The following is a 72,089-nucleotide window of genomic DNA, read 5'->3' as shown; positions in this document are numbered from 1 at the left end:
GTGCGTCGACCAGGTGCCTTGTCAGTGGGGGGTACCTACTAGAGATGTCAATCGGATACCGACTTTCTGGTATACCGATACCAAATCGATACCAACTCGGTATTTGGTATTTCAATCCTAATGTGTTTGGTATTTTGTTGGTATCATGAACCCTCGCTAATGTTTAAGAGGCTAATGAATTGGTAAAAAGTTGGTATTTTCCTCATGTTCCCAAGTTGGTTTGGTTTCGATATTTCTCCACGGTTTTGGTTGGTAATTGGTTTGGTATCGGTATTCCGATTTTCCGTAATTGACATCACTAGTACCTACCCACCTTGCTATGGTTATGGTTGCTATGGTTATATGGCCTTGCCTACCCACAAACAATTTATGTTTTATATTGCATTGAGGAGGCGAGCTGAGATTGTGCTATGCATATAATACCTACGCAATAAGATACATCCATAAATAAGCATCCACCATTTTACAATTGAGTACCTACCAAATAATGGCTGAGTTTTGCTTCTCTGAGGAAAAATAAAGACAAATTGAAATATCTTCATGCGTAGCTTATAGAATAAACATTACTCAGCATAGTCTCGACTATCCGTGCCACAAGCAAATGAGTCTGAAACTTCCCGCGCCTAGTTCCTGGCGAGTATAATGAATGGCTAATAGGTTATATACCTATGTATAGCACAGCCCGCCGGCAATTTGCACGGCCGGTCTCCAAAGCAGTGCCTGGAGCCATGCGTAAGCTGTCTCTGTCCGGCAGGGTCCATTGTCAGTGCAGTGCACGGTGTGACCAGTTTACTATACAAACGAGTCATAACTCGCCTAGCGCGAGCCTGACTTCCGACCAGCGCACAGTGGGCCGATATGCCATTCTAGCGCGACAGGGCCTGAATCTTCGAACGGAACCCTTGGTTTTTCGAGAGTAATTCGCGTAAAAAGCAGCCGATCGAAACGAAACTTACAGTACCCTCGCGATAACTACTTTTACAGCTAACCTGAAAATTTCATGACCCTGACCTTAATGATCTTTGATCTGTGACCTTTTTTCGAGACCATGTTTGGCCGGAATCGCAATTCAGCGTATGTCGCCTCGCATTAGCCGCGGGTTTGCAGTCTTTTCTTGGTTTAAAGCGTTCAAACATGGGATATTATGTTGCTCCCATGCATTAGGGTGGGTGTCAAGGTCACCAGAAGGTCAGGTAAGGTCATTGACCTTTGATGACCTTGGTTCATTTTTTCGAGTTTTACATGTTTCTAGGCTAGTTTTTGGAGCTGAATTCGAATCTAGCAACCATTTGAACATTTACTATGTAGCTTTGGTGCCTTCGTAACATGTTACAAAGCTGTCAGAGGCGGTTGCCACCTACTGCAAATACCCGGCAAAACCTTACTGGTTGACCTGACCTGACCTAACCCGACCTGGCCTAAATGTATGAAGACATCATTTATGATCGTAAATAACATTATATTCGTGATCAGCACCCAAAAAAAAAAACCCATAGCAGCCACCCTTTACGACGTTCTAACAGGTCCCGATTTTCCCGACTTTTGGGTCATGGACCTGACCTGGAAGGTCAACCGATGACCTAGGACCTTACAATTGGGTATCATCAGCTTCCTTTTGTCACGGGCAACACGCTCGTTTTTTCCGCGAAGCTCTAGCTCGATCAGGGGCGAAACGGCGGGGGGGGGGGGGGTCCAGCGGACCCCTTCTATACGTTCGCGGCTGGAAAAAACACCACTAGGGGCGAGGGTTAAGCCAAATCTGAGGGCTTATTTCAGAAAGACCGCTAAAAGAGCAATTGAATGCACTTTTCCGCGACGATGTAGCTCTATTGGTCCCCGAGGTAAGGGCCGGTTTTCGAGAAATGTTGATATAGGCAACATTTTACCTTTGATGACCTCTGGTGACGTGACCGTTGACCTGACCTAGAAATGACTACTTACTCCATCTGGAATTTCGGGCGCTCTTTCGAATGCCACTTACTACGTGTCGCTATGTGGCCCAAGAGCCGAGTTAGAAGGGGAGTGTTCAATCAACACCTCCCGGCCCGGCGCGTTTGACGCCGAGCACCGGTCCGGCGCGGGTTGATGTTTGGCTGCTACATCCAAAGTCGCAAAAAGTCGCAAAAAATGACTGTTGGATCTTGTAGTGCAATGAATCATTGACATGTAGCGAGATTTTCGAAGCGGTACTCTGCGGTACTTTTTTTAAAAGTCTATTTGTGTGCACTGGCGGATCCAGGGTGTCAGCGCGGGGGGGGCATACCAGGTCACGGAGCCAAACCTAGGGTACCCTCAAATCCTGTTTTCTCATCGGATTTAGGCCACTTATTTTTCGTCATAACCCTGACACGAGTTTTTTTTTTCTATAAAAAAAAACAAATGGTAGGACACCTGACCCCCATTGGCAGATCGAGGAGGAGGAGGCTTTTGGGACAAACACCCGGGCAGCGCCAGAAATCGACGAAAATTGGTGGGGCCGGTGGGGCCCTCAGAATGACTGGTGTATAGAGCCGACCCAGGGCCGCCGGTGTGGAACCTTAAGAGGTACTGGCGTGGGACCATCAAAGGTATCGGTGTGGATTCCCCAGAGGCAGTGGTGTGGGGCCCTCAGAGGCACTGGTGCATTAACCACAAAGGAGCCGGTGTGGGCCCTCTAAGGTGCTGGTGTGAGGCCCTCACATGGACGCCGTTGTGGTGCCTCAGACACTGGTGTGGCGCTTAGCCCACACCATTCACAGATGGCTGTGTGTGGGGCCCTTGGAGTTGTTGGTGCGAAATGCGAATGCTTAATAACCCAGTAGGACCTCTCAGAGACCGACAAAGGGCCCTCAGAGGCCGGTAACGGGCCGTATGATGCCAACAATGGGCCTTCACAGGCCGGCAAGTGAGCACCGGCAGTATCTTCAGGAGCCCTGTGGAGTCCTTAGAGATCGGCATGGTACTATCAGACGCCGGTGGGGCCCTCAGAGTCACCGGTGTAGGACCTACAGAGTTACCGGTGGCTGACTGCCAGAGGCACTGGTGTGGGGCCCCAGGGGCGCCGGTGTGGGACCCTTGAGTCGCCGATGTGGGACCTCAGGAGACACTGGTGTGTCAGAGGTGGCGGTGTAGGGCCCTCAGACGTGTCTGTGTGGTGCCCTCACAGTCGCCGGTGAAGACTTTCAAAGGCATCGTTGTGAGAGTCCTCACTCCTCAGAGACACATGCATAGGGGCAAGGGGTCTTCAAGAGACCAGCAAGGGCCAGCAGAGGCCTTCAGGAGCCCTGTGGGATCCTGGAGACCGGCGTGGTACTCTCAGGCGTCACTGAGAGCCCTCAGAGTCACCAGTGTGGGGCCCACAGAGTTGCAGATAGGTAGCCGTCAGATGCGCCTGTGTAAGACCTTCAGAGGCGCCAGTGTGGGGCCCTCAGAGCCGCCGCCGATGTAGGGCCTTAAGAAATATTGGTGTTAGTCCCTCAGATTGGCGGTGTTGGGCCCTCAAAGGCGCCGGTGTGAGACCCTCACAGGCGCCGTTATGGGCCCTCAGAGACACTGGTGTGGAGCCGTTCCATGCGGGTATGGGCCAGGACCCTAATTAGAGCTGACGCTTAATAGGTCAGCAAGGTCACTCAGAGGCCAGCACAGGGCCCTCAGAAGCCGGAGTGGGGCCCTTATGGAGATGTGTGATGTGTGGCGACTCAGGAGCCCGTGACTCCGTGAGGTGCTCTCACGAGTCCTGCGGGTCTTATCTCAGTCGAAATAAGGCGCGCTTGGGCCCTGAGCGGCCAATTGGCACTGCAGGGCCTCTCGGGCCCATAGGGCACCATGCATCTAATGAGGCGGCACGCGCCCCTTGTGCCCCCCCCCTCCCCCCGGTTACGCTGCACTGGCTGCGGCCATACAGGTAAATCATATTCTAACCGTCCCTATTCCCAAGCATAGGCGGCGGCCGATTCCTGGTTTGCGCAATATGAGTGCCATCGTTAGACAATACGGTCAAAAGGGTTGAAGCGGCATGACTCCCCTGTGGTAAGAACTAAGAAGCAGCATAGTTTTAGACAAAATAAAGCAATGACAACTAAATTGAGGTTACTAAAACGACTCTGATCACAAAAGTAGTTACTAGGAAGGCTTTCTAATCCATTTTTATTTAGTTCCTCGTTATAGGCGTAAGAAGTGTAAGTCTGAACGGGGGGGGGGGCATACTTGTACTGAATGCCCTCCCCAGGCTCATGTCGGGGGGGGCATATGCCCCTAATGCCCCCCCCCCCCTGGATCCGCCAGTGTTTGTGTGTGACATCAATTATGTGAAATTATATTTTCGTCTTTAAATCTTTGCGGTGCCAATACATCATAAGCAAGTAAGACTTCGCCACTTTCATGTGGTTATGTGTGTTCTGCAGACCCGGAGCTATCGTTTGATGTATATAAATGTGGAATTCCTCCTCAAATTGTGATTGTTTTCGTGGATCAAAGATCCGTTGTCGAAGAGTGCGGGGGACGAGTTCGGTCCAAACGATTCCGAAGTTCTTGTTTAAGCTGAGTTTTCGCCATGAAATAGCAATTGTGTTGGAAAACAAGGACCACAGCAATGTAGTATGGTCATTTTTGAACAAATTGGTATAGGTTTCATTGCACACCCACAAAGTTCGATTTTTTACCCATGTCGTGCTAGACCTGGCGATCGGCCCAGTGTGCAGCGGCCTCATTGCTCGTCGAAACGACCGGCTCACGTCGACAAGGCCGAATAGGCCATTATCTGCGCTAATGAAACGGAACCGTGACGGGCGTGGCTCCAGCAAAAGTGTAAAAACATTGTCGTTGATTGCATCATAAATTATTGCTCTGTTCCTGGTGGTATGATTGAAAGTCATAAACTTGCAGCCGCGCAGCATGATCACGAATACACACGACGTTTTAAGAAGCATTTAGAGTCAATAAAGCATGATGAATTGTTATTGACACCGCCCAAATGATATGTCGTCGCAAATGCAATAACGTGTCACTTGCGGAGGTCACGGCGTGCATGCGTTAGTGCCGTCTTTCTACGCTGCAACGCAGCTCAGGCAGTGACAGGGTCAACGCGATGGCTCAATTTATCGAAAGCGGGTCAATGCGTTTACATTCAACGTATGAAACAATCCGAGTTTTGCGCTTTTCATAAAAGTATCAAAGTTCTGCCTATTCAAAGCTTAGTGGACATATTTACGCCTAAAATACATAAAATACTTACACAAGCAAAACGTTGCAGAACTCGGGACGAGCCAACCGTTTTGATCACAGTAAGACATTATGCATCGCAGCCGACTTCAACACGCCGATTGGCTGAAGCTGATAATGTGCTTGTATACCCATATCTTACGGAAAGCAGAACCCATTGTCGGAAATGCAAGATACAGAAATGACGCCCCAAAACTATGCTTATTAAAACCACGCGGTAAGTTGTTAAGCATCTTTACAACCTGACTGTTCATCCTAAAAGCTGCTACTCGCCCACTCGCCAAGGCAAAACCAGCGGCGACAGTGCACCTCAGCGGTTCTAACGCCTGCATCTCATCACCGCACTGACACAAGCCGCGGCGACAGTGCCTCAGCGGTTCTAACGCCTGCATCTCATCACCGCACTGACACAAGCAGCGGCGACAGTGCACCTCAGCGGTTCTAACGCCTGCATCTCATCACCGCACAGACACAAGCCGCGGCGACAGTGTGTCAGACAGAGGTTCTAATGCCTGCAGTGTCCTCACTGCACACTCTGACACAAACACAACCAGCGGCGACAGCACCGCGGTGAACTGGACACGAGCGCCGGGTATTGGCCGACGGGTGTGTCGGAATGAGTTTTGTGTCCGAGGGTCGACTATTGGATCGGACTGGAGACGGGAGCTGTCCCCGGCAATGGGGCTCAGCTAAGGCATTTATCGATCACGACGACCCACTTCTCTGGCCCGTAAAGACATGTTAACACCGCCAGAAGGACGCGAATGCTGTGCATTGGGGTCTGGGAGCCATAATAACTATTTATGGTTATTTTTTCTGAAAGATTGCAATATAAACCCATAATTCACGGCGAGTGGGTAGACAAGTTGTTGTCCACATGGAAGGGTAATGGGGCCGTGCCTAACAAAACGCTTAACGAAGTTGCATCTCTAATGACATTAGGTGGCTGTTGCAATTTCCACGCCATTCGCTGGAGATGTGATGTTTTTCCCGCACCAGACACCACATTTTAGTCGGGCTGACAGCCGAGCGGCACCGGTCACAGCTGAGGCAGAAACAGGAGGCGGCCACCGGCAGCTGATTGCCGCCGAGGCGGAGACACTGCACTGCCACCGAGCGCCTGTGTCGCCAATTTAATCTGGCCGTGTCACCGTCTGTTTGCAGATACATTTCCGATTCAGTAGCGGCGCTTTGCGACTTAGTTTCGAGCCATTAACAGACACATTTGATTTTCAGTTCTGGTTAAGACTGGGAGCTGGCGACGGTTTTATTAGCTGACAACTCGTATTAGCGGGCGGAACCGTATTATACCCCGGCCCTCAATGGGATTATATATCCGCGGGTCGCTTGAAGCAGCAGCACTTCCAAGTCTGAAATCGGATTTACTAGCGAAAGGACGACAAATGAAACCTTTCAAAGCTGCTGAGAACTGTTTGGTAGTCGGCCCGAGGCTGATTCAGGAAGGAAAGGGGAACGAACGGCCTCCCCCTCGGGGCTTCACCTCTGTACGTGAGTAGTGAACTCGAGAGTTAGTTCGAGGCGACCGCTTCCGTACAAAACGGCGAGTTATGCTTTAGCCACCTAACCAACAATACAAGATAGGAAAGGCTGTAAGAGTTTCAATACTTCATTGAATATAAGAATGAACTGACCGAAAATGTGTGCTTGGTATTTAGTGTAAACAACGATACCTACTACACAGACAAAATAAAAAAGAAAAGTTAGTTAGCTGTTAGGTACTCACTGTAACAGGCGGAAATAGGTTTAATTAGATCTAAAAAATGGAATTTTATGTCCACGAAAGACGACAAAGTTCGTTGAAAATATCGTTCTCAAATGTTTACGAAAATGAAACAACACAACAACGTAATATATTTGTGGTCCGGTCCGGTCCGTTCTGAGACAGGCGCACAAATTTATTGTTGGTAATAAAGCCGTTCCTTTCGGCACTCTCCCCGCCCGGGAGACAAATGTCGCAGGTCTCTGAGAACCACACACAAATAGCAAGAGAACACAGTCTCGTTCGCAGGTTTTCAGAGCATGTCTTTTTCTCATCGCTCATGGCATACAAGTAGATGAAGCGATTCGTTTTATCTCCTTCCCGGTCAAGAGTGCCGTCCACAAGCGGTTTCTCGTGATCGCTCGGAACGCGCTAGAGCGATAGAGGGCGGGACTGGATGTTGACATACCTACATATAACCCCATGACCTTTGATTCATTCTTCGTTTCTGGCCCACTTCGGCGTTGCGATGTTTAGACATTTTTAGACTTTGTAGCGGCTGGCTTGTGACGCCATAAGTCAGTTCTCTGACCTGACATGAAAATTGCGTAGGTTTCATAAGATGCAGCTTGAATGCAGCTTGAGGATACAGTTGCATCTTATAAAACCTAAGCAATTTTCATGTCAGGTCAAATAACTGACTTATAGCTTCATAAGCCAACCTCTACAAAGTCTAAAAATGTCTGAACATCGCAACGCCAAAGTGGGCCAGAAACGAAGAATACAAGTATTAGGCATGAGACGCACCTCAGGCGGGGTAGGGGTTGCCACCCCTTTCGTCAATTCTTTTCTTGTGGTGATATAGTTTTGCAAAACAGACCATTAGCTTTGTTCGCAGTGGCGGAACACCTTCAATTAAGGAGGGGCACCGTCGACTTTTGATCCCATCCTTTCCATGCAACGCCCAAAGGGCTAATGTTAAAATGCCAAAATCAAAGGGGGAAACGGTGCCCCGGTGCCCTCCCCGTTCCGCCGCCTATGTTTGTTCGGACAAAAAAAAATACAACAATACCAGCCAAAATTTGACCTTCGACGAGCTAATCAGGTTCCATTAGTATTCTAGGTCAGGTCAAACCAAAGTGTTTTAGGACAACATTGAAGTAACTGGCATGTCACCTGTCACGTGCCAATAGCACCTTCGAGTATAGTGCCAGGTCAGCTAAAACAGCTATGGGTCACACTATCCGTCCAGGATTTTAGGCCTAGGTAGCTGAGGTGATCCTAGATTGATCAAGTAAGGTAAAAAAAGATGCACTGGTGGATCTAGACAGGTAGAGCTGGGCTTTGCGGATAAGCAACGTCTCAAGAAAGTTTCATAATAAAAAGAATAATAAAATTTCGTCTCCTTACGAATTCCTGTCCAATTAAAAGACACTTCCAAATTAATTTGTCTCGTTTTCTTTACATGCAAAAAGATGACAACAATTTGTCAATGTCGGATGCTTCTGGAGGGAACAATGCACCGAATGCCCCCCCCCCTGTAACCTTTTTGGTTCGTGAAGTCTATAGTCTCGCGTTGTGGCTTCTGGAGGGAACGATGCACCGAATGCCCCCCCCCCCCCCCCCGCCTGTAGCCTTTTTGGTTCGTGAAGTCTATAGTCTCGCGTTGTGTTTTCAATAATTAAAAGAAAGAGTTCCTGTGTGACTTTTATTTGCCTTAGCCAAGCCAATGGGGTTAGTAATGAACAAGCGTGGCCGTCTTCCACAAGGCCCAAACGTAGTCTGCCGGGGGCTCCGCCCGCTCCGGCCCGGCACACAGTCATGCGTCACACATGTAGGTGCGTCATATCACGGGGTCAACAAGGAAGGGATTGCCATATTAGGAATTAAAGCTGGGCGGTCGGAAAGGAGGCTAATTGATAGGACAGGGAAGTTACTTCGTTACACCCCCCCCCCCCCAACACACGCACTTACACACTTGGATCCGCCAGTGAGCGAATGGCATAGAGGTACAGGTCCCGCGGGTTTTAAGCGTAGGTTTTGCCTTTCCGGCTATATCTTTTTCGTCTTCCGCTTTGTAGGCTTGAAGATGTGACCGATTTATTCGTATGGCTCCCTCCCATGAGCATGGAAAAAGGTTTGATCGTATGCGGGCTAGTTCCGGAGAAATTAAAAGAAAACCTCAAAATCCGCCGTTTGGGGCATTCTGACCGCGGCTTCCCTGCAGTCGCCTATGACTACAGTGGTGCCACCCAACGGGTAGGACGCTGAAACACAGAGGCATGAATGAATCCAGCGCGTGGTGAACGGTTGATAGAGGCGGGACTCGGCAGAGGCTGTCACTGCGGCCCGCGCAGGGCGTCCTTGGACAGCGGGCGAGCCTTCGGGCGGTGAGGCCAGAGGTCACGACAGCCAGGCGCTGTTTGGCATGAAGGGAGGGGAGCCGCTCGCCTTAGCCAGCCTCGCCTCAGCCAACTCAGCCGGTTTGGTGGTAGTGGTGGTGGTGTGGGGGGGGGGGGGGGCAGGCGAAAGGGGCTAGAACGAACGGGATAAAATAGAATGGAAATTTCGTGCCAATGTCAACTTACAATATTGTTAACCTAATATGCATTTATTAACTTTACGAAAGAACTCACCATATTGAATTGAGAAACATACAGATGCTATTTATCGATATTACCGTTTACTTTTAATGGAAACCCTACTTTTTATTAGGGGTGATAAAATGAACCCCTCTCCTTGGTTTTTCCTGAATAACTCGTGTAAATAGTGGCGGATAGCAGCGAAGCTTTCTGTGCCGTAAGTTATTTTTCTCCCCATAAGTAAATAAATGCCCATGCGGTCAGGAGTCAGGATAAGTTTGGACTTCAGGCCATCTGCAATTGAAAGCTCACACCTACCCTGAAAATTTCATGAACCTGACCAAAATGACCTCTGGTCTGTGACCAGTTTCTAGAGTCCATTATAGGCTAGAATTCGGCGTGTCATGTCTCATTAACCGTTCGTTTCTAGACTTAAGATTAGAAACGTTCCAACATGTGAAATTGTGTTTGGTCCCTTGTGTCTTATTTGGCCGGGACCAGCGGTGGAACTTGGCCGGTGCCTTCAGGGCTGCTTAACTACAAATTTGCCGATCTGCGGAGCGTATGGAGCCAACCTAGCCAGGTTTAAAAGCATCAAAACCACTAGGAATAGCATTCTAGCACAGCCAATCTTCAAGCTTTCCGCGCCCCTAGAATATCTGCTGTTTAGCTGCCGGTTTCCGGTCACATGGCCTAAAGGCGAGGTCACTAGCGATGGAAATGGAAACACGTTGGGCAGGCTAGCTGTGAGAAGGATTAACGTTCGTTTTAAATCCGTGCATTGTCGCTTAATAACTATACCGACCGTTTTCTAAAAAGGCTAATTTTTTTTTCTCTCTCTCTCTCTCTCTCTCTCTCGCTCTCTCTCGCTCTCTGCGTCTCTCTGTCTCTGAGGCCAGCTCTGGTCATCCTATGGAGCACTTCGCACATAGGCGGCGTAACGGAAACGGCACCGGGGCACCATGCCCCCTTTGATTTTGGCATTTTAACATTAGCCCCTGGGCGTTGCATGGAAAGAATGGGACAAAAAGTCGGTAGTGTCCCCCCCCCTCCCCAATTGAAGGCGTTCCGCCGCTACTGACTTCGCATAATCTCTCTCTCTCTCTCTCTCTCTCTCTCTCTCTCTCTCTCTCTCTCTCTCTCTCTCTCTCTCTCTCTCTCTCTCCCTCTCTCTCTCTCTCTCTCTCTCTCTCTCTCTCTCTCTCTCTCTCTCTCTCGCTCACGACAAACGACAAAAACTTCTAGGCAGGTCTAGACCCTTCCGACTATTGGGTCATTAAACTGACTTGGAAGGTCAACGTATGACCTATGATCAACGATTGGCCTATAATCTATAAATTGGGTATCATCGGCTTCCTCTCGTCACGTGCAACATGCTCCTTCTTTTCAAGAAGCTCTGGTTTGCTCAAAAGCCGATCAACTGTGAGGTCTGATCCATCCCCGCCCAAACGTTAGCGCCTGCGAAAACGACGATATGGGTGCGAGTTATGGCATATTCCTATATAAACAATGTTATGTTTTGCTTTTTTAGTGGCTTACATCCATTTTGTTCTAAAAATAACGCAAAAAAAGCAGCATACAGTGATGTTACTTAAACTTTTACGCCTAGTTTCCTTTTTAATAATGCTGCGATTGCATTCATACAACATATTTCTTGGTCAGTTTTGTGACAAAGTTTTGGAAATATAGTGCGGCAGAAAGCAAAACTTTGTTGGGAAACGACCTCCAGCCTCAGCAGGTCACGGTTAACCCGCGCGGGGCTGGGGGAGTAAATTTTACCCCCCCTCGCGAATTTTTGCAATATCTCAAAAACGGCGGCGCGCAGCGCCGCCAAACTTTCAGTACCTTTTCGTACATCAATTTGACACGTTCCCTGAAAATTTGAGCGAAATCCGTCGGAAATTTTTTGAAAAATTGACGTTTTAGTGACGTCATGTTCGCCATTTTCGCCTCAAAAACGGCAAAAGTTCAAACGCCGCTAACATCTTCATTTTTAAAGGAATCAAGACGTAACAAAAAAGGATATACGTAATTCTACTTTGTCTATCAAATGGCTATCTCGGTTGTTTGAAAATTTTGGATTTTGATCAAAATTTTTCCAAAAAACTGACTTTTTTGGGAAAATAATTAAAAAATCCAAAATTTTGAGTGTATCGAAAAAACCGGAATATATGTCAGAGAAGTGGTCTATGTGCACCTACATACCAATTTTTAGAAGAATCGGTTCAAAAATGTGGGAGTTATTCAAAATTTTATGACGTCACGACACACAAAAATTTTGAAAAATGACTTTTTTGGAAGTTCTAGACCTCGTACGGAAACAAAAATAGCACCGTTCGATTCGCCGTGAAAAAACTGCATCAGATAGACACCTTTTTTAGGCCTTAACAACCAACTTCAAAATTTGACCTCACTTGACCTGACCTTGACCTGACCTCGACCTGAAATTCATCCATAGGTGGTCCATATCACTTATTGAGTGTGCCTATTGAATTCTATGATAAAAATGACCCATAAAACATGTGTCGCACATGCCCTTTTCTATATTTTGTTTTTGGTGACCTGACCTGACCTGACCTGACCTTGACCTTGACCTCTGAATGATATTGTATGCAACGAATATTGTCTTGGTAGCCTAAGAACACGTTTTGGGCGATCAGTCTCAGTCCATGACTCCATTCTTCGGCAACTACGGTGCAAGGCCGATACTGTAGGAACTTGCAATTTGTACCCTTGACCTGACCTTGACCTTGACCTCAAACTTAAAATTAAGTACATGTTTTTAGTTGTTCGTGATGAGATCTTTCGATTGGCGTTTGAATTTTCCAAATCGGACCATTAGTTCGGGAGATAACAGGGGGGGGGGGGGGTAAAATTTACCCCCCCCCAGCCCCGCGCGTTTGGCTGGAGACCCCAGCCCCGCGCGGGTTAACCCTCGCCCCGTTGGGGGGTGGGCAATTTAGCGCAATATAGCGTGTATTTTCCTGAATAGCAAGAAAGCGGCGGCGCGCAGCCCCGCCAAATTTTCAATAGCTACCCGGGCATCAATTTGACACCTTCACACAAAACTTCAAGTCTTAGGTTACCCAAGGTCAGGGGTTATTGAGGTCAAACTTAGGTCATGTTCGAGCAAAAATGAGCAAAAAACATTAAATCTTGAAACGCTCACATGACAAAAGCTGCAGTTAACAAGCAATTTCGAAGCTCTATATCTGGTCGTGTAGAGAAAGAACGGCGCTACAAAACCGCTATCTGGGATTTTAAAACTTTTGAGCTTTTGACCCCCAAATTGAAAAATTGGTCTGTTATAAAATTTAAAAAAATTTCGAGTTTAAAAAAACCGGAATATATATGATAGTCCCTGTTCTCGGTGATCTACATAACAAATTGTAGATCGATGCCTCCTTTTTTTGGCCAAGTTATAGCGAAAAGCTGTTCAAAATTGATGACGTCAATTTTTAACTCAATTTTTAACAATTCTAGACTACGTAGCGCAAAACAAAGACCAGCATTAGACTCCCCGTGACGAGCTGCATCGAAACGATACCCTTTTTAGGCAAAAATGTCAAATTAGAAATTTGACCTGATTTGACCTGACCTTTACCTGACCTTCACCAGAACATAACCCAAACTGGCCCCCAAGGGTTGCCTGACCCACATAATCGCATTTCTCATGTAAAATGGACCAGACAACATGCATCACATAATAGTTATCTTCATATTGTGACTCTCAGTGACCTGGCCTCTGTGACCTGACCTGGTATCAGTGACCCCAAACAGCAAAATATGTGTTTGACGAACAATTCCCCATCGAAAATAATTGTTATTCATCGATTCCTTATCGATGAATGACATGCATTTTACTCGATTTTACAACACATTTCTTGAAATGCCTGTAAACGGTGAAAATTCGACATTTGACCTGAACTGTGACGTCATCGGTTTGACCTAGGTCAATGAAATTGAGCCAAAAGGTATTTTCTCTTTGGGGCCATCCAACACCGTTTGCTGCTCGTCGTTATTTTGCGTGGTTCTCGAGATCTTAGGGGGGGGGGGCAAAATGCTCCCCCCCCATGGGACCGATGCTCGGGAGACCATAACGGGGCGCGGGTTAAATGACAGAACTGTTCCCAAGAAATAACATTACAGTCGTCTCCCGGCTTCCGCTAAAACTTTGGACGACTACCTATGAATCGGCACGCTGCCGGCTCACCCCGCCCGCTGGCTACAGGTGGCCTTGACCGTTCAATGCCGATTGGCCAACGGCCGAGGTCGTGCGCTGGTCAGCAGGCAGAAAGGACGGGACGCGGTACTGCACATTGTGAGTGACCTCTGACCTTTCCCCGTCCCCTGACGGCATGCCGTGTCGCCGGCCCAGGCGATAGAAACCGGTTTTAGCCTCTACACAGGCTGCCACTCTAACCCTTCCCTCCCCACTTTACTATGTGCCGTAGTACGCGCTCGCGAGTAACTGGGCGGAGCAAATGGTCACCGATACAGAGGCGGAACTGGTTGCCCTCCCGCTCGCCGAGCGACCTACCGCTAAAACCCGCGAGACCTGTACTTTATCGAAATCACAATGCTTATGTTGTGGTAGCTCCTCTACGGCATGGTGGCTATAAGTAGAACCTGTCGTTGCCAAATCCTACTGTAGAGGTCAGCACTGCGGCTCACGTCTCCTTTCTGTGGATCAGGCAGGCGGCAGCCCTCGGAGCTCTTCGACCCTTGTGATTTACAATCAGCCATCAGGAGGCTCAAATTCTTATTCTCATCACCTGGAACCTCCTGTTCCGAGCTGGGCGGCCAGCCTCTATCCGTCTCCAGCAGCTTCCATCGGAGCACGCTCCTCGGGGGACCGTTTGCGAGGCTGCGTGGTGCGTGGCCTGTCTCTAGTGACGGGCTCAGCCCCGGCGAGTCACCATGAGGATGGCGGCCGAGGCCAGTGTATCCCTGTAATTCCCAGCATCATCTCAGCTCGAAAATCATAAACTTTATAAAAAGCCATAATATGAGCAACGATAGACAGGCAGGTTATACGATCTTTGGTCGAAAGTGAGGCGAGGCACCGCACCAGTCTGGCAGTCATCCCGTATTTTATGTTTTCAAAGCTAATGACAGGTTACTTTTACATCCAACATTGTCTTCCCCTTCAAGCTACACAGTCGATTTCGCCATCTAAACATAAATGATGCTTAACCCTCGCCCTGGCAGGGCATTTTTCATAACACGGCCTGGCAGGGGGGGGGGGGGGGTCGATGCGACCCCCCTCGCGATTGGCTCCTATGGCACCTAGAAACACCAAATTTGGTAGGTAGGTGGGCCCCCCTGGAGTTCTCGCCCCTGTGCAAATTTGGTTGCTCTAGGTCAATATTTAGAGGGTTTGGGGGGGGGGGGGTATAAATGTAAAAATTTCGCGAAAAACAGGTCAAAAGTTTTTCGCTTATAACTTTTGATCTAATTAAGATAGAGCAAAAAGAAAAGCACCAGTGAACTCAGCACGTCAAGGCGCGTCGAATGATATACTTTTTAGCTTGCTTAAGTGTACTTAAAGTTTTTCTTAAATTTTAAGTAAACTTAAATTAATGAATTAAGTTCAAGTTAACCAAATTGCATCATGTTGCATATCATTCGATTCGGCTGATCACCAGGAACACAATGATACCATTTTTTAAGCTCTAGCGTCATTATTTGCCAAGTTATTGGCAAAAACGTCATTTGACCTCAGTTGACCTCATTTGACCTGACCCATGGATAAGTACACCAAACAAAGAAGCACCAAGTGACCTGCTGTTAAGTACTGTGGTTTCAAAGCACAAAAGTGATAGAACGAAGCGGATATCTCCAGTATTTTCCGAATTTAGTATTTTCCCATAGGCTTAACATTACGACGTAATGACCTCTAACTGACCTCAGGTCAGTGACCTAAAAAAAACCGAAATATATGTTATACAACTCGGTGAACTTAGCACATCCTGAAAGTTTGAAGGAAATCAGTCCAAAACTGTGAGCTGGACAGGTGCAAAAAGAAAATCGAAATTTGACCATGACCTTGTACCGGTTTTTCTGACCTGGTGACCTGACCCAAGGTCACCCGGACCTGAAATTTTCAGGTCATATGTAAAAAGGTTGCCCCATAAGCTGTGCCAAATTTGGCGGCGCGCAGCGCCGCCGTTTTTACGCTATCTTTGAAAAACCTTAGGGGGGGGGTCGCATCGACCCCCCCCCCCTGCTAGGGCGAGGGTTTAAGAAAGATAATGAAACAGTTCCAGCACTACCTTTGCCTTTGATAATGATAATGAGACACCTTTGCTCATTATGGAATTAAATCTCCATTTGTCTGGTTCATACCTACATACATATGTGCCGTTATACAGGAATTTTAAAATGACCGTTTTGTGCAGGCGCTTTAACTCCGTTCTTTCTTAGGTTTGCCAGACTATAGATAGTTACGTGCGATTGATTGTACCGAACAAAGGATAGGTAGGTACTCGACTAAACATGCATCCATATTTTTGCATATCAACGTTAACCTATTGCATACAGCACAAATGCACGGGCTATACCATGGGATTTCCTCCTCGGCTAGCTCCGGTATAATACGCTCCAGGAGCAAAACAGCTCCCTTACAGTTCGGCAAGCTGATGAACTGGTCAGTAGTGGCGGAACACCATCAATTAAGGGGGGGGGGGCACTGTAGACTTTTGGTCCCATTCTTTCCATGCAACGCCCATAGGGCTAATGTAAGAATGCCAAAATCAAAGGGGGGGGGCTCTACAGAGCCCCCCTCATGTTTTTCAGCAATATCTTCTAAACCGTTTGACGGATCAACACGAAACTTGCGTTACCCTCAGAAGCATTAATTTGACACCTTGTGTTAAAATTTCAACTTTCTAGCTACCATAGTTTAGCCGGAAATGACGTCAGAGTGACGTCATGTCGGCCGATTTTCATGCAAATTACTGAAATACGGCAAACGCTCTCAAGAGCTCAGTTTTAAAAGCTAGATTCATTTACTTTGCATGAGTAGACTACAAATACACGTAGCTATCGAACTGCTGTCTCGAATTTTCAAAATTTTGAAAATTTTGAAAATATTTATTTACAATTACGAAAATATATTTTTTGATTTTTTTTTTCAAAAAGTTTTTGACTTTTCGCAAAAATCGGAATATATGTGATGGAACACACACTGATGAACTACATTTGTAAGTTTTAGCCCAATATCTTCAAAAATAGCCAAGTTATTCGCACTATTGTCAAAATTTTACGAATTTATGTTTTTTCAAATCCATTTTTCAGTACGTTTTTGACGTCGTACAGCAATATAAATGGCACCATCGTGTTCCTGAGCTCAAACTGCATCTGATAGGCACCTTTTTTGTTGAAAAATTTCATTTTCAAAATTTGACCTTTTCTGACCTGAAAGTGACCTGACCTCCGGTAAATTCAGCTGACAATGGCCTCAAATGACACAGACGACACTATTTTCGAAATCTACGAGTTAAATGGACCATAAAACATGCGTCACGTGACCGATACATGATATAAAATTTTCGTGACCTAGGATGACCTGGCCTTGACCTTAAAAATTCGAAGTAAAAGTTCGGTACCCTAAGGGTATCTAAGGCATCCGTCAAGGAGTGCGTAAACCAAAAATAAGCCTGATCGGACCAAAGATCCGGCGGTCAGAGCCTAAATTGTGAACTAACAAAAATGTCGATAATTTTTACTTTGAACTGACCTGTGACGTCATCGGTGACCTCGAGGTCAAAGAAAATAGGTTTCGCTCGACAGTTTTTCCGTGGCTATCAGACGCCGCTTGAATTTTGACGATCGGCCCAGTAGTTTCGGAGATAGGAGGGGGGCTCTGGAGAGCCCCCCCCCCAGTCACTCGCGTTATGGAAAATACCCCAGTCATGCGCGGGTTAAGAGTCGTGGACGACATATGAAGTAGGTAATTTGCACCTTTCCGAGGTGTCGACGGCTTGATATTAGCCATTTTCACGACGGTCAATCCGGCGAGTGCACCTAATTTGACCAAATCTGCACCTAATCTCTTTTACAGCAAATATCTTCATTTTATGAATTTATTTCAGTGTTTTAATCGCTGCTGCTCTCTGATAATACGACAAAGCAGGCATATAAGCAATTGCTGTTAACGCCAGACCTCTTGAGACCCTATTTTTTCGCGATTATTTTTTAAATGCATGGAAGAATTTCAACAAGCTCAGGACATGGCCGTTTCAAGACCTGCCGAAACTTTTACAATTTAGATATTTTGTCGCCATTTCAATATTTCAGGCACTTCTCATTGACTCGTAATGTTAAATTTCGAGCAAGATTTTCACTCGGCGTGTAGAGGCTATAATTACTGTATGCCTGGCCTATTCAAATACATTAGCCAGAGGGGTGTGGTAATAACTGGTGTAAGCAAATTGACCACGGTCAAAAATGCATTACCAGAATGCACTTAACCCTATTAGTGGCAGGGGGGGGGTTGTTTTTATCCACCCCTCAGGTTTTTCGGGAATATCTCCGAAACCGCTGAAGCTACGATGCTGAAATTTTCTGACTTTTCCTAAAACTAAATTGGGCACATTCCCTGAAAATTTCAAGTTCATAACTTTACCAGGGGCGGCTCCAGAGCACTGGGAATTGGGGGGTCCTATTCGTGAAGCGAGTCATTTGGGCGAAGATCACGATGCTGCACCAGTTTTACGAACAGTGAATGAAAGGTATCATGTGATAACATATGCAAAGTTATTGTGCATCCTCTTTTGACACGTTTTTGCTATAATAGGCGGATCCAGGCGTCCAAAAAGGGGGGTTATTTTTTACCTCCCAACATAGGTGCCCTGACACCGCCTATGCATGACCAATACAATTTTAGTCGTTCTCTCATAAGAAAACTGTAACATAACAAGACCATTGCCACCCTTTTTAGAAACAGTACCAACAAAAACCTTATTTACTATACTTTTTGTGTACCCCCAATCTCAATGATCTGTATCCGCCTATGATTTTTGAAAATGCATATTTTTAGGATCCATGTGAATTCCTGGTTCATTCTCTATCGATCGGCAAAAGTTGCGTTAAGATTGGTTCAGAAACCTGGCCGTGATAAACAGTCTAAAATGTATCTGCAATTTGCCCTTTTTTACCCCCCTCTACCCCCCTATTGACATTTTTTAATTCTATTTTTTTTAGAAATGTAGATCTCGTTGAGCCAAATCGAATGCCGTTTGAATTTTGAAAATCGGCCCGTTAGATCTCGAGATATCAAGGGGGGATCGTAAACAGCCCCCCCTGCCACTAATATGGGGTAGCCAGGAGCCTGCCACTAATAGGGTTAAGCCAGGGGGAGGCACTCGCCTTGGCCGTATATGGGCCAGAATGTCTAACGATTTCCGCCATGTTGTGTATACCAAAGTCTTGAAAAGTTGATCACTGCAATCAAACTGCAAGCATGAAGCAGCAGCACTTTTGAGTAGTGTACCTCTCACTAAACTGCACCTCTGCTACCGTACATGCAATTTATATTTCTGGTATACACAACATGGCGGAAATCGATAGACAAAAACAAGTCACCAATGCTCCTTCCAGTATATATTAGAGTTCAGTGGGTTAAGCCAACATTTTGGGATGGTCTCGTTCCTAAGTCGGCTAAGAGCTTCGGTCCAGAAAATAAATTTATCGTTGGCATACAGTAAAATACATACCAAACTCGGCCGGTGATAAATTTTCAAGACCTCAGTCCTTACTGATTTTTGAACTAGGCCTTCGGCCTCGTTCAAAAATCCAGTAAGGACCTCGGTCTTGAAAATTTATTTACACCGGCCTCGTTCAGTATTATATATCACCAGTCAGTCTGTGATACGTTATGTCGTCACAGCTAAGCCCCGCCTATGTGGTCTTGGCCTGCGGCGGTTTCGGGCCGGCGCGCGGTCACTCGCGCTGTGGCGGGGAGCGGGGACGGTCGAGGGGTGCCGAAAGCCGGCGGAGTTGTGCGTAACGTCTTGTCTGACAGTGCCCAAAGAGCGACATGATGACTGAGGAGCCATAAATGCTCAATGCGCATTGCTTGTACAATGCTGATATGTTCGCTGATATTTGTTTTATTTTTTTTTTATAAGCTGCAAATGACGGGCAAATGGCATATAACTGACATAAGGTTAGGAAATATTCACCTGTGTTTAAAGCCTATGGCGTTGCAGACAATGCAATAATGGGATGTTGGATAATGAATGTCATCAAGTAGCTCCTGATTTGTACATCGCTATGCACCCATCGACCAGCGCAATAATTAGCTAATTGCCTTCGCTTCACGTCATAAGGCTCGCTCGTATTTCACCAAACATATATCCTACATCGAAAATCGTATTTGTTAGGAATCGTTAACGTTTGTTCGAAGCATGTGTGAGTAGTAGATTGAGGAGTGATGGTCCTCTTGGTCCCATATACCTACAAGAGTCAACAAGAGCCTAACATTTACTTGACGGTCTGCTGCAATTGATTCATAGCACGTGAAACGTCAGCGAAATTCATAATCCTTTACATATGGCAGGGGTGTCGTTTGTACAGAGGTCGCTGTTGGGCACGGGTCAATGCCGCAGTCGTGGGCGGAGCCTAATGTCATATGACGTATGAAAGCCTCTATCCAGGATGGAAAAACAGCTAACATTACGAGTCAATGACAAGTGCCACAAATATTTATGTGACAACAAAATGTATTTGAAGAAAAAGTTTCGGCAGGTCTTGAAACAGCTATTGCCTAAATATGGTTGAAATTATTCCGCGCATTTAAAAATAATCGCGAAAAAATTAGGGTCTCAAGGCGTCTAGCGTTAACAGTAGTGTAGGGGAGAGTGGGGTAATTTGGCCGGTGGTGTAAATTGGCCGCCCCCACCTGTACGATGTCTAATAAAAGTGAGTGAAATAACTCTAGTCTCTATTCATTTGTCATGGGTAGAAATAACTGGAGGACAAATGTCAAAACTTTGCCCCTCGTAGTTTTATTCAAAATTAATAAAACGTTAATTTCATTAGAAAATGGTAACTTTTACTTCTGTTTATAAACTTGTATAACATGTATGTAGTATTTGGGCTAAAAACGAATTCAGACATTATAGCGCCATTCTTGGGGGTGTTCAGCGGTTCCAAGAGCAATTTTATCTAATTCCGTAAAGCCGCGATGACTTAATAGACAAAAAATTTCAGAATGGCAATATGGGGTAATTTGGCCGGGACTAGCGGGGCAGCTTGGCCGGTGCGCTCATGGTCACTATGCTGGGACGGCCGAGTTTTCATGGTCAATTGTACCATAAATGACATGATTCATGACCAACTTTGACTACTTTGATGCCTTACTTCCGATTGGTCAACTGTAAGAGCATGTGACGTCATCAAAGGTTACCAAACGTTTTTTGCTAATAAATCCTTACATAAAAATGGTACAGCCGCACAAATGGTCTCATTCTGTTCAGCTCGCCAAGGCGCATCGAATGATATGCATGATGACCTTGAAATCACGTGACCTTGAGGTCAAGCGACCTGATGCAACGTGACCTGAGTTCAACCTTTGACCTTGACTTCTCAAGGTCAACACATATATCTTTCGATGCGGACTGACGAGAGAATAACGATGGTACTCGAAGTTTTGGCCTAGCTTGATTACTTCAAAAGTTATTCGTAAAAAACTGTGATCGCATCTAGAGCCGCTACTTTGGCTATTTTGACCCCTGTGACCCCTGAGCCAACCTCCAAAATGCGGCAAATGCGTCATAGGACACACGTCATTGCTGAATCTGAAGCTGACTCGCAATATAACAGAAAATCCCGACCGCAAACTAACACCGGCCAAATTGCCCCACACCCCCGGCCAAATAACCCTGCTAGTGGGGCAATTTGGCCGCCTTGCAGACCTTTGTAATACGTCACAATTTCAATATAAGTAATTACTCTATCATTTCAAGTTCACTGTCCAGTAAAGTAAAATGAATGCGACACCTGCCAGCGTTGAGAAAATGCAGAAATGTGTCGTCAATTTTAAGTTATATCGTTTTCTAAAAAAAGCGGCCAAATTACCCCACTCTCCCCTAACCCTAGCTGATAGCTACTAAAAGACACACTGAACCTGATTTGACCAAATCTGCACCTGATCTGCACCAGATGTGCACCAAATGTGTACCAGATGGCCGTCGTGAAAACGGCTATTGTGAAAGGTAGCTATTTCAATGGTGAAGAACGTTTTCACTGAACATTTAACCCCATATTTCTAATAGCTGTTTCCGAGATTAGATATGCCGAATGAAGGAAAATGATACAAAATGGTTGTGTTGGCGTTGAAATTTATACAGGTCACTTGGGCAATATGTAATCGGGCGAAGACACTACAACGATTCGACAATGATGCAGTGAAACACACAATTTTATATTTACATAGGTGTTTTAAATACGGGCACGACACGTGCATTGATCCAAACAAACGCAGCCCGCTATACTATAGTATGTGCACAATTAGGGGCACAATTTTACCTAATGGGCGACGTTGTTACGCGAAAGAAAAAAAAACAAGCAAGTACCATAATTATTCGTAGCAGTGTATTGCTATTGCTCATAACAGTTATGACAAATACAGTGAGCGATAAAGGTAGCAACGACAAAGTGCACAATGTATGTACCATACTTACAGTATTACGTTTCAGGAAATACGTTTGACAAGATTGAATATAAAAGACACTTCAGCACTTCACAGCGAGCGAGTTGAGCGACATCATTCTGAATTCTGATTGTTTCACGTCGGTATACCAGCATTCAGTATGTAGGTAGGTATGTCGCCTATTCCAAAGCCAATAGCGGTAACGTTTGGCCAATACCATAGCCAATACGTAAGCCAATACCATTAACGTTTCTCTCGCATATTAACAAAATTGACACATCCGTGCAAAATCCGTCGGCCCTTGAAGATATGAGCAGTGAGCACTGGTTTTGAGAGGCAGCCATCGTGTGTATCCAAACGGCCCCATGCGCCACAGGTGCTTGGACTTCGCCTCAGGACGGAAAGCTGGCGACGTCTGAGCTTTCCATTGCACCGTGGGACGACGAGGCTTCGTTACACTTCCCACACCTGTGAATAAAGGCAAACGGCGTCTGTGTAGTTATATAGGCAGACAAGGGATGAATAGCTCTGAAAGACAAGGCTATCACTTAGGCTCACCAGGTTACTGAAAAAATTCATCCCGACTGCCGTTGAAACACTTCTCGAAAAATAAATGTCTAACGAAACGGATTAGAGTGCTTCTGATCCAGGCTTAGGCTGGGGGGATCCATGTGATCGCAAAGCACCTCGCAGTTGCGATCAAACGTAAGTTGAATCGGAACAGATATTGGAGGGATCCATCACATCGTAGGCTAAGTAGATACGCAAGTTGTATCGCAAATGGTGAAGATACGAACTTACTTTACGAATCTTCTCGGTCGATCGGAAGGCCGATCGTAGCGAAGCTTTACCTCTTTCTCAAGAAAAAAAATATAAGAAATTTTCAAAATTTTCACAAAACCGAAATATATGTTAAACAAATATGGTTGATGAACACGTGTGCAAAATTTGAAGTCGATTTCTTCAAAAATGGCTGCGCTAGAGCGTTTTAAATTTACACGTTGAAAACGGTCACTTTCACGTCATTTTTGTAATTATTTTTTTCAATTTTGAAATTTAAAAAGTGTTTTGGGTAATTTTTCGCGTTAATTGCGAAAATCTGACCAAAACATGTATCACACCATCAATGATCCGATACGCCATCAGAGGCCGCGCCGCGGACAGGTGGGCGCGGCAATACCTAGGCCGCGTGGGGGTTACACTGGTGTTCGGGAAGGGCTATGTCAACGCGAGGCAGGCCGCGGGGGAGCCGGTTGCGGCGCCGGTCCGTATTTGTCGGCGCCTAATCCCGGTGTAGTGTCGGCAAGGCCGCACACAGGAGAGGGCACACGGGCCTCCCCCCCATTCGAGTTGGGGCCCCTAATCTTTAGACCGCCGAAGACCATGTAAAATGAACTGAAATAATGATTGAAAAGACCGGAAGGGCCCATCTCGTTCCCCAGCAGGCCCATACGAGTCCATAAATGCCCAGTAGCGCAGCCAGGGGTATTGTGGTGAAATTTCAATGGCCCTCAAAAGACCTCAAAGGGCCCACAGATGGGGTCACCGGGTCCTCAGATGGTCTCGAAGGGCCCTCGGTTAGCGTCAAATGGCCCTCATCTGGTGTCAAAGGGCCCTCAGATGGCCAAATGAAGGGCCACAAGATGGCCTCAAAGGGCCCTCAGATGGGTTCAAAGGGCTCTCAGCCAACGTTAAACCTACCTCAGAAGACCTTAAAGGGCGTCAAAGGGCCCTAAACCTGCGTCAGGGGGCCCTGAGCTCGCGTCAAACGACCCTCCGAAGGCCTTAAAGAGTCCTTAGCTTGTGTCAGAGGGCCCCCAGCTGGTGTCAGTGAGCCCTTCTCAGCTGGCGCCAAAAGTCCATCTGAAGGCCTCAAACGGTCGTCAGCTGGAGTACAACGGTCCTCAGATGCCGTCACGCGGCCCTCAAAAGCCTCAAGGAGCCCTTATAAGGTCTCAAAGGGCCCTCATTTGGCCTCAAAAGGCCCTCCGCTAGCGTTAACCGGACTTCAGAAGGCCTTAAAGGAAGACTGCCACCTTCAAAAAGTTTTCTCAGATCGGCCTATGATTTATTCCCTGGACAAAACAAAATTTTAGAATTCACCTGACAAAGTATCATCACGTGAATCGCGAAAAAATTGTCGATTATCATACAATTATCAATCGGTTAATGTCTAGCGACAATGTTTACACATCACTAGACTTCAAGGTCATAAGATTATTACATTTTATTTGAAAAAGTAAGGTATTTTATGATTTACTAATATATGATTTCATAAGAAATTGGCCATGTTTAATTTATTTTGCATTTCAGTTCGTAAAACATTTAAAAATCATAGCTCATTTGGAATGGGTCTGGCCCATGTTAAACCCCATTTCCCACACTTCTTTGGAAAAAATGAACTACTGAATATATAAGTTTAACTTATTTTGACACTCCAAAATTCTTCTCTGATCTCGAAACAATCAAAGTTTTGACATATATTTACCAAAAGATAAGAAAATTCATGTTTCAAAGTTATCGATAAACAGTAGGGGAAGCCGGGGGAAGCCCGGGCGCGGGGGAAGCCCGGCCACCCCGTTTCCGGCTAAATTATTCACAATAAAATGCTCAACTGTTTGTCCTTTCAGCGTGGCAGCTAAGGTAACGCCAGCAAAAAAAGTTAAGACTGACAAAAATTGCATATTGTTAAAGTTATAGCGCAAAAATGATATTTTAAGGGTTTTTAGCTAAAAAGTGAGATATGTTGCACTGTTAATGTTATACCATACAGTACTAATATTAATACGAATGTTATGTCCGGACCGTTTAAGTGTTTGTAGTGAGGGGTGACGAGGCAGGCTGGCTTAAGTATGACATTTTTTTCGAATATCGCTGTTCTAAAATAAAAATTAGCACATTGGGGTAACCCCGGGCGAGTGGCCAAGCCTACCCCCAACCGAGAGCAATGCCACTAAACCACTGTTTTCCATGAGATAATAGGTACTGAGCAGGTTTGGTTTACACCTAGATCAAAGATAACTTTCGAAAATAAACATGTTATCATAGACAAAGCCAGTCATGTCACTTAAGGTCAACTAGGGTCAAACTACGTTTTTGCAGATAACGAGAGCTTCAAAAATGGTGTCGTTGTGTTCTTCTTCATCAGCCGAGTCGAATGATATGCAATATGATGCATTAAGGTAAAAAGAAAAATAAATTTTAAGGAATTTTGAAATACACATTTTTTGTCAATTTTGCATCACGATTTTCATCGACCTGTACTGTATATGTAGTAGACGCTAGCTAAAATACCAGTAATGACATAAACTCTAAGATGTCCAGAGCTAATCAGTACCTTAATATTTCACTTTCCGTTAATATTTGGAAAACACATAATGGTTTCATCAACTCGTTGTAAAGCGCTGGGGAGGTGGCCGGCGTTACCCCTATGCCGGGCTTACCCCAGAAAAATCAACACTTTTTTAAAACTCGATTTTCTTAACCTTATACTTATTCCACGAAACCGAATTTTTGGGAAAACACGGCCAATGAACTTAGCTAGCTAGCAGGATATCAACATTTTATACAGCACGTATGGTATGAAATAAAAATGAAAAAGAGCTTACTATGCCGGGCTTCCCCCGGCTTCCCCTAGAGATGTCGGTTTTCTTGGACTAAAAAATGGCATCACACTGAACTTTGGTCTCCGATTTCTCGCAAACGGGTTCGAATTTCGGAAAACCGACTTCAGTCTGGGACATAGGTGGCTCAGCTCTAGTGAAAACCGTTTTGTGAAAAATGGTGGCAGTCTACCTTTAAAGGGCCCTTATCTGGTGTCAGAGGGCCCCCAGCTAGTGTCAGAGGGCCCTCAGTTGGCGCAAAATGGCCATCAGAAGGCCTCAAACGGTCCGTAACTGGAGTCCAACCGCAACGGTCCTCAGGTGGCGTCAAGTGGCCCTAAAAAAGCCTCAAAAGCCGCTTAGAAGGCAGCAAAGGGCCCTCATCTGACCCCAAAGGATCCTCTGCTGGCGTCAAACGGACCTCAGAAGGTCTCAAAGGGCGTCAAAGGGCCTTGAGCTCGTGTCAAATATAAAAGCGCCCTTAGCTGGTGTCAGGAGGCCCCCAGTTGGTGTCAGCGTGCCCTCAGCTGGTGTCAGAGAGCCCTCAGTTGGCATCTACTGGCCATCAGAAGGCCCCAAACGGTCCTCAGATGGCGTCCAACGGTCCTCAGCTGACGTTAAGAGGCCCTCAAAAAGGCCTCAAAGACCCCTCGGCTGCTGAAGAGGCCCTTAGCCTCAAAGGAAACTCAAGAGACGTTAAACGGCCCTAAAAAGGCTTGAAAGGGCCCTCTGCTGGTGGCAAAGGGCTCGCATATGACGTCAATAACAGCTTTGTCAAAAACGGACCTGAGAGACCTTGCCGGTCCCTGGTTATAAGGGACTCCTGTCTCTTGCAGTAACCTGAGTGGCCCACGTTTACTGAGGGGCCCCTGGTTATTGAAGGAGTCCCTGGTTACTGGAAGGGCCCCTGGTTATCAGAGGGTTCCCTGGTCACCTGGTGGGTCCCTGATCAATTGAAACCTCCCGATCATCTGAGCGCCCCCTGATTGCCTTGGTCTTGGCGTTGGCGTACAGTTTAAAGTCGTCGGCACACTGCGGCCTCCTCTTTCTCAACAAGCCCCTCTATTTCTTCTGCAGCGAGGGCGATTTCGTCAAAATACTCCTCCATCGCGAAGCCTCGTGCACAGACGCAGTCTTCGGGGCGCTCGCTGCGCCAACTCTTGACGCCAACTGACGGGCTCCAAATGGAACAGATGGACTCCGAAACGAACGTGGGAATGCCGACACATGATCCCTCCAAATTTACAGAGGAGATGTCCCTGATAGCCCATTTGCAATAGGGGTCACTTTTACACTATAGACGTATGGGGAATTCGACCTTATCGACATGGTACTACGAGGTCAGCTGATCTGCTTGGCATTTAAATCGTAGTAAAACTGGCATTTAAACGCTGCGAAACAACTTACGTACAACGTAGCTCCGATGGGCCGCTCTTTCTTTTTCATCCCTCCGATTTTCTTCCGATCAAGAGAAGTTTCGTACCGAGAGAAGTTTCGCAGCCACGTCCGATATAACTTACGATAGCACGGATTTCCCCAGCTTAGTGTCTAAGCCATCAACTTTGATCGATTATATAACATATACAAGAGCAAATGTACTAGGTATATCACCCAGGCCATAAAGTCAATATTTGCAACCAACAAAGTGAAAGGGAGTAATTAACTAAACACGAATTATAGTAGACTTAAATTGATGAACAGGGAAAATCAGCACGGCGGTGAATAAAGCATGTAGTATTAATGTAACAACGGCGTGTAGGACACCTATTTGGGGCGGTTTCACGATCCTCTGCGTCTGCAGCTCGCTCACCTGAGTCCTGACGGACTCTGAGTCCAGTTCCCTCACCTGAAGGACTCTGAGTCCAGATCGCTCACCTGACAGACTCTGAGTCCGCGGCTCACTCTCACCTGATGGACTCTGAATCCGCAGTTCACTCTCGCCTGACTGACTCAGAGTCCAGATCGCTCACCTGACGGACTCTGAGTCCGCAGCTCACTCTCACCTGACTGACTCAGACTCCACCTCGCTCACCTGATAGACAACGTGTCCAGCTGGCTCACCTGACGGACTCTGAGTCCAGTTCCCTCACCTGACGGACTCTAAGTCCAGTTCCCTCACCTGACGGACTCTGAGTCCAGTTCCCTCACCTGACGGACTCAGAGTCCAGTTCCCTCACCTGACGGACTCTGAGTCCAGTTCCCTCACCTGACAGACTCTGAGTCCAGTTCCCTCACCTGACGGACGCTGAGTCCAGTTCCCTCACCTGACGGACTCCGTGGACGCCGACGTCAGCAGCTCTATGGACGAGAAGGTCTTTTCGCGGTGGCGGCCGGCGGCGGCCGACGTCCAGCGCTCGTCCAGCTGGCGCAGCACGTGCCGCTTGGCGCGCTGCGTGGAGCGTCGCGCGCGCTGGATGCTCGGCAGCACCCGGTGACACCGGCTCGTGTCGTCGTGGATGTAGCAGTCGCCGGTGTCGGCGGCGCCCTTCTCCTGGTCGCGCCGCGACAGCTGGTAGTCGAGCCGGCACAGACACAGTCCGAACGTGCACATCACGGCCGCCAGGCACAGGAAGAACGTGCCCGCCACGCGCGACTGCACGTCGTTGGCGGCCGAGGTGGGCGCGCGGAACGCGATCACACACAGCAGGCTGCCGGCCGCCAGGAAGAACAGGCCGAAAATCACCAGCGACACGTGGCAGTTGGCCACCAGCGCCACGCCCAGCACGCTCATGTCGCCGCTGTCCACCGAGTCGGCTCGCAGGCGAGCGGCCAGCGCGTCAGCGGCCGGCGGCCCGGGCGCAGCGGCCGCGCCCGCCGCGCAGCGCTCGTCCAGCGAGTCCTCGTCCGCGGGCTCGGCGTCCTGCGGTGCCGGGGGACACACGGGCAGCTGCAGGGTCGCGCAGGAGGTCGACGCGCCGGCGGGCGGCTGGGAGGGCGGCGGAGGAGCGAAGGAGGGCGTCGGCGGCGCCGGCGAGCTGGCGCAGCTCTGCGCCGAGGCGGCGGGGCTGTCGTGCGGTACCAGCGCAGCCGGGAGCTGCACCCTGGTCCAGCTGAGCCGGCGGGCGGGCCCCTGGTGCACGCTGACCTCGGGCATGCCGCCGTCGGACATGGCCGGCCAGAGCCGCCGGAACCCGCTGCCCACCAGCCACCTGAGCGGGCACACGCACACACACATCGGACATGCGACGCTATGGGACATGTAAGTATAACCACAGCACAATGGGAGGGCTAAGTGTATGGGAAAATAGCTCTTACACAAAAAAACGGGAGGGATATAGGTACAGATAAAACGCACGGAACTGCAAGAAGAACAAAGGAGAACTTAAGTAACTGATAGGCAAAATAAAAAGTTAGGAGGCTGAAAAGGCTACAAAAAAGGAGCCACAAAAGCAATGTTGATATTTCTTTCGCATCCGCTCTTTGCAATGCCTACATGAAAAGATGCAGAATGTTCTAGGCATGATCAACTGTTACAGGAACCACGTCGATAAAGGTGAGTCGAATAAAGCGACGAAAGCATTGGCTCCATTAACCCTCGCCCGCACATGGGGGGGGGGGGGGGTTGCCACCCCCCAGGCAGTCTTTCTGCTCTGCACTCAACATTTTTAGAGCTAGAAGGCTGATTTTTCGTATAGCTGCTCGTCTATCCTTTCTTGATGTCCACTGAAAATTTCAAGTTTCTGTGATTTTTGGTTTCGGAGATATGACCTTGTTTTTCAGGTCATGTCATGACCCAAATGGCCAATTCTCAACATCTTGCGTTTGCCATGGGCCTTGTGAGCTTTTGACACCCTGATTTCGGCCTTTTTTGCCAGTCTTACCTCCCACCTATCATGGAACATGTTGTTCGACGATGTACAGGGGTCAAGGTCAGGGTCAAGGTCAACCTAGGTCATCTAAGATAATTGCGTTTTAGGCAAGCTGAAATTACTTTTTGTGAAGTTTTTTGACTGCATTTTTGGTAAAAGCTTCTCAGATCATGATTTCATGTGATATGGACCCAAAAACAATCGGTGCACACATCAGTACACACACAGACACACACAGACATACAAACACATATAATTGACCTTGACCTAACTTGACCTGAAATGACCTCAGCAGCAAAATTCTGGTCGGATAGTGTGACAAAGAGGTTCTAGCTGGCTTGGCACCAGAAAACAGCATCGTCATCGGTATTTGATAAGCAGCGCACTTGATATCCAACGGTGACCCAAAACAGCAACATTTTTTAGTTTGACCTGACCTGGAAGGTCAATGACTGACCTGAGAAGGTAAAACTGGGTATCATTGGATTTGTCTCTTCCCAAAGAATCTTTTTGGTCTTTACTGCTAAGCTCTATCTCCAACAGGAACGAAATGGCGCGGGGGGGGGGGTAGCAACCCCCCCCCCCCATGTGCGTTCTAGGATGGGAAAATGGCATGTGCGGGCGAGGGTTAATGGGACTCGTCATGCCATTTAAATAATTTACAGAGACATTTACATGCTGCCAGTATGAGCCACATCATATGAATGGCAAAACGCCTTTTTATTTTCGCAAATGTCAAGACATTTGATGCCTTGATGGACATCAATCCGTCTTGAGATGCTGGGGGGGGGTAAATTTTACCCCCCCTCGCGAATTTTTGCAATATCTCAAAAACAGCGGCGCGCAGCGCCGCCAAACTTTCAGTACCTTTTCTTACAACAATTTGACACGTTCCCTGAAAATTTGAGCGAAATCCGTCGGAAATTTTTGAGCAATTGACGTTTTAGTGACGTCATGTTCGCCATTTTCGCCTCAAAAACGGCAAAATTTCAAACGCCGCTAACATCTTCATTTTTAAAGGAATCAAGACGTAACAAAAAAGGTTATACGTAATTTTGTTTTGTCTATCAAATGGTTATCTCGGTTTTTTGAAAATTTTGGATTCTGGCCCAAATTTTTCAAAAAAACTGACGTTTTTCGGAAAATAATCATAAAATCCAAAATTTTGAGTGTATCTATAAAACCGGAATATGTGTCAGAGGAGTTGTCTATGTGCACCTACATACTAATTTTTAGAAGAATCGGTTCAAAAATGTGGGAGTTATTAAATATTTTATGACGTCACGACACACAAAAAAATTGAAAAATGATTTTTTTGGAAGTTCTAGACCTTGTACGGTAACAAAAATAGCACCATTCGATTTGCCGTGAAAAACTGCATCAGATAGACACCTTTTTAGGCCTTAACAACCAACTTCAAAATTTGACCTCACTTGACCTGACTTTGACCTGACCTCGACCTGAAATTCATCCAGAGGTGGTCCATATCACTTATTGAGTGTGCCTATTGAATTCTATGAGTAAAATGACCCATAAAACATGTGTCGCACATGCCCTTTTCTATATTTTGTTTTTGGTGACCTGACCTGACCTGACCTGACCTTGACCTTGACCTCTGAATGATATTGTATGCAACGAATATTGTCTTGGTAGCCTAAGAACACGTTTTGGGCAATCAGTCTCAGTCCATGACTCCATTCTTCGGCAACTACGGTGCAAGGCCGATACTGTAGGAACTTGCAATTTGTACCCTTGACCTAACCTTGACCTTGACCTCAAACTTTAAACTAAGTACATGTTTTTAGTTGTTCGTGATGAGATCTTGATGAGATCTTTCGATTGGCGTTTGAATTTTCCAAATCGGACCATTAGTTCGGGAGATAACAGGGGGGCGGGGTAAAATTTACACCCGCCCCCCCAGCCCCGCGCGTTCGGCTGGAGACCCCAGCCCCCCGCGGGATAAGTCTCTACATAGACTACTGCATTACTCTACTCCTCACAACTCACACTGGTCTCTCCACTGTGCTACGCCTTGCTCGCTCATATCAGCGAGCAAGGCGCTCGCTCCATCTTATACGCAACATGTATGGCTCCTGCTCGAGCCATACACAATACCTACACACAAGTGGCACACCAATACCGACTTAAATGGGATTTTAACCCTCGCCGGACCTATTGGTTTTCTACATACGCGCCGGCCGAGGGGGGGGGGCGGGTACGACCCCCCTCGCCGTTTCGCCCCTGGTGGAGCTAGCGCGTCGCGGAAAAAACGGGCGTGTGCGCCGTTACGAGACGCAGAGATTGGTACCCAATTTTAAGGTCCTAGGTCAACCGGTGACCTCTGAGGTCAGGTCAAGTGCCCCAAGGTACGGTTCAGTTTTTGGTGAATAACTTCGCAAAAAACGGCCGCAGAGCCGCGATTTTGGCAGCATCGTGTTTGTCTTGCTCCGGCGCGTCGAATGATATGTTTTTTGTTCGGGTCAGGTCAACTTTGGGTGTTGACCTCAGGTTCAAGGTCAGGTCAGCACCCCCAGGTCACGAAGTTGGTCGAAAGAGGTCATGTCGCATATCATTCGATTCGGCAGGTCTTCCTGAGTCCATTGGTGGCTTTCTCGACTCTCTAGCTCAATTTGATCGGGAGTTATTGACGAAAAACTGATATGACCTTGATGACGTCATAAATGACGTCACGCAAGGTCAACATTGCAAAAGTGACGCATCTAACCTTGCAAGGAGTGCATCAAATCACGATTCTGTGTGCTTGAGATAGTTGGAGATCGTTTCCGGCGCCAGAATAGCAGTTTTCATTTTTCCCCATTGACTTATAATGGTGAGGTCACGAAAATGACCTGACCTCATATGATCTTTAGGAAAAATCCGAGATATACAAGTTGTGAGACTCATAATGGATACTAGATCCTGCAAGTTTCATTTCACTGTGACATCTCCTCTGGCAGTGAGGTGTTGCGAAGTTGCGGCATCTGAAGACCGTGCAGAGGTTCACTTATGACGTCATAGGTCAGTGACCTGACCTGACCCAAAAATGCGGTTTGTGTCAAAAGATGCGGCTTGGATCAAAAGTCAGGTATGCCAAGTTTCAGCCCTCTATCGCCAGCGTGTTCGGAGCTATCGCAAAAAAAACCTATAGGGGGCGGCACCCGCCCCCCCCCTCGGCCGGCGAGGGTTTTAAGGCACTAGAACGTTTGGCGGGGTTATGTATTCACGGAATATGTTTTAGACTGATTTTAGATGACAACAGATCATGAAGACTGACGTTCGCCATAAACGATCAATGTCAATAACTTGTCATAAAGTACCGAATAAAAAATAGCTAAACACATTGAGATTATGAAGTGCACTTTTCGTTGACCCTGCACTAGTGGACATTTTTTCTCTTTGACGACCGTTCAAATGAATTTTAGCAAGTCATTCTCTTTTTGCATTCGTCGTTAGAGAAGGCACTCGACACCTCTTATGAACCACTTGACTATAACTAGTGATGTCATGACTTCGTTGGACTTAAGATGAGAATAAGATGGAACCTGATTAAAAGGCACAGAGTTCTCATCTTATTCTCATCTTAAGTCCAACGAAGTCACGACTCTTCGATCTCATCAATCGCAATCATGGTAGATCAACTTTGAGAAACGTCTTGGGCTACTTAGCCCTGATCATGAAAAGAGAAAAATGTAACCTTGACCTGAAAATGTTACTAAATGATCAATACAACTTTGTGCCTTTTAATCAGGTTCATTCTCATCTTAAGTCCAACGAAGTCACGACTCTTCGATCTCATCAATCGCAATCATGGTAGATCAACTTTGAGAAACGTCTTGGGCTACTTAGCCTTGATCAAGAAAAGAGAAAAATGTAACCTTGACCTGAAGATGTTACTAAATGATCAATACAACTGTGCCTTTTAATAAGGTTCATTCTCATCTTAAGTCCAACGAAGTCACAACTCTTCGATCTCATCAATCGCAATCATGGTAGATCAACTTTGAGAAACGTCTTGGGCTACTTAGCCCTGATCAAGAAAAGAGAAAAATGTAACCTTGACCTGAAAATGTTACTAAATGATCAATACAACTTTGTGCCTTTTAATCAGGTTCATTCTCATCTTAAGTCCAACGAAGTCACGACTCTTCGATCTCATCAATCGCAATTATAACGATGTCCTTTAAAATGCGAACAGGAGCTGAAAAGTGAGCTGAGATGGTCATTAGTTGGCGATCGCAGTGGCTGTGATACCTAGTATGCATGTAGAGAGTGCTCAGTGTAGGCAGGTAAATAGTGTATGTAGGCATGTACAGTCTGTCTTAACCCTCGCCCGCACATGCCATTTTCCCATCCTAGAACGCACATGGGGGGGGGGTTGCCACCCCCCCCCGCGCCATTTCGTTCCTGTTGGAGATAGAGCTTAGCGGTAACGACCAAAAACATTCTTTGGGAAGAGACAAATCCAATGATACCCAGTTTTACCTTCTCAGGTCAGTCATTGACCTTCCAGGTCAGGTCAAACTAAAAAATGTTGCTGTTTTGGGTCACCGTTGGATATCAAGTGCGCTGCTTATCAAATACCGATGACGATGCTGTTTTCTGGTGCCAAGCCAGCTAGAACCTCTTTGTCACACTACCCGACCAGAATTTTGCTGCTGAGGTCATTTCAGGTCAAGTTAGGTCAAGGTCAATTATATGTGTTTGTATGTCTGTGTGTGTCTGTGTGTATACTGATGTGTGCACCGATTGTTTTTGGGTCCATATTACATGAAATCATGATCTGAGAAGCTTTTACCAAAAATGCAGTCAAAAAACTTCACAAAAAGTAAATTCAGCTTGCCTAAAACGCAATTATCTTAGATGACTTAGGTTGACCTTGACCCTGACCTTGACCCCTGTACATCGTCGAACAACATGTTCCATAATAGGTGGGAGGTAAGACTGGCAAAAAAGGCCGAAATCAGGGTGTCAAAAGCTCACAAGGCCCATGGCAAACGCAAGATGTTGAGAATTGGCCATTTGGGTCATGACATGACCTGAAAAACAAGGTCATATCTCCGAAACCAAAAATCACAGAAACTTGAAATTTTCAGTGGACATCAAGAAAGGATAGAGGAGCAGCTATACGAAAAATCAGCCTTCTAACTCTAAAAATGTTGAGTGCAGAGCAGAAAGACTACCTGGGGGGGTGACAACCCCCCCCCCCCCCATGTGCGGGCGAGGGTTAAAAGTACCCCGCAAAGTGACGGTGGATCCATCGAGCCTGACTGAGGAAGGGCCTGCTAAATTTGGGTCGCCGAAGCAATTGACATCCTCGTCCATTCCCTAGGTCAATTGACCGGTAACTTTCAAATTAAGGCAGGCCCTTTCTCGGTCAGGCCTTGATGGATCCACCGTCACTTTGCGCGGTACTTTTAAGACAGACTGTACACGATATGCCTAATACATCCCTACATTATTTACGAACACACGATGACCTTATGTCTGAGTTATGTTATAGAAGCAAAGTAACGCCAGAGTCAGCGTCGTGACATCAGAATATACCTAAACGAGTGATACAGACACTCGGAGCAAGGGGAATTCTTGCGACAATATCCCGGCCGGGCCCGGGGGGTAATCCCAACCACCGCAGCCCGGGGAGGGGCGTTTTTCGCCCCCCTGTCTTACTCCGTAAATAAGGGAGTTACGGAAACAAAAGCGATACCAAACAAAAGGTCCTTACGAGACGATTCTAAAGCAACTAAAATTTTAGACCTCAGGTCAATTTTCAAGGTCAGAGGTCAAGGTCAAAGACAAAAAACGGCACATGTGTAGTGATCTCAAATTAGGCGTTCTAGAGGACGGCAGGATGCATCAAACCGGCAAAATTGGGTGTCAAACGAAAGAAGAGAATCTGAGGATTCCGAAACTGTGCTGAAAATCAAAGGCCAAGGTCAAGGTCAAGCTCAAATTGACCTCAAACTTTGCACTTTTTCGTACATCTTGCGTGCTAACTTCCAAGATGTTTTGAAATGTTTTGAGGCTTATCAATTCCCTATTTGTGGTTCATCTTACGATACAAGGCTGCTCAAAAGTCAAGGTCACAGAAGGGTATCCTTGCTAGAGGCTATTCCACTGATTCAAGTTAGAAATAATAAATAAGACAATTTTGCCATCCGGAAGCTCTAAATGAAAGCTTAGAGGAAAATAGATGCCAGATTCGTGATCAGCGGGTACAAATCCATCATAGGCGACCTTTCATGTGTCAAGGTCAACCAAAGGTCATTCGACATAAAACTTCATACATAAAACTCGTCAACATAAAACTTGACCTTTTCCAAACAAAATATATATCATTCGACGCGGCTTGACAAGACCAATGCGATGGTACCACTGCCGTAGCTCTAGGACCATTTTTGTCGAAGTTATTTGCGAAAAACTAAAACCAGCAAAACGCCTTTTGGGCGAAGAACGAGCGAGCGTGATAGTGAGCCCTGCACGTGCGGAAGGGCGAGAGGGTACTTCCAACGGGCTTGCGCAAAGCACCCTTCTAACCGGTCGCTAGCGGTGTACCAAATTTGAACGCAATCGGCCCAGCCGTTCCTGAGATCTGGAAGCGGCATTCTGCACGTGCGCACGTGCAAACAGGTCCAAACTGACTTTTGCACGGCACCCTACTAACTGGTCCCCAACCGTGTACCAAATTTGAGCGCAATCGGCCCAGCCGTTCTCGAGATCTGGAAGCGCCCCCTGCACGTGCGCACGTGCAGTAGCACCTTAACCGCAACACATGGGAATGCATTGCCTGGTGGGTGCCTACCTGTATGCCAAGTTTCAGCGAAATCGCCCCAGTAATTACCGAGTTATTAAAATGGGAACAAATTTGACACCTCTTATTGTTGTATTTTGCACGTGCACTGGGGGTGACCCACATGCATCGAGAGTAGGTATCCTATTTTTGGTAGAAGGGATGCTGCTACCCTACAAAAATTACCGCAAGTCAATCGCCCAAGCGGCTGCTGAGATATGAGCCTCTCAAAATCACTACTTTTGCAAAGCAGCTTGAACACCCTTGACTTTTCACGTGGCACGTGCCACGACGGTCACTGAGGTGTATCAAAAGTAGTCAATTACGGGGTAGAAGGGATGGGGCTACCCAGCAAAAAAGACCGCAGGCCAATCGGTCCAGCGGTTGCTGAGATATAAGCCTCTCAAAAGCGTTACAGGCCGGGCCGGGCCGGGCCGTTCATACTTAGATTTTTCCGTTATATTGACCAGTAAAACGCCTTTTGGGCGAAGAACGAGCGAGCGAGATAGTGAGCCCTGCACGTGCGGAAGGGCGAGAGGGTACTTCCAACGGGCTTGCGCAAAGCACCCTTCTAACCGGTCGCTAGCGGTGTACCAAATTTGAACGCAATCGGCCCAGCCGTTCCTGAGATCTGGAAGCGGCACTCTGCACGTGCGCACGTGCAAACGGGGTCCAAACTGACGTTTGCACGGCACCCTACAACTGGTCCCCAACCGTGTACCAAATTTGAGCGCAATCGGCCCAGCCGTTCTCGAGATCTGGAAGCGCCCCCTGCACGTGCACACGTGCAGTAGCACCTTAACCGCAACACGTGGGAATGCATTGTCTGGTGGGTGCCTACCTGTATGCCAAGTTTCAGCGAAATCGCCCCAGTAATTACCGAGTTATTAGAATGGGAACAAATTTGACACCTCTTATTGTTGTATTTTGCACGTGCACTGGGGGTGACCCACATGCATCAAGAGTATCCTATTTTTGGTAGAAGGGATGCTGCTACCCTACAAAAATTACCGCAAGTCAATCGCCCAAGCGGCTGCTGAGATATGAGCCTCTCAAAATCACTACTTTTGCAAAACAGCTTGAACACTCTTGACTTTTCACGTGACACGTGCCACGACGGTCACTGAGGTGTATCAAAAGTAGTCAATTACGGGGTAGAAGGGATGGGGCTACCCAGCAAAAAAGACCGCAGGCCAATCGGCCCAGCGGTTGCTGAGATATAAGCCTCTCAAAAGCGTTACAGGCCGGGCCGGGCCGCTCATACTGAGATTTTTCCGTTATATTGAAAAAACTCGCTTCGCTCGCTGCGCTCGCTCGCTCGTAACCACATTTCGGGGTCGTTGACCTGACCTCTGACCTCAGGTCACCAAAACTATTTTTCTATTTTTCTCTAGGTCAAACGCTACACAACTGTGCTCGTAATTTGTCTTTATCTCTAAAACTCTAATTTTAGCAGCTATTTGAAGTTTGCGTCTGTGACGCCGAAGTTTGCCGTGCAGGGGTCTAGAAAAATCGACCCTGTGACGTCATCAATATAGCTAGGCCCAATTTTTTTACTTCAGAAGATGTCAAATTGATTGGAGAAAAGGAACTGAAAGTTTCGCTTTCCTATCGCTAAGCGTTCGGGAGCTATCGCAAATATTCGCCAGGGGGGGGGGCGAAAAACGCCCCCCGGGCCCGCGAGGGATATACAACAGTGAGTGGCCTGTGACACTCAAGTCTGGAGTAGGACAAAAAGAGGAAATATGATAGTTGAAGTAGGGTAACTGTGGGGAAAACGCACCCCTGGGTTAAACGCCTCCCCTAAAAAATCGTATTTTTTATCGACGGATAGGTGTTTTATCCTGTCTTTCAGAACAGTCAGCTGCTTGTTTACGTAGGTCTCTATTTCCGGTTCCGCGTCTTGAGGAGCAGCGTGGGTAGGTGCTGATTTTGGTTTTGGGTGTGGTTTTTGTTGTTTTTTACAGAAGATTCCTAATATTTTGATGCCCTCTTTATATCACAAAACTTGCTATTGTGCACATCACTCAAAACTGCGTTTTATTGTCATTCTGTTGAATGTATTATGCTGCGGCGTTAGTGGCGCGTTTTTTGTCAATATTTTGTTGACCGGAAATGGAGTGGATGGGGCAAGACGCCTACTCGATGCATGGGGCAAAACGCCCCCAGTTTTCTGAAAGGGGGGCGTTTTGCACGGTGGTGAGAGTGCAGGGTAGCGCCCTGTAGGTCGGGGCCGAAAAGGCCTCTCCCTGTCCTTTTTTGCTGATATATCCTAAACGACTGCAGATATCGTCACCAAACTTTCATGACTCCTCCGGGCATCCATTTTACACATTGCAACAAAATTTTATTCCAAAGGCTATGATAGGTTGACCACAAATGACGTCAGAATGACGTCAAGTTCTGCCATGTTCATCATTTTCTGTTGATGGATGGGGTGGGGGCACTTTGCACATGGGTGTGGGCGTATTACCCAGGGTATGGGGCAAAACGCCCTTTTGTAAGGGTATGCGAAAACCTTTTTGGGGGGTTAAATCCCACACGCAGGTGTCTTTTCTTGGTCTCAAAGCGTAGTAAAAAGAATGAGCTACATGATGGTGCCCAAAGGTTTAAGTTATCTGTGTTGGGTTGAATGTCAGAAGGTTTCGCGCTTAAGGGGGGCGTTTTTGACCTATTCACCCTATATAGTTTCCTACATGCCTGTGTTCGGCGATGGCTTGCGAGCTAATACGAGAAGGAGACGCCTTAGTAATTAACCATGTTACCTTTACCATTCCATGCGCTAAATGAACAACTATCTAGAAACAGCGTAGGTATCTAGAATTTAACATAGTATTTAACGGACTTGCCCATACGTTCTGAAGAAATATAATTTCATTTATTTTAATGGGCGAATTACAGAGATCACAGACTTCACGACAAGTGCAAAGTTTGGTGCTAAGGGCGATTTTTCATACACCGTACGACCATTAACCTCCACGGCAGAATTTGGACGTGTCGAGTCCACACAGCCGCAGCAGCAGTATACCACAGGCTCGCCCCGCTGACATGTTTTGCTCAATATCTGACCGGTAACACGGTCACCGCCACCGGCCAGGACATCCCCGTCGGAACCGGAGAGCGAGCCCCGCAGCGGCGGGACCCGGAGCTCTCACCACCGCGCCGGCTACAGACTGGGAGACGGACATTCCCCCGAGCCCCCACTGAGGGCCGAGGCTCAGCTCTGCCAGGGTGGACAGGTCGACATTTATCTGGGTGTGGCAGACCAAATTAGACGCGTCAGAAAGCTTATACCCGCTACAACTTATATGCTTGTATGTACCGCTTATTCTGCTTTTATACCGAGCAAAACCCTGCCACTATTGACTGACGATCGAATTGGTCTTCAGGAGCACCACACTTAGCTCGATATAATTTATTGTCATTGTCGAAAAGTCGAAAGCAAACAATAATATTCTATCTAATAAGGTAAAGTGTAAGAAATGTAAAAGGTGAGCGATGAGCACCCGGAACACGGCCTGGTGCTGCTCTGGAGCAAGTTGCAGTGCTGACATAAGCCTACACCTAAACAGTAAATTGTAGGTATAATACCTTTTCATTTCACATCATCCGGCAGAGTATTTCGATGCCAATGAATAATTATCACAAAAGAGTTTGGCAGGATGTTTTTCAGATGAGTTTTCTCACCAGTTTTCAGCGGAGTCCCTCTAGAAAAATATGTTTGACGGCGCCGACAATAGTCACGGCCTCGACCTGGTGAGCTGTGGTGCAGCTCGCAACCACTGCGTTGGAGATGGAGTGCGTGCGCCGCTGATTCGACTCCCGGTACCAATCCGTTGGACGGGCGTACTGTCAACTGCTTTTTTCGTGGCACAGCTCCTCACTTTTACAATTATCCTCACTTATCCGACGGCGACCTCACTGCCTGCCAGCGGGCCGGTCGCGCCCTCACCGTCTCCCGCCGGCCGCGGTCGCACTGCCGGCCACACGCGGCGCTCGCACCGCTCTCCATCCGAGCCGCCGAGCCGACGGCCGGGCTCTGTTGCCCAGGCAGCCAAACGGACGCTAATCGGATAGAACAGACCTCTCTGTGAGCCGCTCAGCCGTGATCAGGTGACCGGCTGTGGCAGTCGCGCACATGAGTGGCATGCATTATATAATACATAGACAGAAAGATGGAAACAGCGCGGCGTGACAGCGCAGCAGTGACACGAGATGACATTGCCAATTTAAATTGGACTGATCGGTGGACCATACTGTGGACTATGTGGGGGAGGGGTATGAGAGATATCAGGGACGCCTGAGGGATGCGATGCTAGGTATACGTAGGGCACTAACCTGATCTGAGCTCCACAATAAAAAAACAGGTAATGCTCAGAAACGCTGCTGGTAGTTTTCAAGTCTTGGTAGTAAAAGTTAAACGCCCTCAGTTACACACAGTAGGGCGTGTCCCGTGTCCGTAGGTACACCTCCGTGCTATCAGCTGATATGAGCCCAACGCGGCCCGCTCGTCCGGCGAGGCACGAAGCACGCGCGATAGCCGGTGCTATCTGGTCTGCACCCCCGCCCGACCAAAGCACTTCTGGCTGCCTCCCGTCTCCGGCCCTCGACAAAACAGGATCACGGAACAGTGAAGCTCTCGGAAGTGGGAAGCTCTGGGAAGTGAGTGAAGCGACCTTTGCAGGAGCTTGCCGTCACAGCGCAGCCGTACGTTTACCGAGACAGCTATAGGTATAGGAAACTATAGAAAATCGGGTCGAGCATTGGTTGCAGCGTGCAAGTGCATGCTCCCAAAGCGTTGGGAAGGGTGGATGCACTCGGTGCCAGTCTGCCGGCTGGGCATAGCTCCAACAGATGACATCGGTCAGTTCGGCAGCCGGGATTTTCAGGCTGCATCCAATTACTGCAAGTTGCCCTTATATCTTCATAACAATAGAAGTATCATCCCGATACCTACAACTTACAAGTCTTTTAGATTGCAGTCATTAGTCAATCTTACCGGACAAAGTGCGATGCGATCCGGTCTTGCGTTCAATATTCGAAGGCTTTTGGTGAGGTCCGGTCTGGCCTTTGCGTTCAATATTCGTTATTATAAGGAACCGAACTAAAGTTATTAGAATAAACAGCGATACTTCCTCAGTTTTGCATTATCATATTTTCCAGCAGCGCCTCGGGCGCGTAACACTTGGCCCGAGAGTTCGGAGCCGCTCGACCGATGGATTTATTGAGCCGTAATATGATAGGTCTGCGGAGCTCGGCCATAATGGGTGTTATGGGAAGTCAGTGCTCAACCCGGTCAGGTCACGCAAGGAGCCGCATGCGATCGGAAACCATTCAAAGTCTGGGAGACATGTATCGGAGAGCTGCTTAGAACCATGTCGACGGGCATGACGACCTGGTTCTTGACTGCATATGCTACTTCAATGTAACAGCTTAGCTATGCTTGGGTTATTGAGGCATTTATTCTACTATTGTTTGTTCTACCCTCACCGTTTCGCCCCTTATTTAGCTTAGATCCTACAAAACGAGAAAAAAGAGCGTATATGCCGTAACAACACACAGCGACTGGTACCCGGGACTGGGGCACTGGACTTGACCTCAGAGGTCACCGGTTGACCTGAGACCTTAAAAATCGGGTAGGAGTCGCTGCGTCTTGTAACGATGCACATGCTTGTTCGCGAAGATCTTCAATCTTCAGTTTAACTAACTATGTAGAGGCGAAACGGTGATCACTAGTTCCGCCAAACACATGGCAGGGCCGGGTAGGTAGGCACGTAAAAATATAGAACCGGCGAAGATTGGTCTTGAAAATAACCAAAATGGTTTTAAAGGTATAAGAGTGGTGTCAGTTTTAAAAAGTGTTGAAATACTTCAAGCACACGAATAATCTTAACCCGCGCCTTGCCGGTGCTCCGCGACTTCCGCGCCGGGCCGGGGGGGGGGGGGGGGGAGGTGTGTCTGAAGTTGTGAACACCCCTCCCCCCCTCTAACTCGGCTCCTGGGCCACGTAGCGACACGCGGTAAACGGCATTCGAAAGAGCGTCAAAAATAATGACGGAAACACTTCGTTCATTTTTTTGGGTCAGGTCAAAGGTCAGGTCACCAGAGGTCATCAAAGGTCATATGTAGGCAATTTCAATAATTTTGGAAACTGCCAACGGCTCACTCGGGAACCAATAGAGCTACAGCGCCGCGGAAAAGCGCATTCGATAGCCCTTTTACAGACCTTTCTGAGTTTTGTTCTCAAATTTGACCTCGAGTCAACGGTTTGGCCTCCAGAGGGCAAAAACTGTAAAAATAGCAGTTTTCACGAAAATGGTTTTTCGTCAATAACTTTGGACTCAAGTAAGCCACGACATTACTTTTGGCGGCATCGTGTTCCTCTCGTCGAGACGCGTCGAATGAATTATTTGTTGACCTTGCAAGGTCATTTTGAAAATTTGACCTCAGGTCAAGGTCATGACCTGACCGGAAAGGGTCATGTTGCATATCAGTCGATCCGCATCGTCAAGATGAATACATCTGACGTGTTTTCATCGCTCTAGCACGTCTTTATCAAAAGTTATAGCCAAAAAACTGCTGGTGACCGTTCATGACCTGGGATGACCTCAGGGGGACACAGAGGGGTCACAGGTGCATTTTACCGATTCAGCGTGTCATGTTTACCTATGAACCGATGTTTGAGAGGGTTTTGAACATCATTCGTCCAAAAGAGGCGCATTTCAATTTTCTCCCATTGACTTATAATGGAGAGGTCGCAAAATTGACCTGACCTTAGGTCACCGATATCAAAATTCTGATTATACATTTTGTACATACCTACTGTTACTCTTATCAATCGCTGAAAGTTTCAAGGCGATCGTTCAGTCGGTGTAGCTATGACGAGGATTGAAACTTTTTCTGAGGTGAGGTCACTTGACCTGACCTGGTGACCTGACCTTGAGAACCCTGGGTCTGAAATTTTCACAACATGTGTGGAAAAGATGCATGAACAAGTGTGCCAAAAACAGCGGCTTTTGAGATATCTGCGAAAAACCAAAGGGGGGGATGTTCAAACACCCCCCCCCCGGCCCGGCGCGGGATAACCGAAGGTTTGTTGTTCAATAGTTAAAACGCTATTCATTAGAAATGTTTTTCTATTGAAAAACAAATCTGAGTTCCTTAAGTTTTTTTCTAAAGTAATGTATGCTTTCAAACAAATCTTACACATTCACCGCTTTCATATACGTACGCCATGTGACAGTATCTATGTAGTCCGATTCCAGTTTGGTCCGACCCCGCCGTGCACCGTCCCTGCCGCGACTGACCGCACACTGACCATTGCGCGGTGAGCCGGGGAAGGCCGACGCGACGGGCCGGGCCGCGCGACCCCACCGCGCCGGCACCGGCCGCCGCGGGCCGCGCGGTGAATCTTTCAGGCATGTCGTGCCGCGAGCGGCGCGGTCGAACCGCGCCCGCCTCTGGGCGTATCAGCCACTGCGTGTGCCCAGGACATTAGTCTGTCTTGGGGCGGGCCGAGCCGGGCGGAGGGAGGACGGATGGTGACTTCAAAACCGACTGTGCCGCCCAGACAGAAGTTGAAGTCCCTCGATCACGGATCTCAATGAAACTGAGCGAGGTGTTCCGTAACGAAACGCTACGCGGAGGCATACATAGCATAACTAAGAACGCCCTGACTTGCCCTGACATTAAAATAGGGTCTTTACTAATGTCTAGACAATCAGCGGTTTGAAAGGTCGTGATGCACCTGACATTGAACTACGCCGTACTTCCAATGTATCGCGAGTTCGTGTGGCGGTGGCCGGAAGAAGAGCCGATAAGGTTTGCGGTGGGTACGATACTGCGGCACGCGGCACAGCTCACAGACAGCCGCGATATGCGTGGGCCTCAGGCCGGCACGCAGTTACACGATAACGCAGAAACGGGGCGACGACCATCGCAAGAACACATTCAGCATCCGAGCACATAACGTCCGCAACGCAGTCATCAGAGCCATTAATAATGAAACCCGTTCAAGCCCACATCGACTGTCGTCGATACACGAGTATACGGCAGAAGCAATAGAAAGAGGCAGAAGGAATAGAAAGAGCAAGATTGCAATTGTTATTGAAAACAAGTAATGACCATTTTCAGTTTTCATTAATAGCCAATAATGCCAGTAGAGATAGGAAAAAATAAGGCGGCCAGGGTAGGTTAACGGCCACCCTTTCAATAGTCTTAACCAGAAGGTTATTGAAAGGGTAGTCAGCGGAAATAAACCAGAAGGTAGTCAACGGAAATGAAATGGTAGTCAGCCTAGCGTTAGCAGCGAAAAATGAAAAGCTGAAGTAGGTATCTTTCTCGCCGCTCGTTGCCATTGAAGTGGAAAATACTCGATTAACTTTGCCAGAGACCTTTCCAGTGCCATTAGAGACATAATTAGGGACGTATCATTAAGCACAACTATCGTGCCAAGCTTTCGAGCTCTCCGGGTGAGCATGTTAGTCAAGTCTGCTGTAAGATCCCAAGACTCACGCAAATACCGAGACAGTTTATTAACTGATTAATAGATACATATGAGGCAGGCATCCCGTCTTAAAAGAGTCTACAATCACAGAGTACACCACCAAGAGAATGCCAAAACAGCACAGTATAATTGTAAATCCGTATGGAAAACGTGTACTCAGTGAACAATACATCTTACAAGTAGAAATAATAAATACGACATGCCGAGGCTGCACCGATCCAGGTGTGGAACTACACGATAATGACGTTCCTGGTTATAAAAATAGATATTCGGCCTTACACGCAGTTGCGCAGTCCCAGCCAGACATACTTCTTACGGATTAGGACGGATCCTTGAACAATGGGAGGGCCATCTTACCGGCATCCACCAGTGCACGCTGACAACGTATATGCAATGCTCTGCATCGCACACACCAAGCACCAATCCGTAGACGTGAGCTCGTCAACGGAAACGGTAGCGGCGGCAGCCACCAACGGCGCTGGCACCAAACGTCAATAGGCCGCAGTCCGTCCTCGAAAGAGTAGCGCAAGGGCTCCTTGATAGCCATCACGCATTCACGGATGCAACACTTCCTGCATTTGTACCGTGAAGACTTGCTAAAATAGCACTATGTAGTTGATGCCGATATGTATCTCAGCAGGCCCACACTAGTTCCAAATTCGTAAATATTACGGTATTTACACACACAATTACTCGAGACATAACTATTTCAATAACAATATGAAGTAGGAATGTATACCGACTCAAACATACGCGTTCCCTCACGCATTCACGAGACAACCCGTGTAAAGCCTCTTATAAATTTGGTTCTTGCTCTGCGCACAAGCCTTAATTTCAATGCGCGTAGTGCGTACACTATGAACTGCAGCCGGCCAGTCTCCATACATTCGACCTTAGTCCTATCGGGCCCTCAGATAGGACTGCCGTCTTTCCGTCGTATCTCTTTGGTCTGGACAGGACTATCGCTCACACGTTTGCCCAATACTGAACCTACCATATCGATGTGCCTCTGTCCGAAGGTCACACGCGGATGACTTCGAGACTGATGCCCACTGCACCAACGCACGAAGCGAATTTTCAATCCGGATACCGCGCTATTCACTGCGTGTCCCGACGGACCAGGCAGCTTGGGTTCACTGAGCATCTTCGGCCAGTGCTTCCCTTGCAATCAGCACCGGTCATACAGTCTGTCATGCCGACAGCAGACGACACTCATCGGACCGACACTCGCCCGGGCGGGGGCTCCACGACAGCCGACACTCACCAACAGCCGACAGCTAGACGGCGGCCCGGGCGGCGGCGACCGGACCGACAGCTAGACGGCGGCACGGGCGGCGGCGGCCGGGCAGACAGCTAGACGGCGGCACGGGCGGCGGCGGCCGCGGAGGACGGCGGCGACAGGTCGGCCGACAGCGCCTCCTCCTCAGCCGTCATGTCCAGCACGTGCGCGTACACATGGTCCTCGAGCTCGCGGCGCGTGGCCGGCGGCCGGAACACCTGGCCACAGATGGGGCAGGTGGGCGGCTCGGCGCCGGCGGCCGGGTCCGGCCACCGCCCCGACGGCGCGCCCGTCGCCCGGTCGGCGGTGCCCGGCCGGCCCGACGGCGGGCTACCCGTCAGGGGGATCTCGTGCAGGGGAGGCAGTGAGCTGTCCGCCCGCTCCGTGCCCAGACCACCTGGAATGGGGACCTCAGCGTCAGCGAACAGAAAGACTGGTGATAATACAGGCGAGAGTAATCGGAGGTGGGTATACCCCATCTGATACACGGACATCACAAATATTGTCAGAACGAGATACAAAATACGGTTTGTATAATCCGAGCCCCGTAAGTACTTTTTGCTCTGTATTGGATATCTGCCTCTGGCCACTAATGGAATGTCAGCCTTACAAATAACGCCAATACCTACTCCAGCTTCAGAATGGCATCCAGCAAAAACGAAGCATAAGATATTGATGGTCTGAATCGCTGCGTGATATGTCAACAAATGAGGCAAAACCAGATTATCGGGTGATCAATGGTATGCAAGTCACAAGGTAATGAATGTTATGAATGTTGTAATACAGGTCCTGTACGGAGTGATATATGAGGTTGGAATAGGCAACAATCACGCGCTTTGCGCGTGATGCTGTATTATCCCCTTGATCATTCGAAAGCAAACACGCCGGGTGACACACTGGTACCGGAGACAGGATTCCACACTGGTGCCGGAGACAGGATTCCACACTGTAGGGTGTCTCGAAAGTGGGGTCAAAAAAATTAATTCACTTCCTATAGCAAAAACCACTTGCATCTAGCCTTATTATGACATGAAATGATGATTAAAAATTTTTCATTTAATGTTAAGAACCAGCGCACCTCGTCTATCGTAACCCTTTCCTGACAATTTCAGGCGTTACAGTCTCCATAGGCTTTCTTCGGTGTTATTTTCACGTAAACCGTATAAATGCGTTCTCGCTTCAGCTTGCGATCTTTCAACGAATCAATACATTTGTTGCATAAACATTTACTAAAACTTGTTCCTAGCGCAACATATCAAAAAATTGCTACCTTAGTGATACTCATCCTGCTGACAGTAGGTTATGCTAAAAGCTAATATCCATGCCGCTGACAAGGTAAAATGCAGTAAGAATGCCAACACACATGGTATACGGCGTTTTCTACGTTTCTGTCTTGCTCTTGAGCGCACTCCATTCCAATTTTTTTGTCCGGATAAGTGGGAGGTCGAGCCTTGACTTCGCAAGGCTGACATTGATATCGGTCGTCATGGCCGACACGCTTCTGCGACACTCTTCTGCGCTAGCAGCATTCCTCTGCTTCAGGAATCATCGGAGAACATCGCTTCTGCAAGGAAACTGCGTGCAAGGAAGACTAGCGGATCCAGATTTGCGTTTTTTTTTTGGGGGGGGGGGGCAACTCATGTAGGAGCCAAACCTAGCGTACCCCCAAATCCTATTTTATCATCGGATGTAGGCCACTTATTTTTCGTCACAGCCCTGACACGATGAACATTTTTTTTTTTACTAAAAAGAAAAAATATAGAAATGGTAACCCACCCGACCCATGCCTTTATATCGCTTTGTAGAAACACTTCACATTGCTTTTGTCGACCAGTTAACCCGCTCCGGGTCGGTGCTTGGCGCAACCTTTGCGGGCCGGGAGGTGGTAAAACACCCTGTTTAACTCGGCTCCTGGGCCACGCACTGATTGAACTATGTTTCATTATCGTTTGGGGGGGGGGGGGGGCAAACAGGCCACTTTAGGCTTTGAGGGGGCATAGCCCTAAATGCCCCCTCCCTGCAGATCCGCCAGTGTAAGAGACCATTGGAGCTGGAGGAAGGTCTGCTAGGTGGACATTCAGCACCGGGACCACGGTCTGGTTACGGGTACTTGGACCGGGCTTTGCCATGGCCTGAGAATGAATGAGGAACTTCACCACCAATGCATACATCGACAGTCGACACCATCACGAGAGTTCAATCAACACTGGCGGCCGCAGCCCCTCGAGGTGAAACTCACCAAGCCTCCAGGCGGCAGCGGGCGTCGTTCTCGTCCTCGCCAAGTGGCAAGTAGGCTCTGGACACGAGACGGCTCAGAATTGTGGCTTGGGTTCTGTGATTATGGTTAGAGCAGACGAAAGTTATCACTGTGCTGCTGCCGCGGTCGGGCTCGAGGGGCTCGAGTGTCGACTAGGCGTCTGTGGCGCTAGCGTGTCTGGTGCGAGCTCCGACTGAGATTATGGGCTGGTGCCGGACGTGGTTTGTCCAGAGTTTAGCTGCGCTGAAGCGCAGGTCGCATTACAGGCGTGACTTTAAAAAGTGTATCGACAACGTCTACACTAAATAAAGTCAATTAACTACCGACCTGAAACTACGCTTAAACTCTACGCCCACGAACTCTACCTGAGACTTTCGTGAAAACCACCGTATTATTACTGCCACTAACACCAAGCAAAACCAATGGAGACTGCAACGCCCGAAAAGTAGGTGCAAGCTTTTGGAAATCGCGACTGCGCTTGTTGAAGACAATGGCTCATAATTTTTTAATTGCGATTTTCGAAACCAGCAGACTCGATTGCAAATGTTTTGGGTTATAGGCATGTCAACTTTATTTTTCGAGACACCCTATTCCACAGTGGTACAGAAGGCAGGATCCCACACTGGTACCGGAGACAGGATTCCACACTGGTACCGGGGACAGGATCCCACACTGGCACAGGAAACAGGATCCCACACTGGTACCGGAAATAGGATTCCACACTGATACAGAAGGCAGAATGCTACACTGGCACAGTAGACAGGATCCCACACTGGTCGAGAAGGCAGGATCCCACACTGGCACAGGAGACAGGATTCCACTGGTACAGGAGGCAGGATTCCACACTGGTACCGGAGACAGGATTCCACACTGGTAGAGAGGGCAGGATCCTACACTGGCACAGGAAACAGGATCTCACACTGGTACCGGAGACAGGATTCCACACTGGTAGAGAAGGCAGGATCCCACACTGGTACCTACAGAAGGCAGGATCCCACACTGGTACCAGAGAAAGGATTCAACACTGGTATAGAAGGCAGGATCCCACACTGGTACCGGAGACAGGATTCCACACTGGTACAGAAGGCAGGATCCCGCAGTGGTACAGAAGGCAAGATCTCACACTGGTACAGAAGGCAGGATCCTCCACTGGTACCAAAGACAGGATTCCACACTGGTACAGAAGGCAGGATCCCACACTGGTACAGAAGGCAGGATCCCACATTGGCACAGGAAACAGGATCTCACACTCAGGCGCGGATCCAGGGGGGGGCGGCGGGGGCGGCCGCCCCCCCCCCCGACATCCGAAAAAGGCGCCCTGCATAGCCCGCGGCAGAGAGGGCGCCCCGAGCAAAACAGAGGCGACACAGCAAAGGTTGAGCAGAAATAGGGCGCCTCCAGCAGAAGTTGGGCTCACCAAGCAGGAGAGCGACGCCCAATTGCCCATTCCCAGCAGATCAGAGTCGCCCCAGAAGCAGATGGGCGCCCCCAGCAGAAGAGGGGCGTCTTATTACAAGAATAAAAAGATGCCTTCTGTTCAAGAGGGGCACTCCTGGCAGGAGAGGTGTCCCCCTGAAGAGGAGCGACGCCCCAGCAAAAGTAGAGAGGCGCCCCCATTCCAAGAAGAAGAGGGGCGCCCTAACAGCAGATAGGCGCCCCAACAAAAAAAAAGAGAAGCCCCATAATAAAAAATGGGTGCCACTGGCAGAAAAGGGGCGCCCCCGGCAGCGGAGGGGGCCCAGCAGGAGAAAGGAGCCTCCAGCAGGAGACGGGCGCCCCAGCGAAGGGGGGCGCCCCAGCAGAAGAGAGGAGCCCCCTGCAGGAGAGGGGCGCCCCCAGCAGAAGAGGGGCGCCCCAGCAGAAGAGAGGCGCCACAGCAAAAGTTGATCAGAGATGGGGAGCCTTCAGCAGAGGTTGGGCTCGCCAAGCAGGATAGGGGCGCCCCATTGACAATTTCTGGCAGAAGAGAGACGCCCCAGCAGTAGATGGGCGTCCCAGCAGACAGCAGCTGTTGGGCGCCCCCGGTAGAAGAGGGGCGCCTCATTACAAGAAGAAAAGGAGTATATTCTGCACAAGAGGGGCGCCCCTGAGGCAGCGGAAGGGCAACCCCAGCAGAGGGGCTGTGCCCCAGTAAAAGGAGAGTGGTGCCCCGCTCCGAGCAGAAGAGGGGCGCCCAAGCAAAAAGAGGAGCCCCATAAGAAGAAAAGGGGTGCCTCTGGCAGGAGAGAGACGTCCCCCGCAGTGGAAGGGCGCCCCCAGAAGAGGCGTCTGTAGCAAAAGATAAGTGCCCCTGCAGGAGAGGGACACCCCAGCAAAAGTTGGGCAGAAATGGGGCGCCCCCAGCAGAATTTGGGGTCGCCGAACAGGAAAGGGCCGCCCCATTCACAGTAGAAAAAGGGACTCCCCAGCAGCAAAGGTGTGCCCTAACAGAAAAGGTGCACTCCCAGTAGAAGCGGGACGCATCAAGAAGAAGAGGGGCACTTCTAGCAAAAAATGGGCGTCCCAGATAAGTGGGCCGCCTACAGCAAATTGGTCGTTCTTAGAAGAAATGAGGCGACTTCAGCAAAGTGAGCCTCCCCATGACGGATTGGGCGAACCAAGCAGAGGTTGGGCGCCCCCGGGAGAAGTGAGGCATACCAGCATAGGTGAGACGCTTCCAGAAAAGAGGGACATCACCGGGAGAAGAAGGACGCACCAGCAAATGGAGGCCACCTTTTTGCTTATCTCTTTTGCTAACGAAGCGGCGCCAATCTACGACATTTAAGTTTTAACCCGCGCCGTGCTAGTGGTCTAAGTTTTTCGTGCCGTGCTGGGGGGGGGGGGGGGGGTCACGCCCCCTCGTCTAACTCGGCTCTTGGGCCGCGTAGCGACACGCGGTAAGCGGTATTCGAAAGATCGTCCAAAAACAGGACGAAAACAACTCTGTCCTTTTTTAGGTCAGGTGAAAGGTCAGGTCACCATAGGTCATCAAAAGTAAAATGTTGCCTATTTCAACATTTTTTTTTTCGAAACACCGGCACATACCTAACTCGGAAACCAATACAGCTATAGTGCAGCGGAAAAGTGCATTCGATAGCCCTTTCAAAGGTGTTTCCGTAACCTGTCCTCAGATATGACGCAAGGTTAACGGTTTAGTCTTCGGAGGGCAAAAACTCTAAAAATAGCCGTTTTACGAATTAACAATGTCTTTCTGTAATAACTTTTGACTCAAGAGAGTCTCGACGTTACCTTTGCCAGCATCACGTTTCTGTTCGAGACGCGTCGAATGAACAATATGATGACTTTTAAAGGCAATTTTGAGAACTTGAACCTCATGTCAAAGTCATGACCTGACCGGGAAAGATCATATTGCATATCAGTCGATCCGTATCGTCGAGCTGAACACAACTGAGTTTTTTTATCGCTCTAGCATGTATCTATCAAAAGTTATTTACAAAAAACAGCTGTGAACCTTTCATGACCTGGGATAACCTCTGGAACATAACTAATGAGTGGTCACAGATGCAATGTTCTTATTAAGTGTGTTAATTTTATCTGTATCCTAATGCTTGAGATTGTCTAGAATGGCGCTCGTCCAAAAGAGATGCCTTTCAATTTTCTCCCATAGACTTACCTATATATACCTAATAGAGAGGTCGCAAAGCTGACCTGACCTTAGGTCACATATCAAAATTCCGAGATAAACATTTCATGAATATTGTTGCTTTCATCAACTGCTGAAAGTTTCAAAGCGATCGTTCAGTCGGTATAGCAATGGTGAGCATTTGAACTTTTTCTAAGGTAAGGTCACGTGGAATAACCTGGTGACCTGACCTTGCATCACCCGGGTCTCACATTTTTACAACATGTGCAGAAAAGATATATGATAACTGATAATGTACACTGAAAACGGCGGCGCTGCGCGCAGCCGTTTTAAAGATATTTGCGAAAAACTTAGGGGGGACGTAACAACGCCCCCCCCCCTCACGGCGTGGGTTTTAACCCTCGCCCGCACATGGGGGGGGGGGTGGTTGCCACCCCCCCCCCCCCCAGGTAGTCTTTCTGCTCTGCACTCAACATTTTTAGAGCTAGAAGGCTGATTTTTCGTATAGCTGCTCCTCTATCCTTTCTTGATGTCCACTGAAAATTTCAAGTTTCTGTGATTTTTGGTTTCGGAGATATGACCTTGTTTTTCAGGTCATGTCATGACCCAAATGGTCAATTCTCAACATCTTGCGTTTGCCATGGGCCTTGCGAGCTTTTGACACCCTGATTTCGGTCTTTTTTGCCAGTCTTACCTCCCACCTATCATGGAACATGTTGTTCGACGATGTACAGGGGTCAAGGTCAGGGTCAAGGTCAACCTAGGTCATCTAAGATAATCGAGTTTTAGGCAAGCTGAATTGACTTTTTGTGAATATTTTTGACTGCATTTTTGGTAAAAGCTTCTCAGATCATGATTTCATGTAATATGGACCCAAAAACAATCGGTGCACACATCAGTATACACACAGACACACACAGACAAACAAACACATATAACTGACCTTGACCTAACTTGACCTGAAATGACCTCAGCAGCAAAATTCTGGTCGGGTAGTGTGACAAAGAGGTTCTAGTTGGCTTGGCACCAGAAAAGAGCATCGTCATCGGTATTTGATAAGCAGCGCACTTGATATCCAACGGTGACCCAAAACAGCAACATTTTTTAGTTTGACCTGACCTGGAAGGTCAATGACTGACCTGAGAAGGTAAAACTGGGTATCATTGGATTCGTCTCTTCCCAAAGAATCTTTTTGGTCTTTACCGCTAAGCTCTATCTCCAACAGGAACGAAATGGCGCGGGGGGGGGGGGGTGGCAACCACTCCCCCCCCCCCCATGTGCGTTCTAGGATGGGAAAATGGCATGTGCGGGCGAGGGTTAAACTCTCGATTTTGACGACGGTTTGGCGCCCCCGGATTGCCAGGTCGCCCCTACTTCAACTTGCCGCCCCCCCCCCCTCCCGAAAATTCCTGGATCCGCCCCTGCTCACACTGCAACAGGAGACAGAATCCCGCACTGGTACAGAAGGCAGGAACCCACACTGGTGCCGGAGACAGGATTCCACAGTGGTACAGTGGATCTAGTTAGGATCTCCAGACGTAACTAGATGGCGTTGAGCCTTAGTCGAGTCCATGTCAAATTCAAGGGGAGGTCAGTACCGAGCTGGGCCCGGTGGGGAAGTGGGGAGGGGCGAGGTCACGGTGCGGGTGACCTGTCAAACAGCCCCGGCGCAGCTACGTGCTGCAGTAGGGAAAAGACGCATTCCAGCCGGCTCGCTGTTCCATATCGCGGTGGCGGGCCTGGCGGCCCGTAGCCTGGCGGTTTGGAAGGAAAGGATAAAGGCATGGGTTTGCCGTGGTCGGTTCATCTATTGTCACCTATATGACGCACTCAAAGTACTGCATATATGTGATGTTGGTAATGCATGATGCTATGGTAGGTATTATTGTGGTAATGATTGCGATGTTGGTAATGCAGCTGGCAGTGGAATACTAGCGAATGCTCCGAGCGCCGAATAGCTCTAAGGATTAGGATTATAAATATAGCCTGAAATTTTCATTGAAGATAATTCCAGCACTAGAAATATCCTTCACCAGTTTTGGACTGGCTGGTGTTTCTTGCGTAGAGCGCCTTTTGACAAATAATTGTCATGGCCGGCTATTTTTTTTTTTTGTATGACGGGTCACATCGGACTAAGGTCAAATTTAGTCGCTAAAAGGGGATGAGAAAAAGTGGACGAGTATCGCATTTTTGTGCATAAGGTTTCGAATTAAAAAACTAAGCCAAAATAAGTTAAACAATAAAAAATCATAAGAATATATGACCCGAAACTAACTTCTGTTTTGTATGATCATGATTGGATGTAAGACCCCGGTCCAGCCTGGTTCAACCCGGTCTAGCGGGTGCAAGAAATGAGGCCGCTTTCTGGTCCCGGCGTTTTATTCTCCGGGCGGGTTAATCCCGTCCAGCGTTTAGCCTTTCGAGACACACTCAGGGTCGCGGTTGTTTTCGCCCCGCGCCCCAGTCGAGATGCAAAGTTAATAGTCCCACGAAGCTTATTTAGGACCAGCCAAACCAGCCTAGTCTGGAGTCACTGTTAACCCTAGAACGCCTAGGGGGGGGGGTTGTATCAACCCCCCCCTGAGGTTTTTTCGAAGTGCACGCTAAACGGCTTGTCGTAGCGGGCTGAAATTTTCAATACCCTCTGGGGCAACCTTTGCGCATCTTTTGCCGAAAAAAATTGATCGGGTCATGTCAGGTCACGGAGTTATGACGTCATAAGAGGTACAGCCTCCGGCCGACTGTTACCAAACGTGTGCGCCGAATCCCTAGGTTTTCTGCCGGTGATACCCACATTGTTTGATGGATCATGATGAAACTTCCCATGCATGTTGGGGGCAAGCATTGGCTATCGTGTGGTGCAAGAAAATTGACCGGGTCAGGTCAGGTCACGGAGCTATGACGTCACAAGAGGAACAGCGTCCGGTACTATTTTTGAAAAGCGCCCGAACCACTATTTTGCTAATTCTTGTCACCTCAATGGGAATATGCAGCAATATTAGCTTCTATAGGGAGCAAATGGACCTCCCAAATCCAAAAATACAATCAGATTTCAAAAATTTAAATTTTGATTTTTCGAATTTCTGCCGCCGACTGTGACCTTGCCGACTTCCGGCGCTCCCAACGCGCCATTTTTAGAGCTAGGGAAACGAAATACATACCAAACGATAGAGAATTGATCAAGGAACACGATAGTGAAGGTTTCAAGTCGATATCTCCCACCGTTTTGCCGCAATCGCCGCGGAAAGTTGAAAAAGTTTGATTTTTTCGGAAAATTTGACCTTTGACCGGTCATAAGTAGGTCAAATGTTGACCTAGGACCAAAAAATATACCACCAATCGCGAGATCTCGTTGAGAGCAATCCGTTGGTTTTTTCCGCTAAGCTCTACGACCTTCCGTTTCGAAACGCCAGGGGGGGGGTCGTAACAACCCCCCCCCCCCTGGTCGTTCGTGTTATGAGAAATGGCCTGGTCGTGCGAGGGTTAAATGTATGCATATAGATGAAAGAAAAAGGTTTTGTAGAATCGATTAGTTTCGAAGTCGTATATGCAGGGGCCTCAAATAAAGTTCGTGTGACTATCAACTTTGCATCTCGAATGGGCCGAGCGGCGAAAACAACCGCGGCTCTGAGAGGGTCCCGAAAGGCTAAGCGCTAAACGGGGCTAACCCACCCGGAGAATAAAACGCCGGGACCAGAAAGCGGCCTCATTTTCAGCACCTGGTTCGGCTCCCTCATTTACCTTCGGGCTTGGCCTCGTGACATTCACAGACGTCAGACATTCAACAAACAATTTTGGCGGAAACACTATCCAGCAAGCTGCGCAGTGCGCAGGGGCGCAGGATGACAGGTGTTCGTAGCGTTGGGGCTGGGTGATCTGTGTGCCGAGTGCGATGTCGTGGGTTCGAGCCCCACACGGCTCTGGTTTTATCAAGACACTAGCCAAAACCTTTCCTTTTACTGCAATACTGACAAGCACGGTGATTTATCTTTCCCGATATCCTCTTAACAAAGTCAAAATTGTCGCACCTGTATATTTATTTTAATGTTTTGCTGAGTTTCATGAATTTTCTTTTTTTATTTTTGGTCGTTTCTCTGGACCCATTTCAACTCGTGATTCTTTTCGATCCGATAAAAACCCATCAAGGCTGAGCGTGCCAAATAATGAAAGAAATTATGCAACTGAATATAAATTAAGAAAAGCCTTACACATCATGCAAGGATCGACTGAAAGTATAGGTCCTAGATTTCAATTATGATTGGTTAACATTTTTGCTGCAAGTTTGAGGCGTTGCCTTTCGCTTGCCAGTTTGTTTGAGATAGCTATTCCCTTCAGTCGCATTCTTGCTGGTTTCACATGAACAGGGTGTTGTTTCACCGGCGATCGCAGGACGCTGCTATTACTACGTGTCAAATTGGGTTTCCATGGAGACGTCAACAAGCCGTTTGCTCCAACACTACCACAAGTGTGACGTCAGCAGATATCACCGGTGAAACACCACCCGGGATACCACTACCTGAGGGAGCGCACCCGCAACCAGCATCCCCTCCCCTCAGCCGCGGCGCAGTGGCGGGCGGCCCACTCCCGGCGCTACGCACGCTCCACGCCGCGATAGCAGCGCGTCACCCCCCCCCCCCTCCCTCCTTCCCCACAATGACCGGTGACCTCGCTCCCCTCGGGAGTTGGACTCGCCCTACCCCGACCGTAGCGCCACGTGGTGGCTCTGGAGATCTTAAATAGACCCACTGTACAGAAGGCAGAATCCGCTACACTGGCACAGAGGATCCCACACTGGTACCGGAGACAGGATTCCACACTGGTACCGGGGACAGGATTCCACACTGGTACCGGAGACAGGATTCCACACTGGTACAGAAGGCAGGATCCCACACTGGCACAGGAGGCAGGATCCCGCACTGGTAGTTAGTCGGGAGCTGGGACTGGGGCCGGGCCCCGCACTAGTTGTCCGTCAGGAGCAGGGTCCAGCACATTTCAGGAGCTGCCCCACCCTGGCGCAGCGTCCGGCCGTTCGCCGCTCCCCGGAACGGGTGGTGTTCGACCGGTAGTCATGGCAACCGGTCGGCGCGGATTGCCGGAGGGTGATTGATCGGGGCTCGTTCACCTGAGCTCACTGAGTAGCGCCTCACCGCCGGCTATTGTGAAATTACTGGAGCTTCGTCTGGTTCGACGGAGCACTCTTCCTAGGGATTATTTACTGGCACAGCGCTCGTTTTTAACGCATTTTCACGAGTGTTTTAAACGAGTATAATGCTGCAACCAGAGTCTAAGCCTAGTGAGCATCGTTTAAAGGCCGCCCCACACTGGATCTCGCATGCGGGTTGCGGGTTTTTGGGTTTCCGGGTTTCTTCAAAATCAAATAATACAACCTAAGCTGAGTGACCCACACTACCATGTAACAAGTGAGTCTGCATGTTTTTAGCTTACGAGCCACCTTATGTCGCATTCCAAAAGCTTATTTTAAGTCAACTTTCGATTTTCCTCGCTGCGAGGTCTGCGAGTTCGGCGAGGTTTGCGGGTTTTTCGTTGGAGTCGAATTTTGGTTCGTTGCGCTGGTATTGCGACTTTATGTAATTTTCGGAAGGTGCACCGGCTTCACTGCATTCATGAAGCTACTATACCATAAGGGGACGGTCTAATCACTCTATGAATTAGTATTATGTCCGCAAACTCAAAACCCGCAAATTCGCAACCCGCATGCGAGTTTGCGGTTTGCTTTCGGCCGAGGTCGCCGTTTTTCGCGCACCGTGCTAAACCAATGGCGAACGTGCCTCGTGCTCGCGATCCTGCCAGAGACGCACCCGTGGTCGAATCGCACAATTTTGATACGAGCTTTCGATTTGACCGCGCTTGTCGACTGCCAAATTTCACGCCCCTGCGTGGCGCCGTTCCGGCGCAAGACACCCAGATGTCGATGACACTTTTCGTTTGTTACACACGGACCGAGAACTTCTCTTTAATATGACCTTGGCCTCGGTCATTTCCTCGGTCAACCTCGGTCATTTCCCTCGGCCGAGTTTGCTTATCACCCGGACATATCTTACCCACATCTCAGCAATCCGGCGAGTAGTAGCGAATGGCTGTGTCCGTCGATGTGTGCTACGTACCGGACTGTTGGAGGCGGCGCAGGCTCTCCACGCTGCGCCGCAGGAGGTCGTTATTGCGCCGCAGAGCCTGGGACAACTGGGCCGGCCGGGGAGCGGCGGCGACGTCCACGGCCGCCGCCCGCTGCAGGCCGCTCAGCTGCGGCAGAGAGAGCACAGCGTCGGTCAGCAGTGGACACCGGCAGAGGGGCCCGGTCAGCAGCGGTCACAGCGCGAGGTTATCACTCATGGCAGCCTGTTTTAGGTCAGGGGCGCAAGGGTAGTTTGACAGACGGAAATAAGGATAACTTGATGCCACAAACAATTGTGTAGTAAATTCCTGATCCAGCGAAAGGGCTAAATACTTCACTGGGGCAACTCCGAGAAAAACATTGCCAGACCACTGATCAGAACACACCACACATAATGTGCGCAGTGCGCACTGCGCAGTAGGCACCAGCTAGCGATGACCAAGTAACAACAGAATCAGCGAAAAAGGAGCAGACCGATTCGATTTGATCACACAAAGCGAAAAGCCGTTTACCCCACGGGTTGCCTAGCAACGACACCTAACACATTCGAGCTGATGTGAGCTGCTGCGGGCGAATAAAACAACTCTGTACTGTACAAGTACACCAACATCATCCATACTTTCACAGCTGGATTCACGTTGATTTGCCGCAAACGTTTGACGCTACCCTGTCTCATGACTTGCTCATGGCCGATCCAACAGCTCCACTACTGCGTGCCACCATCGGATCTCAAAACAGAACAAGACAGAATATCACGTCAAAACATAACGTTAGAGCCGAGCGGTAGAGTCCTGTACCGAGAGATCATCAGGCACGGCAGCATTTCGGTGGTCACCCGCCTGCCACTCTGTCACGGCAACATACAACGACGAATGGCGCGAAATGGCGTGTCTTTCAGCGCCCTGCCGTGTCCGCCACCACCTGACCCGAGCTCAGACCTCGGAGCGTCCCCCAGTCTGCCTTCCTCCGCGGCTCGCAGCACCGCGCCGATACCCCCGCACAGCGGAAAACATCACTCCATCTGCCGTAATTAACATTCCCCGGCACACTGCACATTGTGATACTATAATATCAATGTTATATTACTGAGCTCAGAAGTTGATTGCAGTAATGTATTTCAACAAAACTGAGGCACGGTTTTTCAATGTTCGTCGGAAAGCTGGATATCTCGATCAAACGAACGGTTTTATTTCGATATTGGTTGAGGATTCCGGCTCAAAAAATTAAACGACAGACTAAATATTGGTCAAGGAATCCGGCTCAGAAAAGAGTTAAACGACAGACTTCCTAAACGTTGGAAGTAAACACACCTATTTCATTTCCTTTTAACAATTACGAAGTTTTAGTCCATCTTTGATAATAATGTATGGACTATATAGAAGAGAGGAAACAATTTAATTATGCCTTCATGATAGTGATTGATATAGGCACGTTCCCTATGAATTTATCTCGAAGGCTTCGTATTTCTTCACTATTCGAGTAGGTATAATCGACTACAGAATGGTGTTCCACTTTTCACAGGCAATTATTTGCCTGGAGTGGTAGGGTGTGCCGCATCACACGGGCTGAGTTCACAAATTATAGCTTTGTCCCAATGCTCACAATCGACACGCTTAATTGCGTGATAAACGGCACAACTTAGCGCTCCGGTCAACTGATAGCTTCTGAGGAGTGGAACATCATTCTGTAGTCGACTATACGCAACCCAGTAGGTAATTACATCGCCTTGAACACTTTTTTGCTCTGCAAATAGCGCACTGCTTCACCCCGGTGCCCGGCCCGACCTTCGTCAGTGTTCCTGACCAAAATAACCGAATGTTTTGTTAAGTAACTAAAATACCTTCCGTTCAAATTACGTTTTTCTGCTGCAAAACACCCGGAGTGTCACTTTTGCGAAGGTCAACCGATGGGGATGGTGCATTTGCTAACAATGACAGCCAGCTGGTGCTGCTCGGATCAGTAACTATAGCTCCTGACTGCACCCACACGAGGCCACATATCACCCAGCGCGTTCAGCGCCAGGAGCTGCCGTGGCACGCCGGCGGGCCGCCGGGGATACTCACCACCTCGTCGAAGGACTGCTGGAGCGACTGGTGTCCGGCACGCTGCAGCTGCACCAGCCGCCGGGCGATCTCCTCCTCCGTCATGGAGCTGATGTCCGGTGAGTCCGACCGGTCCTCCGCGTCACACAGCTCCGGCGCCGCCGCTACAGACAGCTGGGGACGGAGGGGGGCAGCAGTCAGCAGCAGTAGTCAACCGGGAGTGGCCAGACACTAGCTCCGCCGCCGCCGCCACAGACAGCTGGGGGACGCTGGCCGCATGGAGGGGGGGGGGAGGGGGAGCGATCAGCGGGGTTGGCGCCGCCGGTACTGATAACTGGAGGACGGAGGATGACCAGTCAGCAGGGAGAGAGGTTCAGCCTACAAATATCGAGCCAAAGACAAGCCTAAACACGTTCTACAAGAACACAAGTCTGTTCGCGAAAATTCAGATAGCTTATTGCGACACAAGCTGACACAGATTCAGTATGCTAAGCAAAGTTCAACCCCATCCTGATGTCGTCCGCTCCCTGAGGCGTCTCTCCTTCGTCCCCAAACGCAGTGCCTGCTCGCCCTGTACCACACACCGTCCTCCCGCCGCCGCGTCCCAGAGTCGGCCTCCACAGCTGGCCTGTACCACACACCGTCTTCCCGCCGCCGCGTCCCAGAGTCGGCCGCCCGGCCCCGCTCACCTGTACGTCCATCTCGTCGGAGCCGCGGTTGGCCTGCTCCAGAGAGGGTGGCGCCAGGCCGGCCTCCTGCAGGCGTCGCCGGGCGGCGCTCAGCTGCCGCTGCTGCAGCGCCACCTGGTGACGCAGCGCGCTGCTCTCGCGGTGACTGGCGGCCAGCTGGCGGTGCAGCTGGCCGGCCCGCTCGCGCTGCCGGCCGGCCGACTCGCGCAGCCGGCTGATCTCGGCGTGCAGCTCGGCCCTGTCGGCCAGCTGGCGACTCGCCTCCTCCGACAACTGGCGCAGCTGCTCCGCCTGCTTCTGGCACTTGTCGTGCGTCGTCTTCAGCGCCACCTGGCCAGCGGCAGGCGGGACAAACCGCGGCGTCAGCAGGGAAGCAGTTGGGAGGCAACAGTAACTTAAGGAAAATATCATATAAGAGATGAAATATGCAATTCAAACTGACAAATAATAAAACCAGCTGTTAAACCCGCGCCCGCCTGGGGGTCCTGGATTTCCACGCCTTGCTGGGGGGGGGGGTCTGAACACCCCCCCTTCTAACTCGGCTCCTGGGCCACGTAGCGATACGCAGAAGGCGGCGTTCGAAAAAGCGTCAAAAATAATGACGAAATCATTTCGGTCAATTTTTTGGCCAGGTCAAAGGTCAGGTCACCAGAGGTTATTGAAGGCAAAATTTCGCCGATTTCCAGGTCGAATGTCGCCAATTTCCAAGATGCCAACGCATAACTCGGGAACCAATAGAGCTACAGCGCCGCGGAAAAGCGCATTCGATAACCCTATTAACGCCCTTTCTGAATAATTCTCTCAGATTTGACCTAACGTCAACGGTTTTGCCTGCAGGGGGCAAAAACTGCAAAAATAGCCGATTTTTTTTCGGAAACAGTTTTTCTGCAATAGCTTTTGACCCAAGCCTTGCACGAGCTTACTTTTACCGGCATCGTGTTCCTCTCGTCAAGACGCATCGAATGAACTATAACTTGACCTTGAAAGGTCAACTTGAAAATTTGACCTAGGTCAAGGTCATGACCTGACCTGAAAGGGTCATGTTGCATATCAGTCGATCCGTATCGTCGAGCTGAACACATCTAATGCGTTTTCATCGCTCTAGCATGCCTCTATCAAAAGTTATTTGCGAAAAACTGTTAGTCTGTTAGATACCATTCGTGACCTAAGATGACCTCAGGGCATAAACAGGGGTCACGGACACCATTTTCATGTTCAGTGTGTCTAAACCACTTGTAATTCAGTGTTTGGGAGTGTTTATAATGTCTTTCGTCCAAAAGAGGCGCATTTCAATTTTCTCCCATTGACTTATACCTAATGGGGAGGTCACAAAATTGACCTGACCTTAGGTCATCGATATCAAAATTCTGAAATAAACATTTTGTACGTGCTATTGCTCTTAGCAATCGCTGAAAGTTTCAAAGCGATCGGTCACTCGGTGTAGCTATGACAGACATTGAAACTTTTTATGAGGTGAGGTCACTTCAAGTGACCTGGTGACCTGACCTTGAATGACCTTGGTCTGAAATTTTCACAACATGTGTAGAATTGATGTATGATAAGGTGTACCAAAAACGGCTTTTTGAGATATTCGCGAAAAACCACAAGGGGGGGGGTGTTCAAACCCCCCCCCCCCAGCAGGGCGCGGATTAATCAAGCATAAGTAAGCTTAATATACAGAAGGCAAATAAGTAGGTACTAATATAATGACAACACAATATCAAATTGATTGAAACATTACCTCATATGCATGTAGAGCACTCTTGTTATCACCAGTGTTATTTACTGCATGACCAGTGATCAGTCTTGAAATATCTGCATTTTCTCTAAAAAGCTGTCCTTTTTTCTCTGATGCCATCCTTGTGGGACCAGCTATAAATTTGGAGCCTATGAAATCTGTGAAAAAAGCACAAAGTTATAACCACCACTAACTCAAAATTATTCTGACAAGTGACACATCACATGTTGGAGCTTTGACACGTCTTGGTAAGTACCTGATAGTGCAAGAATGTCAGTATTTTGTTCAAACACAGACCTTGGTATAAAATCCACATCCCCTTCCCTAACTGAACAGTGAACAGCACTGGGTGAAATTTGCAGGTACATAGATGAGGCTGCAAGGAAGACTGGGATCTCTTTGCTGAACAATACTAGGTCACCTGCATATAGATAGCACAAGTACTTGTGCAGCTAACATTTCTTAAAATGGTCCCACTTCCCATATTGACTCACACCAATATCTGTGATAGCAGGCTGGGGTCACATGCCCTCCAAACACTGCTAATTGGGCAAGGCAGCAATGAGCAACAAGTGTCAAACAGTGTCCAAATACTTGTTACAAATACAATTATCTTTTTTAAAGGTTAGAATACAAGTTATGCCATGACAGGCATGTCATCAAAGATCAAATTTTCCAAGTAAAAACATTTTTGGACAAATTTTGATAACTATGATAAATGAAGTTTAACCCTCGCATGTGTGCGGCATTTGCCAGCTTCTAATGTGTGTGTGGGGGGTCGGTTGGACCTCCCCCCTTGCCGTTTGGCCCCTGATCGAGCTAGAGCTTCGCGGAAAAAACGAACGTGTTGCCTGTGACGAGAGGAGGCCGATGATATTGGTTGGCATTGGTTCATTGATCATTGGTTATTAGATCATTGGTTGACCTTCCAGGTCAGTGGCGGATCTACGTTGGGGCAAAATGGGCAATTGCCCCCCCTAAACGGAAAACCTCTGGGCAAACATATCTTTTTGCCCCCCCCCCTAAAAAACTACAACTTGAATATGTGAGATGATGTTTTTCGTACTCCAGCGTAGATGGGTAGCCATACGGCTTCCACGGTTGACAGTGATGACTTCAGTCATCTTTTGCAAGCTCGTTAAAGATTTGGGCTATACGGGGATAGATAGGGAAGCCCAAATCTTTAACGAGCTTGCAAAAGATGACTGAAGTCATCACTGTCAACCGTGGAAGCCGTATGGCTACCCATCTACGCTGGAGTACGAAAAACATCATCTCACGCTCTCAGTCCCAGCGGATAAAAACAACACCTAAGTACAACTTGAATACTAAAAATATGGTGTTTGAAAAGAAAATGTGAAATAAATGGAGGACTAGAAGGTTGTCATATTCGTGATATTAAGTTGTGAGCTGATAAAAAGTCCTCCGCCCCATGAATGTCAGTCCATCATCCATCAGCAGTGCTACTACTGCTACTGCTACCAAAAAAAAAAAAAAAATAACGCGATTTATTGAAACCTTGAACCAAGTAAACAAACCGTCAACAGCAGACCGCCAGACGCCAGTGGGGTCAGGGGTCACCACACTGGTGAGCGGTTGGACAGTGGTGGGTTTGCATGGGTATATAAGAAGTGTTTGCATAATATTTTATTGCTAGATAGCATGGGTGTAGGAGCTGAAAAAATAATGGTGGGTCTAAATATCCATTAGTACCTAGCATTTCCACTGTGGCTACATTAGTTATGTCCAGAGGCGGATACAGCCATTTCCAAAGGGGGTGCCAAAAGGGTGCCAAAGTCCGAGAGTCTCTACAAGAGCTGCATATGTGTATGCAGGACTGAGGAGCGAAAGGGGGTGCCAAACTCAGTTTTGGCACCCCGATTACTGATTTTGGCAGTAATCGGGCTGGAAGCTTACTACCGGGCTAACGTTTTCGCTCCCGCGATCGATAACGTCACATCGGATCTCGACGCTCGTTTCGGGCGTCACCAGCGTCTCAGCTTCGCTCTCAGCCGCTTGGTTCCGAATCGCGTGGTGTCCATCGAGTGGGAAGAGGTCAAGCCTGCATGGGAAAAGTACCAGGGACTCGTCAAGTCGTCGGAAAGACAGACCGATGCAGAGTTCACCATCTGGAAGGCACGGTGGTCCCAAACTCCGCCAAGTGAGCGGCCAGTGACAGCCATCAGAGCACTCGCTGCCTGTGTCAAGACAGTGTTCCCAGCGGTATCAGCAATGCTGAGGATCCTGGCGACGCTACCAGTGTCGACTGCTGAGTCGGAACGCACTTTCTCGAAAGTGAACCTCACCCTGTCGGCCATACGCGCGACCATGACCGAGGAACGTCTGGAGTCGCTGATTCTGCTACAAGCACACCGCACCGAGCTACCAGCCACGTCTGAGGTCGTCACTAGGCGATTCCTGGATGGTGCAAGGCGTCCTCGCTGAAGGTGAGTGAGAGGTGTGGACACTTCATAAGTCCGGCTACTTATCTGACCCGGAGAGGGTGTCGGTGAGGATTAGTGATGAGTTCGGTGGGGATTAGTGATGGGTAAACAATGTGGCAGTCAGACGCTGTGAAATGTGAAGTAAAGCTGCGCTGGTGGTAGCTGTAACATGGCAGGCGAGATAGAACTGGTTGAGTGAACGATATGGTTGAGCTACTGCCGCTGTGTCACTCAGTGATGGCCAGAAAGAACGGTGTACTGCGTGCCTTTGAGAACAAGTGCGAGATAGGTTTCTGAGAGGAATAACGTAAAGAAGATTACCAATCGCGGCTTTTTCATGAGCCATACCGTTATCTAACTGGGACAAACACAGAAAGGCTCAGTCAGAGCTTTTGGTTTGCGAGGTGTTGGAGAAGCTCAGTATGTTGTGGGAACTTAACCCATTAATGCCGGAATTTTTATTTTTTGATTCTTAAGTTGCCCTTAACAAATGTTAGCCACACGGGTCCCAGTAAGAAAACTGCGCAAGCTTAAAAAAATTATTCCATCGGTTCTCAAGTTATAAGCATGGATCATAAATGACCCAACCGGCATTAGTATAGTCACAAATAAGGAGTTATCACGAAAACCGATTTAGCTAGCTACCTTATTGTGTATACTGTATAACGGTCTCAGCCAAACAATATTAAGAGGCACTGCATTGCAATGCTTTGCAACGTCAAATTGGCGAGGCCGTTGGTGCCGGTGGCAGGCCTGTGGTGCCCCTGTTAGGCCTCTGGTGCTCCTGATACTGTCAGGGGCACCATAGGCCTGAGAGGCCTGTGGTGTCCCTGGGCCCTGACAAGCCTGAGGTGCCCCTGACAGGCTTGTGGAGCCCCTGACAGGCCTGCGGTGCCATTGCTAGGCCTGTGGTGCCCCTGCTAGGCCTCTGATGCCCCTGGGTCCTGGCAGGACTGTGGTGCCCCTGACAAGCCCGAAGTGCTCCCGACAGGCCCGTGGAGCCCTTACAGGCCCAAGGTGCCCGTGCGAGGCTGGTGGTGCCCCTGTGAGGTCGATGGTGCCCCTGGCAGGTCTCTGGTGCCCCTGGCAGGTCTGTGGTGCCCCCTGGCAGACCTGTGGTGCTCTTGCTAAGCCGATGGTGCTCCTGCAGGCCTGTGGTGCCCCTAACAAGCCTGTGGTACCCCTGACAGGCCCGTGGTGCCCCTCGGCCGGCCGAGTCGCCGGCCCGCCCCGCGTCACGGCCCCGCACGACCGGTCCACTCATGATATCTCAACATCGCAGCACTAGGCCTGTGGTGCCCCTGTCAGGCCTGTGGTGCCCCTGATAGGTCGGTGGTGCCCCCGGGCCCCAAGGGAGGTCATGAGTGACCCATATGACCCCCTCCTTTGGAACCGCCACTGGGATCTGATCACAACCCCCAGAAATAAGTAATCGTATAATCATCAGTTGCTTCCCTTGTATTCAACATACGAGAAAAATGACAACACTATTGCCGGCTGGGTCACTTATGACCCAATGATATTTATCGAGGAAAAAAAGTTATCCGATGGCGACAAGGAGGGCAAAAATATACATCATGCCTTTTTCAGACAAATTTAAATGCCAGGTGGACGATCATTCAACAGATAGTAAGGTGCAAACATAATATAATATTACTTTTTGTGGCGGCGCGCCATTGCCAGTGACCGGCGACTGTGCAGTCCCGTCGTCTTTGGCTCCAGAAACTTCAGAAGACGAGCTCACACAAGTTTTATGCGGCTCCGACGCTCGCCACTGAACCCACAAATCCAACAAAACACACGCACAAGTTCCTCAAAGTGCCACTTGCCTCCATTGAGAAAAATCGTTAAGGTTTTGCTTTTGGGTCATATATGACCCAAGCGGCATTAATGGGTTAACGCTGTTCAGTGTGATTCCGTTGGCTGTTGCGCTGTGGTCCTATGTAGTCTGTAGAAGCATCGTTTATCTCCTCTCGAAAGTAACACTTATTGTATAATTTTGCTAGCTCGCGAAGTTTAGTCCCAAAGTTAAGGAATGTTCATTGTAATTGCATCAATAAATGCAGGACCGAAAACAAATGCGCTGTTCTTCGTCTATTTCTTGTTGGGATTCTTAATCGACTGAACTCATTTTCTATTACCGGAAACAACTGTTAAAGGAAATAGTTCACTTTTAACATGGGGTTTTGAGCTGGAATAGCAGTTTCGTAGCTTGAGCTGAGACTAGCACAAATCAGGAGCTTTTACGGCTCAACGATCACCCTAGTATACGAATACTGCATGGGGGAGCGGGCAATAGCAAAAAATATTGCCCGATGTGACGTCACTGTCGCCCGAGGGTGAAGACCTCCACAAGTGCTATTGCCCTCGGCTTCGCCTCGGGCAATAGCACTTGTTTCGGTCTTCACCCTCGGGCGACAGTGACGTTACAGAGGGCAATATTTTTGCTATTGCCCGCTCCCCCATGCAGTATTCGTTTTATTACATGGCCAACTCTCGGAATCTTTACTTAGTACCTACTCATTCATCCCGTAATAAAAAATATCCAAACACAAATATCATGGTACAATTGAATGTATTAGATATACAATCATAGCCACGTCACATGTCTACGGCACACACTTAGTTGTTTTCTGTTTTCTGTTTCTGTTTTCTGTTTCACGCCGTACTTGAGAGTGTGGAGACTCTTCGATTTGTAGCGTTCGCCGTCCTTGCGTTTTACGGTAATGAAGAACTCCTTCACAGCGTTGTCCAGGACATCGTTGCTGTGCATGCAGCTTTCAACAGATATGCCTTTTACTTGCAAGAACTCAATGAAGACGTCTTCTGCTGATTTAATCACCTTTTTAGTGCCCTGAGCACTGCGCGATGAAAATAGCTCATCCAATTCATGCGGCTCCAACAAATTAAATCGGGGCATTTGAACGGACATGTTCAAATGACGGCCCAGTTCTAGATGACTTGACTAGCCAATCACGAAATCAAACTGAACAGTCTGAGAAAACGACGATAAAATTACGACATTTGAATTTTTGTTCAAACACCACTGCGCGAGCAACTTACTATTGACCGTTGACATGGCAACCGCTTCTCACCTTCAGAAAGGTCAGTAACCTGACACTGAAAGGTCAGTAACCTGATGCCGGGCAATAGTAAAAAATATCTCATGCCAAATTAACACAGGAGCCATGTAATAAACAAAGATATTCCATTTCTCGTTCCGAAAAGAGTGCCTTGTAGAGGAATGCGTGCCTTGCACAGGAATGCAGCCACGTCATCGTCAGCCAATCAGCGTGCTGCTTACAGCCAATGCAGTATGCGTAGGTTTGAGCTACGCAATATGATTGGTCAATGCGTAATAAGCTTCCGCGTCAAACATAATTTCACATATAATATAGTTCGTCCTATATTAAAATATAGAAAATAATTGTTTTTACAAAAAGGTTTTATTTTATTTCATGATTATTTTGAGCATAAAAAATCATAAATCAATAGCAAAATACTGATTTCAGGAAAGTGGACTGTTTCCTTTAATACGTTTAACTACGTGGCAACCCTGACTGCGTATAGTATCGCAGGTACGCTGATGTGGCCTTTGGTCGTGGGCATTTACACATGAACCTGCTGCTGCGACCCTTATCGGTCTCCGGATACAGAAGCCCTTGAGAACCGGCGCGGGCGGACCTTTCGGACGAGGTCTTGCCGAGGTGATGCGGGAGGTAGAGGACGGACCGTCCATAGCGCCGGTGAGCTATTCTCTAACTATCTCCCGGAGTCAGGGTGGCTGCAATTTTTTTTGCGCTGCCCTGGCTTGGCCGGACTGACAAAAATGTAAAAAATCAAAAAAAAAAAATTCTCGAAATCCGAGGAGAAAAATAGGGGTAGCTCGTTTTTTTTTTTGTTCCTAAGACTGGACGTTTGAAATTCTCGCCGACTTGCCTGGGGGCGCAATGTTTGCCCCCCCCCCCCTAAACTCAAATCCTAGATCCGCCACTGTTCCAGGTCAGGTCAATGACCCAAAAGTCGGGAAAATCGAGACCTGTTAGAAAGTCGTAAAGTGTGGCTGATTGGGGGTTTTCGGGGTGCTGATCACGAATATCGTGTTAGTTTTGATCGCAGATGATATCTTTAAGCATTTAGACCAGGTCGGGTCAGGTCAGGTCAACCAGTAGGGGTCGTGACGGGTATTCGCAGTACGTGTCAACCGCCTCTGGCAGCTTTGTAACATGTTACGAAGGAAGAACAAATTCGTAAATGTTCAAATAGTTTCTGAATTCGAATTCAGCTCCAAAAACTAGCCTAGAAACATGTAAAGCTCGAAAAAGTGAATCGAGGTCACCAAAGGTCAATGATCTGACCTGACCTTAAGGTGACCTTGACATCCACCCAAATGCATGGGAGCAACATCAAATCACATGTCTGAACGTTTGAAGCCACGAGAAGCTTGCAAACGCGCGGCTAATGCGAGCCGACATACGCCGAATCGCGATTCCGGCCAAACATGGCTTCGAGAAATAGGTCACATGTCAAAGGTCACTTGGGTCAGGGCCATGCCATTTTCAGAGTAGGTGTAAAATTGATCAACTCGAGGGTACTGACAGTTTCGTCGCGATCGGCCGCTTTTTGCAAGAGTTATTCGCGAAAAACCATGGGGGGGGGGGGTCCATCCGAACCCCCTTCCCCCTACACATGCGAGGGTTAACATCCTGGCATCTACATGAGTACAGAGTAAGAGTATCTCGTTTGTGAGCAGTTTGTAGAGAAGAGATTGGGATGACACACAGTACACACCATATCGGCTTGGGTTTGGCAGAAATTTGCTGGCTGTTGGCAGTTGGATTATGAAACCTAAGACAAGGATGTGAGTGTTGAAATCAAATGAAACAAGAAAATGTGCAGCATGCCTGTGCAAAATGACCCCATCTTATGCCTTACCTAAATCATTACCTTTGCTCTACTCATTATCATTATGCTTATATCTTGAGCGACATTGGATGTCAAAGCATAACACTTAAAAAAAAAACACCAATAAAGCTGCCTAAATGGATAAAAGGAATAGAAAATGGCCAAAGTCATAGCTATCTACCATTCCATTTACCAATAAACAATGGAATCTTAATTTGCAGTGCAGATCGAAACAACTGACAATCAATCATTATATAGTTAAGACACAGTGACAAAGGTAGCTGTGACAAAGGTAGCATTTAGCAATCAATCAATCAATCAGTCAATTCATTATGTGTGAATATAAAACAAAGAAACTGTTATGGTCCATATATTACTTGCATATCACCTTGACAAAATGCTTTTGTGATGGCTTGGGTTGTGAGGTCTTAGTATAATAAATGAAATGTGTATTTTTGGCAATCAACGTAAACAGCATGTGTAGAGTTTTGCAAATCTATTGGTTAAAGTCAGAAATGTCCAAGAAAGATCACATTAACTACGTCTTATGAGCACATTATTTGGATGCATTTGTGGTGCTTTAGCAGAAAATGAGACTAACAAAAAATGAGTGGACAGTTTGGGCAACAAAGAAATGAGTACAAGCAATTGTGAGATGAAGAAATGCCTTCAGAGTCTGTTTAATGGTTTGCTTATGCCTTATTTTCTTAACACGTGCTCCCTTTTCATTTACTATCAATTTATGCTTATTTTATGGAGCTGAATGGCTTGCTAAAGATGAAGGTGTGTGATAGCATTTTCATTATTGATTGAATTGTGAGGCTTAGATACCTCTAAATCAAGACAACTATCTGCCACAATCTAGGTCATGCAACTTGCTGTCCCAAATCTGCTGCTCATGCCTCACAGTCCAAAATTCACCAGCCCCAAATATGCTGCTACCAGCAGCAGATTTGTAGACAGCCTACTGGCAGCAAAGTCAAACTGATGCCATGAACACTGAACAAAACAATGAATGGTGCAGTGCCGCAGCAATGACGACACTTAGCAGCAAATTCACAAATATGGGGCCTTACTATTTACTGGATTATTTGCCAGCTGGCGCCCTAGGTCTATGGTGGCCCTGGCAGAGCCTATCATATATCAATGCAATTATATATTATAATATATAATATCATATAAAATATCATAACACCAATAGTGATAACATCCTACCATGTTTAAATCTATATATTAGGTACTGGTTATTGAACATCACCAGCTGGCCAGCCAGCTGATTTTGATTTAATCCAGTTGTCAAGGCCCCAGCCCCCAAGTATGCAGCTCAAGCTCAAACATATTTTGGGTTCAGTGAATTTTGTCAAAGAATTTTGATTTGATCAGGTTGATGACTGATGAGGTTTGAAACTGCTGGAACATGGACTTCACTCAATTTTGAATTAATCCAATATGTTCAGAGGTCATGGCCCAATAAATCACTTACAGGCCACAGCCCCTTAGAGGACTCAGGACCCAAAACTGAAACAGCTCAAGCTCAAACTTGAACTGTGTCTAGCCTCCAATACTGATACGACCAAATGACAGCAGAAATATGGCATACTGATCATGAAAGCTCACACCACAGAGGAAGCAGTGCCTATATCAATATGCACAAAATCAAGCATAAAATACCAGAATTGGAATGTACCTATAAATAAAATAATACAATGGATGTAAGGCCACACCACGATAACTTCCAATTGATGATGAATTGCTGTTCGCTAGCCATTCCCATTTATCAGCACACTTTGATTTCTTGGCTTCTCAGTTCTCATTGGAAAAACCTGGGTGAAATTTGCATGATCCGTGCTTATCACCAACTCAAACTTATCACCAATTGCAATTGCAATGGGGCGCCCAAACGCGCAGGCACATACGTGGCAACATAGATATTTCAGTTCTCTATATACCGTGGATATTTCTATGTTGTTTCTATGTAGATAGGCAGGTCAAGGTAGGTCCGGTAGGGTCTTTATCATAGATAGGTCTTTACTCTTCTATGTGTGGCAAAAGGGGTATATTTCTTCAGCTCACCGAAATTGCTCACGGCCTCACTGATTTATCTTTTTGCCTCACTAGACGCGTTTACATAGGGTTTGTTGCAAGCTTATATCTCC

General features: G+C 48.0%; 2 protein-coding genes across 2 annotated transcripts; both read right to left on the bottom strand.

The window, feature by feature from the left end:
• Window positions 1-21,910: 21,910 nt before the first annotated feature.
• LOC122391133 lies at window positions 21,911-40,424 on the bottom strand. The gene is made up of 3 exons (XM_043384803.1): window positions 40,045-40,424; window positions 28,026-28,910; window positions 21,911-22,627 (listed from the first exon to the last, which is right to left on the bottom strand). Exons 2-3 carry the CDS (start codon window positions 28,868-28,870, stop codon window positions 22,552-22,554), a joined length of 921 nt encoding a protein of 306 aa, XP_043240738.1. The 5' UTR covers window positions 28,871-28,910; window positions 40,045-40,424; the 3' UTR covers window positions 21,911-22,551.
• A 4,452-nt stretch (window positions 40,425-44,876) lies between these two features.
• Window positions 44,877-63,158, bottom strand: LOC122391126. Its single transcript, XM_043384793.1, has 6 exons — window positions 63,079-63,158; window positions 62,588-62,742; window positions 60,847-61,176; window positions 60,179-60,331; window positions 58,108-58,243; window positions 44,877-46,539 (listed from the first exon to the last, which is right to left on the bottom strand). The coding sequence occupies exons 2-6, from the start codon at window positions 62,702-62,704 to the stop codon at window positions 46,217-46,219; spliced, it is 1,059 nt and encodes a 352-aa protein (XP_043240728.1). The 5' UTR covers window positions 62,705-62,742; window positions 63,079-63,158; the 3' UTR covers window positions 44,877-46,216.
• Window positions 63,159-72,089: the final 8,931 nt, after the last annotated feature.

Source organism: Amphibalanus amphitrite, unplaced genomic scaffold (assembly GCF_019059575.1).
Source record: "Amphibalanus amphitrite isolate SeventyFive unplaced genomic scaffold, NRLGWU_Aamphi_draft 000021F_arrow, whole genome shotgun sequence".
In the NCBI taxonomy this organism is placed as follows: Eukaryota; Metazoa; Arthropoda; class Thecostraca; order Balanomorpha; family Balanidae; genus Amphibalanus; species Amphibalanus amphitrite.
The sequence above is the reverse complement of the archived record's forward strand: the minus strand, read 5'-3'. Positions and strand labels throughout refer to the sequence as shown.

Coding starts and splice junctions, on each gene's coding strand:
- LOC122391133 (XM_043384803.1), bottom strand. CDS start 28,870: ATGTCCGACGGCGGCATGCCCGAGGTCAGCGTGCACCAGGGGCCCGCC. Junction 22,628..28,025: donor GCGTCCACGGAGTCCGTCAG/GTGAGGGAACTG, acceptor CTTTATTCACAG/GTGTGGGAAGTGTAACGAAG.
- LOC122391126 (XM_043384793.1), bottom strand. CDS start 62,704: ATGGCATCAGAGAAAAAAGGACAGCTTTTTAGAGAAAATGCAGATATT. Junction 60,332..60,846: donor CCGACGAGATGGACGTACAG/GTGAGCGGGGCC, acceptor CTCCGTCCCCAG/CTGTCTGTAGCGGCGGCGCC. Junction 46,540..58,107: donor GCGCCGCCTCCAACAGTCCG/GTACGTAGCACA, acceptor TCCCCATTCCAG/GTGGTCTGGGCACGGAGCGG.